Source organism: Pongo abelii, chromosome 6 (assembly GCF_028885655.2).
Source record: "Pongo abelii isolate AG06213 chromosome 6, NHGRI_mPonAbe1-v2.0_pri, whole genome shotgun sequence".
Lineage (NCBI taxonomy): Eukaryota > Metazoa > Chordata > Mammalia > Primates > Hominidae > Pongo > Pongo abelii.
Window position 1 is genome coordinate 15,137,427 of NC_071991.2, and position 55,843 is coordinate 15,193,269.

General features: G+C 50.4%; 2 protein-coding genes and 1 non-coding gene across 13 annotated transcripts; 2 read left to right on the plus strand and 1 right to left on the minus strand.

The window, feature by feature from the left end:
* Positions 1 to 6,908: 6,908 nt before the first annotated feature.
* Positions 6,909 to 37,585, minus strand: FKBP6 (FKBP prolyl isomerase family member 6 (inactive)). Of its 5 annotated transcripts, none has more exons than XR_008527413.2 (9): positions 37,320 to 37,459; positions 36,943 to 37,060; positions 36,187 to 36,276; positions 35,286 to 35,488; positions 33,842 to 33,961; positions 24,772 to 24,966; positions 24,224 to 24,350; positions 22,716 to 22,808; positions 6,909 to 7,351 (listed from the first exon to the last, which is right to left on the minus strand). XR_008527413.2 is itself a non-coding variant. In XM_002817871.3 (9 exons), exons 1-8 carry the CDS (start codon positions 37,359 to 37,361, stop codon positions 22,718 to 22,720), a joined length of 969 nt encoding a protein of 322 aa, XP_002817917.1. In that variant the 5' UTR covers positions 37,362 to 37,585; the 3' UTR covers positions 6,909 to 7,351; positions 22,716 to 22,717. The 5 variants fall into 5 exon arrangements, 4 of the variants coding, with proteins under 4 accessions (XP_002817917.1, XP_003777068.1, XP_054416403.1 ...); XM_002817871.3 differs by having other exon boundaries at positions 24,224 to 24,333; positions 37,320 to 37,585; XM_003777020.4 differs by having other exon boundaries at positions 24,224 to 24,333; positions 37,149 to 37,473.
* On the plus strand, positions 26,407 to 26,514 carry LOC112134431 (U6 spliceosomal RNA). Its single transcript, XR_002915864.1, has one exon. It is a non-coding gene; the product is annotated as a U6 spliceosomal RNA (small nuclear RNA).
* TRIM50 (tripartite motif containing 50) lies at positions 36,905 to 52,818 on the plus strand. 7 transcript variants are annotated; one of them, XM_054560422.2, is made up of 8 exons: positions 37,557 to 37,701; positions 39,871 to 39,931; positions 40,559 to 40,975; positions 45,117 to 45,212; positions 46,316 to 46,546; positions 46,659 to 46,681; positions 48,677 to 48,801; positions 51,847 to 52,812. In XM_054560422.2, exons 3-8 carry the CDS (start codon positions 40,571 to 40,573, stop codon positions 52,434 to 52,436), a joined length of 1,470 nt encoding a protein of 489 aa, XP_054416397.1. In that variant the 5' UTR covers positions 37,557 to 37,701; positions 39,871 to 39,931; positions 40,559 to 40,570; the 3' UTR covers positions 52,437 to 52,812. The 7 variants fall into 7 exon arrangements, with proteins under 7 accessions (XP_054416401.1, XP_054416394.1, XP_054416396.1 ...); XM_054560426.1 differs by lacking the exons at positions 37,557 to 37,701; positions 39,871 to 39,931 and adding an exon at positions 36,905 to 37,498 and having other exon boundaries at positions 46,662 to 46,681; XM_054560419.2 differs by lacking the exons at positions 37,557 to 37,701; positions 39,871 to 39,931 and adding an exon at positions 36,906 to 37,498 and having other exon boundaries at positions 51,847 to 52,818.
* The last annotated feature ends 3,025 nt before the right edge of the window (positions 52,819 to 55,843 follow it).

Genomic DNA, 55,843 nt, shown 5'->3' on the forward strand with positions numbered 1-55,843 from the left:
ATTTTTAACAATATTTTCTGGCCGGGCGCCGTGGCTCACACTTGCAATCCCAGCACTTTGGGAGCCCGAGGTGGGCGGATCACTTGAGGTCACGAGTTCGAGACCAGCCAGGCCAACATGGTGAAACCCCATCTCTACCAAAAAATACACACACACAAATTAGCTGGGTGTGGTGGCGCATGCCTGTAGTTCCAGCTACGAGGGAGGCTGAGGTGGGAGGATCGCTTGAACCCAGGAGGTGGAGGTTGCAGTGAGCTGATATCGCACCACTGCACTCCAGCCTGGTCCACAGAGTGAGATCTTGTTTCAAAACAAAACAAAAATAAAAAAAAAATTTTGTTATTAAAAAAATATATAGAGATGAGGTCTCACTCTGTGGCCCAGGCTGGTCTCAAACTCCTGGGCTCAAGCAATCCTCCCTTCTTGGCCACCCAAAGTGCTGGGATTGCAGGCGTGAGCCACTGTGCCCAGCCTCAGCTGCACTTTTAGTTTCAATGGTTGAGAATTAAAGAATATCACATATATAAGATGAAACACTTTTTGGTTTATTACAATATTTATTATATATTATATATTGTTATTTATCTGCTGACATTTGACATTTCTGTCTCTTTCTAGAGTGTTTGCCTCCTGGACACACACACACACACACACACACACACACACACCCTGGACACACACACACACACACACACCCTGGACACACACACACACCCTGGACACACACACACACACATACACCCTGGACACACACACACACACCCTGGACACACACACACCCTGGACACACACACACACACACACACACCCTGGAGAGACACACACACACACCCTGGACACACACACACACACACACACGCTTAGCGGTCGCCGTGGGTGAACACACACACACACACACACACACACACACACACACACACACTGCCTTAGCGGTCGCTGTGGGTGAAGTCCCTCTGCTGAGCATTACTGCGCCCTTATCACAACTGAGGGGTCAGAACAGTCCGAGTGCTTAAGGGAAGCTTCTTCACCTGCCAGGAGAGAGCGGGTGCCGGGAAAGCAGCTCCGCCTCTTCCCCCGCACCAGCCCAGTTCCTGAGCCCGTAAAAGAAGGGGCCTCTAGCGCTGATTTTCCCCGGGGGCTCAGGGCCCCCTAGGGCTCCCCTCTGCAGACAAGAGGGGCTGGCTGCCATCATTTCCAGGCTCCTGCCGCTGTGCCTGGAGGACTGCCTGTGACCGTGCCTGCCGCCTTTCCTGCTCTTGGAGGGCAGGGGTGGTCTCTGTGTCAGCCCCCAGTGCCCTTTCCTGGGGACTGTGTCTAGCATTTGCGTGGCAGAGAGAGGCCAAGTGCCCTTCTCAGCAGCGCCCTGGCACCCAGGCTCAGGCCATGGGCAGGGGGCCGAGGTGGGTGATGAAGTTCCCCGGGGCCACCAGGCTCGCCCAGAAAGCAAGGAGTGGGTTATGTCGCCACCTATTGCCGGATCTGCTCAGCAAAGGTCAGCCTACCCTGAGCCCGAATCCTCTCTTCAAAAGGACCCAGGTTCGGGGAGGAGAGGACTCGAGGGCCCAGTGGGAAAAGCCCGCGGCTCCAGGCTGCAACCGGGGTCTCCCTCAGCGCTGCCTCTGTCCCCCGGGGCAAGTCCTTCCTGCCCAGGGTCTCATGACCTTCCCTCTGAAGTGACCCTGGAGATTCCACTGCGGGGAGAGGTGGGGCGCCACAAGGCAGGCCCCCAGGGCGGACCCAGCCCACTGTGCCCCGGGTGAGGCCAGAAAGGCAGCCCCTGATGCTGGGATCTGACAAGCAGGGGGGCTCTGGGAAGCCTCTGGGCCCCTCTGAGCCAGCCTCCTCCGTCCTTGCAAAGTGCAGACACTTCAGTGGTCTCCAGTGTTGCTGGGGGAATGAAGGGAAGCCCCGGCAGAGGCGCTGTCACTGATGCACCACACCGTCCCACAGGTCACCGGGAGGCTGGCTTCAGGACACCCACGGCGGACACGTTTTGCAAGAACTCTCTCAAATACAAAGATGTACACGAAGCACGTGGGCACGGCCGCCTGTGGGAGAGTGTACGGGACTAGAATAATGAAGGTATCGCTGACGGGTGCGGCACTGTGCATGACTGAGGGGTGTCATCAACTCCATGCTCTGCATCTGAGCTTAAAAAGGGGGCACTCAACCCCGAAATCCACCTCAGGGGAAAGGTTGACTGAGAACTGTGATGCACTGGACAAGGTCAATGCCACCTGGCGGCCACTTCAGTGCTGCGTGCTGCCCGCCCGCCTGCGTGGGCGCCTCTTCGGCAGTTGGTCTATGGACCTCCAGCGTGGAATTTGGTTTCATGTGCTTCAGGGACCACGCGTCTCCTTGGCAGACACAGGGCACATCACCATCCCACTGACCTCCTGTGCGATGGGTTAGGGGCACCCAGCTTGCCTTCCTCCTTGGTGCTCCCTGCACGTGCCTCCAGCACAAGGCCCGGGCGAACCGTGGCAGAAGGACCCCACCGCACTCCTGCGCTCCCCAGCTCCAACCCCACAGTCCACGAGGCAGGCAAGTCACATTCCTTCTCATTTCTAAAGTGCACTAACAATACATGGATGCATCTCAAATTGTATAGAAGCACCCAGGAGAAAACACAGGACCTCCTTCCCCTCCCTGTTCTGTGCTCGCCATAATGACAGTGCGTTTGAGCCTGTGTCTTCTGGTGCTGTGTACACACATGAGTCTCCATGTTTTTTGTTTTGAGACAGGGTCTTGCTCTGTCACCCAGGCTGGAGTGCAGTGGTGCAGTCACAGCTCACACAGCCTCCAACTCTTGGGCTCAAGTGATCCTCCCACCTCAACCCCCCGAGTAGTGGGACCACAGGCACGCACCACCATGCCTGGCTAATTTTCTAAAATATTTTCTGTAGAGACAGGGTGTCTTTATGTTGCCCAGGCTGGTCTCAAACTCCTGGCCTCAAGGGATCCTCCTGCATCAGCCTTTTTTTTTTTTTTTTTTTTTGAGACAGAGTCTCACTCTGTTGCCCAGGCTGGAGTGCAGTGGCGCAATCTCAGCTCACTGCAGCCTCCATTTCCCAGGCTCAAGCGATTCTCCTGCCTCAGCCTCCTGAGTAGCTGGGATTACAGATGCCAGCCACCATGCCTGGCTAACTTTTTGTATTTTTAGTAGAGATGGGTTTTCACCATGTTGGCCAGGCTGGTCTCAAACTCCTGACCTGGTGATCTGCCCACCTCAGCCTCCCAAAGTGCTGGATTACAGCCTCTTACTATTTTATGAATGCAACATACTAACTTTATTTAACAAAGGTAACAGAGTAACAGGTAAAGCACTTACCATGAGAGAAGAACTGACTGGAAGAAATGTTTGGAACACCATGCAGCTTCATCTCGCTGGGCACTGGGGCTGTCAAAAGCTCAGCACAGCGCAGGGCTAGGGGGTCTGTACCTTCCTCAAGTGCTCACCGAATACCCCCCTTACATACACGTGTGTTAAATTTGAAAAAGATGTAATGGGGGCCAGGTGTGGTGGCTCACACCTGTATATAATCCCAGCACTTTGGGAGGCTGAGGCGGGTGGATCACCTGAGGTCAGGAGTTTGAGACCAACCTGGCCAATGTGGCAAAACCCCATCTCTACTAAAAATACAAAAATTAGCTGGGCGTGGTGGCGCACATCTGTAATCCCAGCTAGTTGGGAGGCCGAGGCGGGAGAATTGCTTGAACCTGGAAGGTGGAGGTTGTAGTGAGCTGAGATTGCGCCATTGCACTCCAGCCTGGGTGACAGAGCGAGACTCTGTCTCAAAAAAAAAAAATAAGCCATAGAGTCCTCCCCAGGCAGCTGTGCCTCTTTCACCAATCCCTCTGAAGGCCTCACAGCGGCCTCTAATTTTATGACCTCATCAGCAATGGTGCAATGAATGAACATCCTTTTAGTCCACAAGTGTGCATGTCTTTGAAGGCAGAGTCCTACGAGCAGAAGTGCTGTGTGCAGTGTTTTCTTCCATTTTTAATATTCTTAAGTCAGAAGAGTGACTTCCTGAAACACCCATCTCTTCACGGCACTTCTGTGCTGAAGTGCTTCCAAAAACCCTCTTCCAAGGAAAAGCCTAGAAAGGAGGCTGGACAGGGGGTGGGCAGTGACCAGTCAGCTCCCACCACTGCAGGCTGTAGGGGGCATGCCTGTGCTGTGGAGCAGGAGGCTGGGCTGGGGACAGGGAGCCAGGCCACAAGAAATGAGGCAGAGGAGGTCCAGGAAGGTAACCACAGCGCCATTTAGAGATGATGGGGCCGACCTTTAGAAAGACCATTCCGGGGGCCGGGTGTGGTGACTCATGCTGATAATCCCAGCACACGTTGGGAGGCCAAGGTGGGAGGATCGCTTGAGTACAGGAGTTCGAGACCAGCCTGGGCAACATGGTGAAACCCCAGCTCTACTAAAAATATTTTAAAAAATTAGTTGGGCACAGTGGTGTGCACCTGTATTTCCAGCTACTCAGGAGGCTGAGGCAGGAGAATCACTTGAACCTGGGAGGTGGAGGTTGCAGTGAGCCGAGACTGCAGCACTGCACTCCAGCCTGGGTAACAGAGCGAGACTCCATCAAAAACAAACTTTTTTTTTTTTGGTCCTTATTTACGATTGTGATGTTTTTTGTTTTTTTCTTTCCTTTTTTAAATTATAAGTCCTAGGGTACATGTACACAATGTGCAGGTTTGTTACATATGTATACATGTGCCATGCTGGTGTGCTGCACCCATTAACTCATCATTTACATTAGGTATATCTCCTAATGCTTTCCCTCCCCCCTCCCCCCACCCCACGACAGGCCCCAGTGTGTGATATTCCCCTCCCGGTGTCCAAATGTTCTCATTGTTCAATTCCCACCTATGAGTGAGAACATGCAGTGTTTGGTTTTTTGTTCTTGCAATAGTTTGCTGAGAATGATGGTTTCCAGCTTCATCTATGTCTCTACAAAGGACATGAACTCATCCTTTTTTATGGCTGCATAGTATTCCATGGTGTATATGTGCCACATTTTCTTAATCCAGTCTATCACTGATGGGCATTTGGGTTGGTTCCAAGTCTTTGCTATTGTGAATAGTGCCATAATAAACATACGTGTGCATGTGCTTTATAGCAGCATGATTTATATTCCTTTGGGTATATACCCAGTAATGGGATGGCTGGGTCAAATGATATTTCTAGTTTTCGATCCTTGAGGAATCGCCACACTGTCTTCCACAATGGTTGAACTAGTTTACAGTCCCACCAACAGTGTAAAAGTGTTCCTATTTCTCCACATCCTCTCCAGCACCTGTTGTTTCCTGACTTTTTAATGATCACCATTCTAACTGGTGTGAGATGGTATCTCATTGTGGTTTTGATTTGTATTTCTCTGATGGCCAGTGATGATGAACATTTTTTCATGTGTCTGTTGGCTGCATAAACGTCTTCTTTTGAGAAGTGTCTGTTCATATCCTTCGCACACTTTTTGATGGGGTTGACAAACTTTAAAAAGACTGTTCTGGCTGTATGGGCATGTTAGAGAAGGCTGAAAAGAGACAGCTGGGCAGGTGACAGTGCTGGTGGCTGATGCAGGGCTCAGCAGCAGGCAGAGTGTGGTGTGGGGTCTGGGCCTTCCTGAATCGGGAGGGACTAAGGGATGTCTCATGCCAGATGAAGCCAGACCGTGGTTATGAGGTCTGGAGGTGTAGATGCGGGAAACATCGCCAGGTTCCTCGTGACCTCTGAGAAAGCCACTCTTCTGGAGCCACCACTCCAGCAACGCAGGTTGAAGGGAGCACTGGGGGAGGGCAGGCACCTCCAGGGGAGGTCTTTTGATACCCTGGTCCCCTGGTGGCATCACCTGCCCTCCTCCTCCACAAAGAGAGGCAGTGCAGCCTGCTCCCCCAGGACTTGGTTTCTGCTCTCTAAGCTGATTCTGTCAGAAGGCAAAGCCCTGGAAGGTGGGGGCACAGGCCAGGGGCCTCCTAGGCCAGGCAGCACGCCCAGCCTTGGAGAACGACCCATGGCCTGGATGGGTCCCTTTCCCAGCCCTTTGCTGCTGGGTTACATCTGAAATGCTCTGAAGTGTTTTTGGGGTGGCGGGAGGCAGGCAGTGAAGAGAGTATAACCAATGGGCAGCCTTCCCAAAAGAGGAGTCAAGAAATCCTGGAGCTGGAAGCTTGGAAATTCAAGGAAGACAGTGTCTTGGGGAGGAGGAAGTTTCAGAGTAGTAAAGTCAGGTCCGATCGGGACAAAGAAATGCATGCTGGATCCGACGGCCCGAGCAGATCAAGCAGCGAGATGGGACGGCAGCGGGGCAAGGAGTCGCTGGCTGAGAGTGGAGAAGCCAGTGTAGACGGCACCCTTGAGGAAGGAGGGTGACCAAGGTCAGGGAGGATAATGAGAGGGGACACGGGGCCGGGAAAGGCTCCAGGGGCAGTGTGGGCACTGTGGGGGAGACCTGGAGGCACAGCTGTGGGTACTCGCGGAGGCTGACAGGTGAGGCGGAACAGGGGAGGGGAGCCTCCTGCCTCAGCCCCATGAGGAAGCGTGGGACCCTGGAAAGGCTCAGAGACGCCTGTGTGGGGCAGGGAGCCTGGGGTGTCGGGGTACGGGAGGGTGAGGTGGCCTCAGGGCTGTGTGGGGCAGGGAGCCCGGGGTGTCAGGGTGCGGGAGGGTGAAGTAGCTTCAACTCTTCAACTTTCCGTTAAGCTGCTGGCATCAGCTCCCCACACTGGGAGCGGGCTTAGGGAACCCCAAGCCTGGTGTGCAGCGTTTCATTATCAGGCGAATCAGAACTGCTGGCTCCAGAGCTTGAACCCCAGCCCCACTGGCAAATGGCCTCCCCCTGCCCGCCTGGGGACTCTGGAAGCTTAGCTGAGTCCACGCAATTCACTTATACTGGATCTTGCAAGGACAAGGAAGTGTTTTATTTATTTACAACAAAAACATTTGTAACATAATTCTCTCTTCAAAACAGAGAACCCTACAAAATACACAAAGCAATCTCTATTGGTGTTGACTCAGGGACATTCGCAGCCGGAAGCAGGGCTGGGACTGGGAGGGAAGCCAAGGACTAATTCCGTCTAAAAAAACAAGAAACTGCCTTTAAAAAAGTAGCAGTTGTTCTCCTTGTCAGTAGCTGCGCTTTCCCTCCCTTCTGTTATGAACATGGAAAACAGAAAACAGCACCTGTGAAAACGTTTCAGCCGCGTCCGTCAGAGATGCGGCCACGGGACATTCCAGCCCCTGCTCCTTGAAGGTGGCTGCCACGGCTGCGCTGGGAGCTCCCTTCCATTCCTTCAACGATGGAGAACCACAGCTCTCTCCCCTCGTTGGTAGGTGAAGAACCTGGGAATCAAACAGCCATTAAAAACATCTCAGGACTCAGCAGCTGCCACACGACATCACAGTCACATGTGCTGAGGGCTAGCAGCTGAGGTCAGGGAATGGCATGGCCGGTGACCACACAGGAGCCAAGAGACAGATGCCATCACCGTGTGGCCCTACTAGATGGGCTCTGGGAAACTTTTTTTTTTGAGACAGAGCCTTATTCTATCACCCAGCTGGAGTGCAGTAGCACAGGCTCTGCTCACTGCAACCTCTGCCTCCTGGGTTCAAGTGATTCTTCTGCCTCAGCCTCTTGAGTAGCTGGGATTACAGGCACGCACCACCACGCCTGGCTACTTTTTTTTTTTTTTTTTGCATTTTTAGTAGAGACAGGATTTTGCCATGTTGGCCAGGCTGGTCTCGAATTCCTGACCTCAAGTGATCTGCCTGCCTTGGCCTCTCAAAGTGCTGGGATTACAGGTGTGAGCCACCCTTTCCCTTCTTTTTCCTCCCTACCCCAATACAACCAAAGGAGCCAGCACCTGAGAGAGGAAAGAGGAGGTGGGGTGTCAGGAACAGACCCCTTTCCATCCAGACTTCCAGAACCACAGGCAATGGGACAGAAGTAAGTAAAGACTGAGGTGGTGGCCAGGTGCATTGGCTCACACCTGTAATCCCAGCAGTTTGGGAGGCCGAGGCGGGCGGATCACTTGACATTAGTAGTTCGAGACCAGCCTGGCCAACATGATGAAACCCCATCTCTACTAAAAATACGAAAATTAGCCAGGCGTGGTGGCTGGTGCCTGTAATCCCAGCTACTTGGGAGGCTAAGGCAGGGAGAATTGCTTATACCCGGGAGGCAGAGGTTGCAGTGAGCCAAGATCGCACCACTGCCCTCCTGCCTGAGTGACAGAGTGAGACGTCGTCTCAAGAAAAAAAACAACAACAAAAAACAAACAAAACAAAAACAAACAAACAAACATTTCCGTAACATGATAAGAAAAAAATACGGCTCAGCCAAAGCCAGCATGGTGTTTAATGGTGGAGCAAGCAGCAGCTCCATTACGATCATGAGGCACGCCCATCGCTACTAACTGTTCTGGAAGCATGCACCCCACCATCAGGCTCTGAATAAGACATGAGAGGAGGGCCAGGCACAGTGGCTCACGCCTGTAATCCCAGCACTTTGGGAGGCCAAGCTGGGGGGATCGTCTGAGGTCAGGAGTTCAAAACCAGCCTGGCCAACATGGTGAAACCTTGTTTCTACTAAAAATACAAAAATTAGCCGGGCATGGTGGCAGGCACCTGTAATCCCAGCTACTTGGGAGGCTGAGGCAGGAGAATTGCTTGAACCCAGGAGGCAGAGGTTGTAGTGAGCCGAGATCATGCCACTGCACTCCAGCCTGGGTGACAAGAGTGAAATTCTGTCTTGCAAGGGGAAACAAAAAAGATACAAGAGGAGAAGACAAAATGACCATTACCTGCATATGGTATCACATGCCTGGTGCATGCAGTGAAACTGCTGATAGAACTCACAGAATTAATGACAGAGTTATCAAAAATAACTAAAAAACATCAGAAAGGTGTTTGGTTACAGAGAAACTAACAGGCAATTTACAGAAAGGCCACCTCAGTCTGGAAACATGTGAACAGAGACCTGGTCAGGGAACTGCTAATGCTAGTGATGAGATCCTATTTGAGATACACCAACCCTGCAAATATTAAAAAGTCTAGCAATCCAAATGATGGCAAAGCGATGGAATGGAATCTCTCAGACACTACCAAGGGCAAACTGGTACAGCCACTGGAGAGGTCAGTTTAGCATGACCTAGTTCAGGCAAAGACACACCCATCACAACCAGTGATAGGACTTTGATTGTCACAGAAAAGTCAGGCATGAGGATAACTCCATGACCATGTTTCTGTGTGTCTATCTAATCCCTATCTGCCTACCTGCCTACTAATCACTGTGAAAACTATTTCCATATCCTGACAGGATGGAATGCTATCCAGCCACTTCTTAAAAATGACGTAGTTCTCTTTGTGTTAACTTAGAAAACACTCAAAATGCAATAAAAATATATTCTAGTACAAAATGTATAATTCTTTTTGTGGACAAGTTACATATACACTCACTTTTTTTTTTTTTTTTTTTGAGACAGAGTCTCACTCTGTCGCTCAGGCTGGAGTGCAGTGGCGCGATCTCCGCTTACTGCAAGCTCCGCCTCCTGGGTTCAAGCCACTTCCTTGCCTCAGCCTCCCGAGAAGCTGGGACCACAGGCGCCCGCCACCACACCCAGCTAATTTTTTGTATTTTTAGTAGAGACAGAGTTTCACTGTGTTAGCCAGGATGGTCTCGATCTCCTGACTTCTTGATCTGCCTGCCTTGGCCTCCCAAAGTACTGGGATTACAGGCGTGAGCCACTGTGCCCGGCTGGCATGTGGCATTTTTATAATTCAAAATTAAGTACTACCAAAAAATTGGGGGGTGGGTACAGGAACAGCAGAAAGATGTTCATTGTTGTCAAGCCTGGGTAATGATACATGGGTAGTGATCATGTTATTTTTTTAACCTTTGGAGACGTCTGAAAATGTCCATAATGCCAAGTTTAATAATAATTAAGTGAAAAAAGAACGTTTCAATCTAGGGTGCATCCCATGAAATGACTTTAGGAATAAACCCTAAAATCAATATTCTCCGGGCATGAATGCAGATGGGTGGAGATAAACTTCAAGCTCCCTTCAGAGGAAGGGATCCCACAAGGTTCAGGTAGTTGAATTTTCAAATCGGAGCCAATAAAAAGTAACACTTTAGCATAAACGAGAATGCGCCAACATAGGAAAGCTCAGCTCACATTTCATTTTGAAAACCCAATACATGTAGCACACAGAGGTGCAAAGTCAGAAAAAAGCTGTATCCGTGGCTCAAGGAGAAATAAGCCCGGAGATCGACAAAGACAACGGCAGTCAGGCTGAGGCAGCAAACACAGACAAAGGTCCACAGCCGACTCCAGCTGAATCCATTCCTACGAACCAGGCTGCTTCCACGGCGGGCGGGCCCCAGGCCTCGGGAAAAGGCACAGGGACCGTGAACTAGAAACCCAAGCAGCAATGCCAGTGGTGTCCACCATAATCACACAACATAATGAGCAGTCATCAAAGAAGGGTGTGAAATGTAACAGAGAAGACAGAGGAGTGATGTAATTGCAGAGCCACAGGCTGAAGGCTGCAGAGCCCAGGATGTTTCTGTCGGAAATCTGAGGACAAAGAGCTGAGGATCAAGGCTCAGCAGGTGCCGTTCCCACGGTGGCGGTGGGTGTCACATGTCAGCCCTGCCTCGCAGCCCCGGCCTCAAGCACTTCCCTGTACCCTGCAACAGGGAACTAGAGTAAACTCAGCCATGAACATCATCTGGTGAGAAGACCCTGGAACGCTGCATGGGTCACTCAGCCCTTCAGAAACACTGATCAGAGTTATGGCTGCCTCTTCAAAATCCCAGCAGATGAACCAAGGCTGTGCATAGTAAACGTGGAGATTGAAAGACCTTCCTGAAACCATTCAACTGGTTCCCCTTCCCAAAATGCATTACCCAGCCAATCTTAAGAACCTAATCTGGATATCTCCAAAAATATCAACTGAGGGGAAAATTTTTTGAAGAGTCCTCACCCCTTGGGTCTCTGCTGTGACACTCTGGCCAGCCCGCAAGGCGGCAGTCCTCCGGCCTGCTGGGTCCTCCACCCGCCCCTTCCACTCCTGCCAGGCAGCTTCGCAGAGCCAACCCTCACTGCAGGGACTCCCTGACCTGCTTTTCCCCACCCACCCTGCGGCCCTGGCTCTCTGGCGGCCACTCCATGCTGACTGCTGCGCTTCCCGCAGCCGCCCTCGTGCTCCTCCAGGCCAGCTCTCTGCTCCTCCCTTGGCCACATCCCTCTGCAGGGAGTGCGATTACTTCCCCACTGTCACAACTGGCCACCTAGTGCCATGAGAATGTGCATGGAGCTGAGTGGTCTGGAGCCCACCCTTTCCAGGCTGACATGGAACGAGAGCGCCTGCAGGTACCTCCCAGTTTTGGGGGTGGGCCAGGCCTCACAGCGTGGCTCTGCTGCACTTCCTCCAACACCTGCAGCTCACCACCACCAGCTGCCACTGTGCTGTGATACACGGTCAAAGAAGGGTCAAAGTGCCACCCACACTGCCATGTTTGTTTAAAAACAAGGTTTAGGGAGGCCAAGGCAGGAGGATCAATTTAGGCCAGGAGTCTGAGACCAGCCTGGCCTACGTGGTAAAACCTCATCTCTACTAAAAATAACAAAAATAAGCTGGGCGTGGTGGCGCATGCCTGTAATCCCAGCTACTGGGGAGGCTGAGGCAGGAGAATTGATTGAACCTGGGAAGCAGAGGTTGCAGTGAGCTGAGGTCGTGCCACTGTGCTCCAGCCTGGGCAATAGAGCGAGACCTTGTCTCAAAAAAAAAAGAAAAAAAGAAATACTGTGATAATTACCAAAATGTAAACCAGAGAAATAAATTCAGCACATGCTATTTTTAGTCTGGTGGAAAAATGGCACCAACGGACTTGCTTGATGCGGGGTTGTAGCAAACCTAGCATTTGTTAACAATGTAAACAGTACAGCAGCACTCAAGTGCAGTAAACAAACAGCAGAAAGATGAGGTGAGCTGTGTCCATCAAGCCCCAGCCACCAGAAAGGAGCACGAGAAAGGAAACGTTCTGAAAGATGGCTGTTAGGATGATCTCATCTGGGACGGAAAGGATTAAGCTGAGAATGCTGAGGATGCAGAGTGCTGAGTTATCTCTGCATTGGCAAGATGTGTAGTCCCTCACAGATGCTGATCTGTAAGAGGGTATGAGAGATGGGAAAATGCCCCCCAAGATGCCCTTGTTCCAATTCCCGGAACCCACGAATACATTCCCATACACGGCAGAAGGGATTCTGTGGTTAAATGAAGGATCTTGAGCTGGGCGATTATCTTGGTCAGCCCAGTGTAATCAGATCCTCGTAAGAGGGAGGCAGGAGGGTCAGAAAAAGAGGAGGAGACAAAATGACGGAAGCAGAGGGGAGAGAGGCGCTGAGAGAATGAGAGATTCATAGAGAGGGTGAGGGAGAGGGAGAGACAGGGAGGGAGAGAGGGAGAAGTATTGGAAGATATCATGCTGCTGTCTTTGAAGACAGAGGAAGGGGCCGCTAGCCAAGAAACGCAGGCAGCCTCTCTAGGCCATTTCTTGGAGAAGCAAAAGGAAGTTAGTGAAGATTTGCTCACATTCATGGCCATGATATTCAGCTCACCAAAAAAATGAAGCTCTATTACCTCAGGATGCCAAACATCCTGGAGATGCCCCTCTGTCTGCCTCTTGCTGCCTTTTCTGTTTGGACTGATGCTGACAATGACTGCTGTGGGTGCACTCACAGTGACAGGGCAGACCACATCCTTCTCACCTTGTGAATGTCTGAGCGACCTCTGAGCTAGAGAGAACTTTTGCTCATAGCTCTTCACTTATCTATTAGATTTGAAAACGCTTCTCTGGATTCTTGAAACTCTGAGGCTCACCCCAGTTCATCTCAGCTTCACCCTGGGTCGGTGGCTGCTCGGGAGTGTAGGGGAGCATCAAAAGTATGACAGTCAATAACAGCTACAACCAAAGGTCTTGAGAACAGGATCGGCACCCGCAGAATGGGGGTCAGCCAGCAAAGCTGGTGGGGACTCCTGCTCTCCCTAGAAGGTACAATGCACTGGCTTGATGTCAATTCCTTATTCCTTAGGTTCACTTCTTTCACTCACTGCCTGTACACTTAATTATCCAGGTTGGTGTTCGGGATTATGTATGCTTGGAGGCAGGGCTTATGCACCTAATGAACCCAAGAAATTAAAAACAGAATAAGCCGATATCTGACGGTCTTCATGAAGCATAAACAACTCCACAGTGATCTTAAAGATGTGACTGCTCCACGGCTGGGCGCGGTGGCTCATGCCTATAATCCCAGCACTCTGGGAGGCCGAGGCAGGAGGATCGCTTGAGGCCAGGAGATCGAGATCAGCCTAGGAAACATACTGAGACCCCATCTTACAAAATAAAAAAAATCAGCAGGGCATGCTGGCACACACTTGTAGTCCCAGCTACTCGAGAAGCTGAGGCAGGAGGACTGCCTGAGCCCAGGAGGCTGCAGTGAGCTATAATTGCACCACTGCACTCTAGCCTGAGTAATATAGGAGACCTTGTTTCTCTCTTAAAATAAAAAAGTGATTCAGCTTCACCCTGCAGACAATGAAACCAAGGCCCAGAGAGGTGAAATGACTTGGCTAATGTCATAGCAAGAGATGAAACTGAGGATCCAAATGTTCTGTCTTTCAGCCCCATCATGAATCATAAAGGGCACTTCCATGATTGTGGATGATCAGCAAAAGGAACCCAGTTATCTCCAGGAATTGAACTTAGTAGCTGTCATTCGTACCTCATCCGCAAAGAACACAGAATCCACAACAGTAAATCTTAGCAGGAAGCAGGGTTGAGGCCCATTACAGCTGCCAAGAGAGGATGTGGAGAGGGAATGAAGGGCCAAAGCAACCCTTCCAGAGGAAATGCCTTCCCAGGAAGGGGTATGATGAAAAGGCAGCCACTGAAGTCGAGGTATTTATAGCCACACAACAAAGGGATGACTTCAGGGACGCCTCCAGAGCTGGGAGAAAAGGCATTTCACAGATATGCAGAAGATCAAGAGCCCAGGTCACACAGTTTGCCTGGAACACGGCATGGCCTTTATCTGACAAGAGAATGCCTTCCTGGCCCAGATGCCCGGCAGAAGATGCAACACCATTTAGAGGGAAAAAAAAAAAAAAAAAAAAGTAGGGGCATAAGGAAGGAAAGTCAGAAAAATTAATTACAAAAATCGCCAGGTGTGGTGGCTCACACCTGTAATCCCAGCACTTTGGGAGGCTGAAGCGGATGAATCACCTGAGGTTAGGAGTTCGAGACCAGCCTGGCCAACATGGTGAAACCCCGTCTCTACCAAAACTACAAAATTTAGCTGGGAGTGGTGGTGCATGTCTGTGGTGAAGGTTGCAGTGAACTGAGATCGCGCCACTGTACTCCAGCCTGGGTGACAAAGCGAGACTCTGTCTAAAAAAATAAAGGAAAAAAGAAAAAATGACAAAAATATATTTAAACAAGTCTTTATTCAGGACTCAGAAGTGTCTCACTGGATACATGAAGTAACTTTGAGAGACTCAATACTAGATATTTCTTAATCTCTTTGGGAAGAAGGGGATCAAACAGATTCCCTGCCTAGATCCAGTCACATACCGAGAGAGATGATGATCTGCTCCCAGGGTTTCCTGGCAACTGAGCAGGACAGCCGGGTCACAGGAAGGCTATTTTGGAACCAGGGAACCCCTGGCCCCAGAGGCCTCCTGTGGCCTCGGCGTTGGCACTGGGCTGAGGGCCCGCTGCTCCGGGGCTCACCTCGGGCCAGCTCTGAGCCAGAACCAAACCCCAGAATCTCAGCCGACCAGAGTGTACTCTCCACAACCTCGCCTTTACTTCCACTGGGGCCTCCTGACTTTCCAGAAAACATTGTTTTTAGTCTGTTAAGATCCTCTTTCCCCAAGGCTGGCCAAGTAGCAGGGCTCAATCCTCTACAGCCCAAAGGCTTCAGCTTCTCTTCAATGGAAAAAGCAAAGGAGGGGGGAATTTCCTCAACATCTGAGAGAAGGATAAAAGTGCATGGCCGCTCCGGGGTCACGCGCCACCTGAATACAGCAGCTGAATATGTTTAAGGCTTCAAGCATCATCTGGGGCTTAACATTTCAAATCCAATGAAAACGCTCAGTTGTTTATACACACAGAGGCCTCCTCAGGGAAAGGGTCCTGGTTCTCTAAGCTTTACTCCTTCTCCAATCTCAGGCAGAAATGATCATTTCTTCCTCACAAGAATGTCGGGAAAGTTAAGTGGGTTTACAGACATGATAAAGCACTACAGACATGGGATGACACTTCCACTCTGGGCCCACATGACGATGGACTGGACTCTTTATTCATGGCTACATGGGATTCTAGTAATACGCCAGTACCTCTTAAGCTGCACATCGTTTTACTGTTAAGGGGTCTGTGGCCGGACAGCAGGGGGTGGACTGTGACATAGTCAGAAATATATATTTGGTCTCTATCCATTTCCTGGCACACAGTTCCTAAAACCCCCAGAATCTCTGAAATGATGGGTGTTTCTTTGTATGCTAATGACATGACTGGTGGCTGGGGATTCTTGGACAGCCTCAGAATGGGGGCTGGTTGCCAGGGAACCAACCATGGGACAAGGGAAGGGCTGAAGCAACCTTCAATTGGCAATCACCAATGGCCAACCATTCAACCAATTGTGCCAGGAAGAACAGGGTTTGGAGAGCTGCCAGGCTGCTGAACACGTGTGGGTGCTGGTGCATCCCTTCCCTCACACCATGCCCTGTGTGCCACCCCATGTGGCTCTTCATCTTTTTTTTTTTGAGACGGAGTCTTGCTCTGTTGCCAGGCTGGAGTGCAGTGGTGCGATCTGACCGCACTGAAGCTTCTGCCTCCCGAGTTCAAGAGATTCTCCTGCCTCAGCCTCCCAAGTAGCTGGGACTACAGATGTGCACTACCACGCCTGGATTTTTTTTTTTTTTTTTTTTTTTGTATTTTAGTAGAGACAGGGTTTCACCATGTTGGTCAGGATGGTCTCAATCTTCTGACCTCGTGATCCGCCCGCCTCGGCCTGCCAAAGTGCTGGGATTACAGGCGTGAGCCACTGCACCTGGCCTTTTTATTTATTTTTTGAGATGGAGTTTCGTTCTTGTTGCCCAGGCTGGAGTGCAGTGGTGTGCAGCTCACCGCAACCTCCACCTCCTGGGTTCAAGCGATTCTCCTACCTCAGCCTCCCGAATAGCTGGGATTACAGGCATGTGCCACCACGCCCGGATAATTTTGTATTTTTAGTAGAGAGGGGTTTCTCCACATTGGTCAGGCTGGTCTCGAACTCCCGACCTCAGGTGATCTACCCGCCTCGGCCTCCCAAAATGCTGGGATTACAGGGGTGAGCCACCCTACCCGGTCACCCTTTTTTTTTTATTTATTTTTTTTGGGGACAGGGTCTCACTCTGTCAGCCAGACTGGAGTGCAGTGGTGTCATCTGGGTTCACTGCAGCCTTGACTTTTCAGGCTCCAGCAATCCTCCTGCCTCAGCCTCCCAAGTAGCTGGGACCACGGGCACACACCACCACATCCAGGTAATTTTGGTATTTTTGGTAGAGAAGGAGTTTCACCATGTTGCCCAGGCTGGTCTTTAATTCCTGACCTCAAGCGATCTGCCCACCTTGGCCTCCCGAAATGCTGGGATTACAGGCCTGAGCCACCACGTCTGGCCCATTTGTATCCTTTTAAAAACCTCTGTAATAAACTAGTGACTATAAGTAGGTGTTTCTGAGTTCTGAGCACCATTCCAGATGACTCAACCCAAAGGAACAGGTATGGGAACCTCTGATGTATAACCAGTTAGTAAGAAGCACAGGGACAACCTGGAATTGTGACTGGAGTCTGAAATGGGGTCAGTCTTGTGGAACTGAGCCCTTAACCTGTGGAGTATGCACTAAGTCCAGGTCAAGTGTCAGACCTGTAATGTAGGACACTGAGCTGCTCTCAGTGTAATGTAGCTGAAATGGAGGACACTGAGCTGCTTCAGAATTGGTTGGTGTGGGGAAAATCCCTACGTGTCTGGTTTCAGAAGTGAAATGTTCTGGAAGTCCTGAGTGTTGTGAATGAGAGTATAGAAGGAAACAGGCTTCCCTGCTATACAGGGAGGACGTGGGCGGAGGCCTAGAAGGAAACCTTGGCTTTACCTTGGTAATTGTTAAAGCCAGAGGTCAAGCACATGGGGGAATCTTAATACTATTCTCTTTAGTTATGTAACTTTGAGATTTTTCAAAGAAGTGGGGGAAAAGTGTGGCATTATGAAAAAGACAAATCTGAGAAGAGCTCTTAGATTCAAATATTTGATTGATGAAATTAAGATGGAAGAGTTGGAAAATTAAGAACATTTCACAAGGGAGAAAAAAAGATTTTAAGGAGACAGAATAGAAGATTGCTGAAGGAGGTCCAACTTCCAATCAATAGGTGTCCCGTAACAAGATGACAGGGAATAAAGAGGAAGACATGATTAAAGAAATAGTACAGAGGAATTTCTCGGCTCTTAAAAGCTTAAGCCTCTAGAAGTAAGGGACCTATCTAAAGGACTTGAGCAACAGGGAGTACCTGGACATGCTACTGTGTAATTTTAGATGAATCAAGAATAAACAGATATGGCTGGGTGCTGTGCTCACGCTCTTAATCTCAGCACTCTGGAAGGCCAAGGAGGGAGGATCACTTGAGCCCAGGAGTTCCAGACCAGCCTGGGCAACATGGTGAGACCCTGTTGCAACAAAAAATAAAAAAATTAGCTGGACATGGTGGCACATGCCTGTGGTCCCAGCTGCTCAGGAGGCTGGGGAGGGAGAATTGCTAGAGCCTGGGAAGTTGAGGCTGCAGTGAGCTATGATCGTGCCACTGCACCCCAGCCTGGGTGACAGAGCGAGACTCTGTCTCAAAAATAAATAAAAACAAAGTGGAGCACAAGAAATACTGTCTTTAGCTGTATGAAGCCAAGAACATCAGTATTGAATTATTTTTGTTATAATAATCTAACAGAGGAGCTACAAGTAGTAATGTAAGAGAAGAAAGAGTTATAGCAGGAAGTCAACAGATAAATATCCAAAACATAAATCAAGAAATGGCAATAGAAACATAGTATTGAGCCCTGTGGAAGACTCTCCAGAAGAAACTGAAATTCAATTCCGGTTCCCTGTGTATATGCAGCGTTTGGCTCTGGCTCTTATCACTTAGGAGCTCTGCAACCTTGGCAATTACATAGCTTCTTCACGTCTAATTCATCAACTGTAAAATGGGGATCATATCTACATTATGCAGATCTTACATTAAAAATATTAACACATGTAAAACATGTAGAAGAATACCTGGCATTTAAAATATGATTAATAAAAATTTTGACCAAAATTAATAAAAATACACTAAGAAAAAAGTAATAAATGCTAGGCAATACTAGCAAAACAACCTAGAAGAAAAATGTTATGATAAACCAAGAGCAAAAGAATGGAAGCCACGCGTAGGTAAGCTGACCGTGTGGGTGGTCACCTCGCCCTGCACCCCTGGTCCTGCCAGGTAACCCAAGACTCCCTCAAGTTCTGGCCGCCCCTCATGGAGTCTTCCCAGTCACTCCTGGTACATGGGGACCAGCCCTGGACTCCTGGTTCTGGCCCCTGCCCACCCACCTCTGTTAGCAGATGGCTGACATGTCACTAAAGCTGCCCTCCTCCACAATCAGTAACTTCGGTTAGGGCATCTTCAGCCCCTTGGGCACTATGGTCACACTCCCTCAGGTAAGGTCTGGTTTGTCAGGAGAACTCTTCACAGAGAGTACCCTCCTGTCGGTTCCAGATGGGAGGCCGCATACTCTTGCCACCTTTCCACTCTTGCCAGTAGGTTCACCTCCAGGCTGCCATCACCTCTCACTCAGACACCTGCCACCTGATGGACCTGCCACTTTAAATGTGTCCCCACGCTGCCCCTTTAGCTCCTCAGAGCAGCTCAGCTCTGGCCAGGTCTTCTCCTCCTCTATAATGCCCTACAGAATGCCACCCACATTCCAAGGAGGCCCCAAATGAAAGGACAATATCAGGACCTCTCACAACTCCCTCCTGGGGCCCCTTGGGCTCATCCCCCAGGCCTGGCTCAGCAAAGCCTCTCTCTGATCAGGGGTGCTCCCCCACAGCCCACTCTTGAACACTGTGATTTAATGGACTTGTCTTGTTGTCCCTGTTTAGACCCCCAGTCCCTGCAGGTCAGGGCTGCAGAAGTGGTACTGGAACTCTCTCTATATGCCACATAGCATCTAGAGTGCCCACCAACAGTCGGCTCCCCACAGGGATGGCAGGAGACAGTGATGAAGGTGGGCCACGCGGGGCAGGGCAGGCATGGCTTTCCCCCGTACGGAACACTGTTTCCTCTGGCAGTCATTCCTTGCATTTGGTATGTTTGGGAACAGCAGGCAACAAAATCTGTCTGCTCTTGAACCAGGCCTCTCCTGCTACTTCCTTTCCTCGGGTGGTGTTTTTTGATGCTAAGTATAGGATGTCATATTTCATCTCTGCTGCGTGCCTTGGGGATGGGAGCTGCTACCTCTGCCTTGAAGGTCTGCAATTGTCTGATGGTAAAAATGACCAGGAAGGTGATCTAATTTCTCTCTTCACCCACCTCTCAGGCCCTCCAGCTCTGCTCGGATAGACCCTAACAGAGACTGCACCAGCTCCTGAGATGCCCCACAGCCCCGTGGAACACAGTGGAGTGGCCCGGGAACAGATATTTCCCCAAAAGCAGTCAAAAGTGGCCCCTTCCACTGTGTCCTCCATGGTGGGAGAACTCATGGTAGGACATTTGACTGGTAAATCTCCTATCAGGTCAGATTCTGTCTTCCTATTGTATCAGCTTACTGGTCCTGACCTTTGGAAACCACAGAACAAATTTCACCTGTTGTATGTTAACCATTTAAATGGCTGAAAATAGCTATAGAGCTCCCTTTACAGCTCCTTTCCAGACACAGTAAAATGATCACAAGGGCCTCAGATACCAGCATGTCAGGATAGGAAGGACAAAACACAAACTCCCATTCATGGGGTTCTACATACCCCCAACCAGGCCGGAGTCCTGCCCAGGATCTTTCAAACTGAAGAGTTATGTTTGGGGCAGGAAGAGGAGGGAGTTTTAGGGTACAGAACTCTCACTCCATTAGGGAGGAAGTTGCAGAAAGGGATGTATGGGCACTCCCTACAGAGGGAGAAAACAAAGCCAAGGGGAGACTGAGTCCCTAAGGCCCTCAGAGCTGCCTGATCACTGTCTGCCCAAGGACTGCCAAACTCCTCCTCAACTCTGTGAGCCACTCCCAGGACCCCTTCTGCAAATCTTTTTTTTTCTTCTGGCTGATGCTAAAGATGGGTTTCTGTCCCTGGCAATACCAAGGGTCCAACAGCCAATCCCAGAGCCAGCCTGGAGGATGTTTTATTAGAGGCTGGTCTATTGCTTCGGCTATTTCACACTTAGTCCAACCAACATTTCCTGAGCACCAATCATGCACCTGGCATGGCTCCAGAAGCTAGAAAATGCAAAGATGGAAAAGGCATACTGTCTACTATAGTCAGAGGCTTAGAGCACATAACTAATAATTAAGAGAACACTCATTCCACCAGAAGTAATCTTACAAGTCAGTGGTATCTAACATCTAAGATGAAAAGAACAAAAGTTAAAATTGTCCTAAGCCAGGTGCAGTGGCTCAGGCCTGTAATCCCAGCACTTTGGGAGGCCAAGGCGGGAGGACCACCTGAGGTCAGGAGTTTGAGACCAGCCTGACCAATATGGTGAAACCCTGTCTCTACTAAAAATACAAAAATTAGCCAGGCGTGGTGGCTCACACCTGTAGTCCCAGCTACTCCGGAGGCTGAGGCAGGAGGATCACTTGAATCTGGGAGGCAGAGGCTGCAGTGAGCCGAGATTGCGCCACTGCACTCCAGCCTCGGTGACAGAGGGAGACCCTTTAAAAAAAGAAAAATTGTCCTGGTTAGTGACAACTAGGTTGTCAAGATGACCAGATTTTTAGCTTCTTTTAAATGACTAGGCCACAAATACTACAGAAAAAAAGGGGAGCAGGGAGAGCAAAGACACAAAAGCTAAAACTTATCACAACTGCGACAGCAGTGGCAATATGACAGTGGTGGCTACTTTAGAACACAAATACAGTCATTGCTGATGGTAAGATAAATGCTGGAGTTGGAAATCTGGGGGAAAGCATCTGAAGATCAGCAGCCTCCAGTCCTACAGACTGAAAAGGCTGGGAAGCAAACATGATGGAGAGGAAAACTGCTGCCCAGCTGGGCTGCCCAAGCCCTTGTCTGGGATGGACCCTGGCAGACCTGGGTCTTCATTCATGACAGGACTTGTGGGGTCACAGTCCAAAATGTTTCGCAAACAGTCACTGCCCTTCATTTTTACTGGATACTAGAAGTGGCCAAACAAGGGAAGTCCTCTGGCTCACGTCTCAGTTCTGAAGACCTGCAAATATGTACTCCAAAGGGCCCTGAAAGACCTGAAGGCCAGGGTTCACATGGCCAGCATCAGTGACGAAGGCAACATTTACCTGTGATGCTGATGGGCGCATCTGAAAGTGCAGATAGCAGCAGTTTATGGACCGCTGTGAAAATGTCGGGGATGAATAGGCCTTTTCACTGCCTCCTCCTCTCAAGCCCCTTTTGTAGGGAGATGGAGGAAGCAACAAAGGAGAGATTTATCACCATGAGCCCATTCAGCAGCTGTTTTCTTGTTGTTCCTTGTTTAACTTCTCTCGAGAGAGCAGAGTTATCTGTGCAGCTAAGCAGGTGTTTCAGGCAGGTGATTTTGTTTCCATTAATTTTATTAAATAGTAGACCAGACTGGAGGGTTCAGACTGGAGGGTTATCTCATGCGCTTGGGAACTCCCGCCCTGTGCCTGCAAAATTACTAGGTGTGATCTTGGGAGGAATGCTATATTCCGCTCCCTGTTGCTTTCAGCATCTTCAAATCTCTAACTCTAATAGGAAGCAGAATGTAAGAGCCACAGCCCATCCCTGCCCTGCGATCTTGTCTGCTTCAGTAATGTGTTAGAGACACAGTCAAGTGGAGGCTTTCGAGTTCTCAAGAGAAAGAAGATGAAGAGAAGCTTGACACGTCAAAGCCCAGCTCTGTCAACCATCACATTCATGACTCTACTCAGTCTCATGTTCCAAGCAACTGCAAGGAGAGTTTCACATAAAACATGAAAAAAAAAGGTTTTTAAAAAAATAAATTTAGGCTGAGCGCCACGGCTCACAGCTGTAATCTCGGCTACTCAGGAGGCTGAGGCAGAAGAATCGCTTGAACCCGGGAGGCGGAGCTTGCAGTGAGCCGAGATCGCACCACTGCACTCCAGCCTGGGCAACAGAGTGAGACTCTGCCTCAAACAAACAAACAAACAAATAAATAAATAAATAGCTCAAGGCCCCCTGAACCTATACATTTAACCCGCAGGTCTGAGTGAACTTTCTTCTCACGAGGAAGGTAGGCGTGCAGCACGTGCATCCTGCACTACCGTTGTGTTGTTCCTTACAGCAAGGAACTTGTCTACCCCTCGTCCACCCTCAGCTGCAGACAGCCACCATTCACTTGGGGGCGGCAGAGAGCAGCACGCTTCTCCATCCGGAAGCCTGTGTGCCACCCTGGCCCTTTGATTACCTTCAACTTTCTCCTGCTGTAGAACCATCGCCACAGGGCGCGAACATGCGGTGCCACATTTCTTTCTCTTTATCCACATAGTCCCTGTAACAGCTGGAGAGGGAAATAAGCACTCGTTAGAGGAGGTCTGTGTTTGGAGGAGGTGACATCTGGTGGCTGGAATTCTCCACTCACATCCAGAAACACTGAAAATTCATCAGGACTCAAACTGAGTCGGGAGGGATGGAAGTAAGCTGGAGAGGTGGGGAGGCAGGGAAGGCTCCCACAGCTGGCCAAGGAGCCAAGCCCCTGGACAAAAAGCCCATAACTGGAAAGGACAGCTGCCTTGAAGGGCAGGTGCCTCTGGCCACCAGGCTCCGGGCTGAGTCTCACCAAGCGACCCCTCACCCTCAGCAGCCTCTAACCTCTCCTGATTTTCTCACTAAAGAATGGCCAGATCTGACAGGATACTTTTAAATACCAGAAAGGAAATTGCTGGCAAGTCCTAAAAGACTTGAAATGTAACCTAAGAGATACTCACATCTCAGACACTAATGCCAAGCAAGCTTTAACTAGCAATCTGGACTGAATGTTTAATATTAAGACAAGTAGAGAATTTCACCATTACAGAAGAAGATATACATTAAAAGCCATGGACCTATTACCAAGTGATGGAGTTATGGGGGACTCCTATTTATAGGTAGACATTTTCAAGGTTTTCTACAATGAACACAAAACTTCTATAATGAGAAAAAATTACATCACTAAAAGACTGGTGTGCTTAGTCACATGGGTAACAAGGGTCAATCCATGGGTATGAGTCAGACCCGAAACGCCTGTTTCTGGTCACATGAGGACCTACGAGGGGCCTTTCTGCACTTGGTTAGGAGCAGTGGTTCTCGGTGGAGCAGGCAGGGAAGAGCGCACCAGAAGACTCTTTTTAAGTGACACCGGGGCCGGTTGCGGTGGCTTGTGCCTGTAATCCCAGCACTTTGGAAGGACGAGGTGGGGGAATCAACTGAGGTCAGGAGTTTGAGACCAGCCTGGTCAACACGGTGAAACCCTGTCTCAACTAAAATACAACAAAAATTAGCCAGATGTGGTGGTACACGCCTGTAATCCCAGCTACCTGGGAGGCTGAGACAGGAGAATCGCTTGAACTCGGGACACGGAGGTTGCAGTGAGCCAAGATCATGCCATTGCCCTATAGCCTAGGTGACAGAGAGGGACTCCATCTCAAAAAAAAAAAAAAAAAGTGACACCCTCCCACCTCTCTAGGGGGTGTTTATTTGCGGTAGGGGAAACAGAAAGGTGGGCGATGATGGAGATGTATAGTCTGGCAGTCTGTCCCACCTGCTTGCTGGGAACTGCTGGTGCAGCACACGGCCGAGGACTTCAGAAACCCAGCTGTAGAGGGGGCTGCCTCCTAACACTCTGGGCAACACCGCCAGACTGTCCTTTACCCGGGGGGACAGACCAGAGTCGCAACCCCACCCATCTCTCTTCATGCTCCCGCAAACACAGCTCACCTAGCCAGTTTCTTCAGCTCGTTATTGATATCGTGATTGAAGGGTTGCTCCTTCTGGGCTCGAACTAGAAAATCCCGGGCCTTTTGATACTCAGTCAGGAGAAGACAAGCCTGTCCCAAGGAGAGAACTTTAAAAGCACAGTTAGAAAAGATATCATTTGGCTGGGCACGGTGACTTATGCCTGTAATCCCAGCACTTTGGGAGGCCAAGACGGGCGGATCAACTGAGGTCAGGGGTTCCAGACCAGCCTGGCCAACATGGCAAAACCCTATCTCTACTAAAAATACAAAAATTAGCTGGGTGTGATGGCGCATGCCTGTAATCCCAGCTACTTGAGAGGCTGAGGCAGGAAAATTGCTTGAAGCCAGGAAGCGGAGGTTGCAGCGAGCCGAATTTGTGCCACTGTACTCCAGCCTGGGCAACAAGAGCGAAACTCTGTCTCAAAACAAACAAACAAACAAAAGACAGCATTTTTGCAGTAGCTGAGTTGAGCACTGCTACTACCTTTTCCTGGGTGTTTATTCCCAAGTCACTGGCTTCCAACTCACCTGTCCACACCTGAAGAGGGCCTTGGCATTCTTTTGGTCAATGACCAAAGCCTGCTCTCCATAGCGCAGGGCTATGGTGGGTCGGTCTAGCTTCAGGTATGTAAAGGACAGGTTCAGGAGAACAGGAAGCTTGGCGGCCTCCACCAGGTGCTGCTCTTCAGGGGGTGCTGATCTCCGGCGCAGAAGCAACAGGGCCTGTGGAAAGGGAAGGCAGATGGTCAAGAGGAGTAACAGTCTTATGTACAAAACCCTAAAGAATCCACACACAAAAACTATCAGAGCTAAAAATCGGCTGTTACAGGTTGCAAGACACAAGATCAACATAAAAAGTCAGGTATATTTCTTTCTTCTTCTTTTTTCAGACGGAGTCTTGTTCTGTTGCCAAGCTGGAGTGATCTCAGCTCACTGCAACCTCCGCCTTCTGAGTAGCTGGGACTACAGGTGTGCACCACCATGCCCGGCTAATTTTTTCATATTTTAGTATGACCATTTTGGCCAGGTTGGTCTCGATCTCCTGACCTCGTGATCTGCCCGCCTCGGCCTCCCAAAGTGTTGGGATTACAGGTGTGAGCCACCATGCCCGGCCAAAAGTCAGGTATATTTCTATGCTCTAGCAACGAACTACCTAAAAATGAAGTTAAGAAAACAACTCCATTTACAATAGCATCAAAAAGAATACAGTAAGTAGCAATAAACTTAAAACAAGTGAAAGACTTGCACACTGAAAACTACAAAATGTTGTTGAAAGAAATTAAAGATGATTCAAATAAAATGGAAAAATATCTCATGTTCATTAATTGGAAGACTTAATATTAAGATGGTAATATTTCCCTAACTGGTCAACATATTCATGCAACCCTACCAAAATTTCAACAGCCTTTTTTGTAGACACAGACAAGTTGATTAGATAATTCATATGGTGGCCAGGCACAGTGGCTCATGCCTGTAATCCCAGCACTTTGGGAGGCTGAGGCGGGCAGATCACCTGAGGTTGGGAGTTTGAGACCCGTCTGGCCAACATGGTGAAACCCCATCTCTACTAAAAATACGAAATCAGCTGGGTGTGGTGGCAGGTGCCTGTAATTTTAGCTACATGGGAGGCTGAGGCAGGAGAATCACTTGAACATGGGAGGCGGAGGTTGTGGTGAACCGAGACCACACCACTGCACTCCAGCCTAGGTGACAGCGCAAGACTCCATCTCAAAAAAAAAAAAAAAAAAAGTCACATGGAAATTCAAAGGACCCTGAATAGCCAAAATACTCTTGAGAAAGGACAAAGCTGGAGAACTCATATTTCTCAATTTCAAAACTTACTAAAAGACAACAAATAAACAAAAAACACGAAACTTCCTAAAGCTACAGTAATTACGCCAGTGTAGCACCAGCATAAGGACAGACATGTAGATCAATGAAATTGAACACAGAGTCCAGAAATAGATTTATATATCTATAGTCAACTGATTTTCAATAAGGGTGTCCAGACCATTCAATGGGAGAGAAGAACTGTCTTTTCAACAAATAGTGCTGGGACGAGAGACCATCAACATGCAAAAGAATGTTTACCTTACACTAGATGCAAAAATTAACTAAAGTGGAGCATAGCCCTAAAAGTAAGAGTTAAAACTCTAAGACTCTGTGCTTGCTTCGGCAGTACATATACTAAAAATTGGAAAGACAGAGAGAAGATCAGCATGGCCCCTGTGCAAAGATGACATGCAAATTCATAAAGCATTTCATATATATTTTTAAAAAACTATCAGACTTTAGAAGTACACATAGGTGTAAATTTTTGTGACCCTGGATTAGAAAATGGTTTCTTAGATATAACACCAAAAGCACAAATAAGCAAAGAATTAGACTTCATCAAAATGTAAAACTTTTGTGTTTCAAAGGACACTACAAAGAAAGTGAAGAGACAGCCCACAGAACAGCATAGAGCATTTGCGCATCCTATATTTGTTAAGGGTGTAGTATCCAGAGCACATCAACAACATTTACTCCTCAATACAAAGACAAATGACCCAACTTTCAGATATGCATAGACTCTGAATAGACATTTTTCCAAAGAAGATAGACAAATAGTCATTAAATGCATGAAAATATGTCCAATGTCATTAGTCATCAGGGAAATGCAAATCAAAACCACAGTGAGATACCACTTCACATCCGCTAGGATGCCTAACTTTAAAAATATAAAATAAGTGTTGGTGAAGATGTGGAGAAATTGGAAGCTTCGCACATTACTCGTGGGAATGTAAGATGGTACAGCTGCTGTAGGAAACAGTTTGGCAGTTCCTCAAAAATTTTGACAGTTCCCACACAATCCAGCAATTGCACTCCTAGACACATACCCAAGAAAACTGAAAACATGCGTTCACATGAGAACTTGTACATAAACGCTCACTGCATCAGTCATAATAATCACGAAGTGGAAACAACCCACACGTCCAGCTGATGAATGGACAAAAAGCAGCAGAGCCATCCAACGGAAAAGTAGCCTTACAAAAGAACGAGGGTCCAGGTGCGGTGGCTCATGCCTGTAATCTCAGCACTTTGGGAGGCTGAGGTGGGCGGATCATGAGGTCAGAAGTTCAAGACCAGCCTGGCCAACATGGTGACACCCTGTCTCTACTAAAAATACAAAAATTAGCCAGGTGTGGTGGCAGGTGCCTGTAATCCCAGCTACTTGGGAGGCTGAGGCAGGAGAATCGCTTGAACCTGGAAGGCAGAGGTTGCAGTGAGCCGAGATCGTGCCACTGCACTCCAGCCTGGGCGACAGAGACTCTGTCTCATAAAAAACAAAAAAACAAAAAAAGAATGAGGTTTGTACAAGCTACAACATGGATAAACCTCAAAAACATGCTAAGTGAAACAAGCCAGCCACAAAATGACACATATTTGACAATTCTAGTTACACAAAATGTCCCAAATAGGCAAATCCATAGAAACAAAGGAGAACAGAGGCTATCTGGGGCCAAAGAATTGTGAGGTTCATTTCGGGGTGAGGAAAATGTTCCGAAATTAGATAGTGGCAATGGCTGCACAACTTTGTGAATATACTAAAAACCACTGAATTGGACACTTTAAAAGCACACATTTTATGGTATGTGAATCATATCTCAACAACAAGAAAAAAAATAGTAAAACAGAAAAATGGATGAAGGTAGAGCCTGCACTCCCTGAGACTCCATCTGGAAGGTGCAAGTAGAATGGAAGAACTGGAAGGCTGGACACGATGGCTCACACCTGGAATCCCAGCACTTTGGGAGACCAAGGCGGGTGGATCACCTGAGGTCAGGAGTTCGAGATCAGCCTGGCCAACATGGAAACCCCGTCTCTACTAAAAATACAAAAAATGAGCTGGATGTGGTAGCAGGCGCTTGTAATCCCAGCTACTTGGGAGGCTGAGGCGGGAGAATCCCTTGGACCTGGGAGGCGGAGGTTGTAGTGAGGCCGAGATGGCGCCAGTACACTCCAGCCTGGGTGATAGAGTGAGACTCTGTCTCAAAAAAAAAACCAAAACAAAAAGAAACAAACACAAACAAACAAACAAAGAACACGGAAGAACTGGAAAATGTGTCAGGAGATGGCAGCACAGGCAGAAAGTCATGAGCCTTCCTGGTCTTCCCTTCCATCTCTAAACTCTGGGCATTCACCAGGCAAGTTCCCATCCACTGTCTCCACACCTTCTGAATGGATTCAGCTCCCGTTCATATCACCAGCTGGAACCTCACGCCTGAACCCTGCTCTCACACCCAAATGAAATCGTGAAGCAAGTTGTCAGCTGGAAACAGTTTTCTACAGGCCCTGCTTACCTGCTCATTCCCATGAGTAATCAAAATTGAAAGTAACACATTTCTTTCCCAGTTATTCCTTGGTTTAAAATTTTTTCTCAGACCAGGAAGTTTCAAGTCATTCCCTTCTTCTGTTTCCTTGATCTCTTATATATACAACTTCATCATATACAACGTCATCAAGTCTAACCATCCATTTTGTGGGAGTACTTCCAGAGCTTTTTCTTCTATTTGCACAACTCACAGCTGCTTTAACACATTCCTGGACCCTGTTAACAGGTTTAGCCACAGCACACCCAGCACAGTGCCTAACATGAAACAGAGCCTCATTAAAATGAAGTTTGTCATTTGACATGTCCTGCACACAGTGGTGTGCTGGTACATGTTTAATAGCCAGCTCTCGGGGGAGGTGGACCCGTTTGTAGCATTTGCCTATTCCTATGCTGTAAATATTCCTCCAAGAGCTGATTTCAAACTACCAAAGTGACATTAACCAGGGCACAAAACTCCTGAAAATTTTACAATTGAAATTTTGAGTTTTCACGAGCTCCAGCACAACTACTGCCTCTTCCCCGAATATGACTTTTATCAACACACTCTTCCTCAGTGGTTCCCTGCCATCTACTTCATCAAGTCCAAATCCATCCACACATATTTGAATGTCTTCCTGAATCTGGCCGCCTCCTATCACCTATGATTCCTTACATGTAACCTATGTTTCTGACTAGGAATCTACCAACTGTGGCCTGAATAGATTCTGACCACTTCCGTACCTTTGCTCATCTCTTTTCCTGCCGAGAGTTTATGGTGGAAGGGACAAGACAGCTCTCAGGGACCTCTTTTATAAGGCCACTAACTCCATTCAATAGGGTTTCATCTTCATGACCTCATCATCTCCCAGAGGCCTCACCTCTTAATATCACATGGATGATTAGGTTTCAACATACACATTTTGGGGAGACACAAACATTCAGACCATAGGTATTGATTAGCTGTTGGAGCTGCATTTAACTCCCTAACTAGATTCAAATCCCTTGAAAGCAGGAAACCCAATACTTATGTGACCCAGACAATGCTGAGCAAAAGATGGAGACACAGTGGTGCTGACAATGTCAGTCCACTGCTCCAAAGACTGAGAAACTTTCCACTAGGAAAAGACGTGCAAAACCTCTAGCTCAGCAAGGCAGGCTCCACACACATCCCTACTTTCTCCAACCCTAAGGGACTAAGACAGGTAGTACTCCAACATGAGCAAAGGACAGGAAAAGGACCAATAAACCCAAAGGGTTAGGGTGGGTGGCAGTGTGATGACTGATTTGGCAGAGTGGTGCCAATGTAAAAGGGACTGGTCTGCCCCTCAGAGCCTGGAGAGACCTAGGAACTGATGGAACCAGGAATTAGAGCTATCCGTTGGGGCTGAATAAAGGAGGTCAGGTCAAATGTTCCCCACCCCGTCCACTGCCCCTATGTGTCCAGATGGCCTCAGCAGTCACGAGGTCTCCTTTCTGGGAAAATGGAACCAAAGAGGCCCTTGACTTGGGGGCAGGCTGGAGCAGACAGCAGGAAGGTGGTATACTGGTTACGGGGCTATGAAAGGGAATCTCAATACCAGACAGTGAGAACCTCTGTCCTGACACCCAGCTTGGCTCCCAGAATGCTGGTCCCTCGGCACATACACGGGGCAGAAAGAGGAGGACTCAATGGACCCTGAGGAAACACCTACATACTCTAATGTGTGCAGGCTCTCTTTGACCACACTGCAACCTGCCCCACCAAGCACCTGGAGCTCCCAATCAGCTTTGTGATGTCTCTTTTAAATCTTAGTGGTCAAAGATCACCAGCCATTTGAGGAAAGCTTCTGTGAAAGAGGTGGCCTCTTGCCTCCCAGCAGCTGCCCTCCCTTCCTTCATAGTAATAGGACTTTTTTTTTTTGGCCAGGAACATGTACAACCAGAATTTAGATATTTGCTAGGCTTCTTTGCAGCTAGGCACGGCCCGGAGCACAGGTTCTGGAAAACATAATTCAGTAAAAGAATCATATGACAAGGACCTTCCTTAACAGAGCTGTACATGCCTCCAGCCTTTCTTCCCTTCTGCTGCTAGAACTCAGAGACCCTCATCTTGGACTACAAGGCCAGAGTCTCACCCTAGAAATGAGAACTGGGTATCTGAAAATATCTGGAGCAGAGTCACCAACTGGCCCTAGCTTGCATGCCTCTACTCTAGCCTTTTACATGAGTGAGAAATAAACCATCTTTAGGTCATTGACAAACTTAGTGCAAAAGGACACAGTCCCCAATATGTAGAAAAACCAAACAGAAAAAGAATGAGATTAAATTATAATCGACAGTCTAAATATATAAAATAATATATGCATGAAACAAGAACAGAATGCTAGGGAGGGGAAGAACAAATAGCCCTTCAATTTTCTAAAATTTATTTTTTGTAGAGATGGGATCTTGCTATGGTCCCCAGACTGATCTTTAACTCCTGGCTTCAAGCAATCCTCCCACCCTGGACTCCTGAAGTGCTGGGATTATAGGTGTGAGTCACTGTGCCTGGCCCCCCAATTTTAAATGAAAAATTCATCAGAAGAGGTGGCAAAAAGTCAAGGAAAGCTTCCATACATGACACAAACAGGAGAAAAGATGGAAACTAGGTGGGGAGTGGGGAGGGACAGCAGTCAGAAGCTCAGTGCAGGAGGTCTGATGATAGGAGTTCCAGAAAAAGAGGGCGGGGGAACAAGAGTAAATTATCAAAGAAATAACTCAAGGAAGTTTCCCAGAGTGGAGGAAAAGTTTCCTGAATGAAAAGATACATCACCGTAAAATTTAGGAATGCCGGGGAAAAACGATCTTCGTCTCTACAGAAGAAAAAACAGGTCACGTAGAAAGGAATAGGAACCTAAGTAGTAATAAGATTTTTTTGTTGTTTTTGTCAGCTTTGAGCCCAGAACTAACAAGACCTTTTTTTTTGAGATGGAGTTTCACTCTTATTCCCTGGGCTGCAGTGCAATTATGCCGTCTTGGCTCACTGCAACCTCCACCTCCTGGGTTCAAGCAATTCTCCTGCCTCAGCCTCCCAAGTAGCTGGGACTATGGGCATCCACCAACACACCCAGCTAATTTTTGTATTTTTAGTAGAAACGGGGTTTCACTATGTTCGCCAGGCTGGTCTCGAACTCCTGACCTCAGGTGATCCACCCACCTCGGCCTCCCAAAGTGCTGGGATTATAGGCATGAGCCACCGTGCCCAGCCAAAAGACTTTTTAATAACAACTCTAGACAAATATGTATTTAAAAACCAAGAATATTTTAGACATACATCAACATACTCTGTTAAAGGAGTAAGTTGAGAAAAAACAGGAAATCCACAAACTAGCATTATAGGGCAGCCCCAGGACAAGAGCTGTGTGGCGGGCCCCAGGGAGATTCCCCCCTGGCCACGCATTGCGGGGTCACCTGGGTGGGAAGGAGGGAGGGGAGAAGAGTCTGGGGCTTCTGTTATGTTAAGAGCTTTCTGGAAGACCCTCCAGAGGTTTTGCTTTATGTCTCCTTGGCTAGACCCTTGTTACAGGGACACCCTAAGCTCATGGGAAGCTGGGAAGATGTTGTTTTTTAATTAGTACACTGATGCTTTGAGTGAAATGGGAGGTTCTGTTAGGAGAAAGGGGAATAGATATTGGGTGACAGGGTCTGCAACATTTGGCCTATGTGAGTATGTTTTAGAGACAGCGCATGCATGTGTGGTGTTTTGTTTTGTTTTGTTTTGTTTTGTTTGGAGACATAATCTTGCCCTGTTGCCCAGGCTGGAGTGCAGTGGCGCGATCTTGGCTCATTGCAAACTCCGCCTCCTGGGTTCAAGTGATTCTCCTGCTTCAGCCTCCCGAGTAGCTGGGATTACAAGCACCCACCACCATGCCAGCACATTTTTGTATTTTTAGTAGAGACGGGGTTTCGCCACGTTGCCCAGGCTGGTCTCAAACTCCTGACCTCAAGCCATCCACTCGCCTCACTCCCAAAGTGCTGGGATTACAGGCATGAGCCACTGCATCCAGCCATGTTTGTTGAATGAATAAAATTACAAAGGAAACAGAAAACAGCTCAGCATAACCTACACAAGAAGCAAAATCACAACAGGAGGCTTGATGAGGCTGGAATTGCCTCAGGCTAGAATCGCCAAATGAGCCTCCACTGTCAGAGGCATGAAATGATGATGGCAAAGGGGTGGAGAAATCGGTTGGTGGAGGACCTAATAAGCACTGGGATGAGAATTTTTAAAAGTTAATAAACTGAATTGTTTTAGAGCAGTGAGATGGAAATTCTAAACACTTCTAGTTCAAGTACATATACAGAGGCAAATGTTTTTCACAACCTAAACACACCCATGTACCCAAGAACCACATCAAAACACAGAACATTCCCAGGTGCCTCCCAATCCCGTGAGTCCTCTCTCCAGTCCTTATCCCCCCCGAGAGTCCCCTCTTCAGCCCTTATCCCCGTGTTAGTCCCCTCTCCAGTCCTTATCCCTTTGGCATGAGGATTTTTTTTTTTTTTTTTGAGATGGGAGTTTTTTCGCTTTTCTTGCCCAGGCTGGAATGCAACGGCACAATCTTGGCTCACTGCAACCTCAACCTCCACCTCCTGGGTTCAAGTGATTCTCCTGCCTCAGCCTCCCAAGTAGCTGGGATTGCAGGCACCCACCACCACGCCCGGCTAATTTTTTATTTTTAGTAGAGACGGGGTTTCACCATGTTGGCCAGGCTGGTCTCAAACTCCTGACCTCAGGTGATCCACCGGTCTCGGCCTGGCATGAGGGTTTTTTTAAATGAGATTTTTCTTAATGGCTGCTCATGGAAAGTAGGGAGAAAGACAAAAGTCTGTGTTTTTTGCCGGGCGCAGTAGCTCACGCCTGTAATCCCAGCACTTTGGGAGGCCGAGGTGGGTGGATCACGAGGTCAGGAGATTGAGACCATCCTGGCTAACACGGTGAAACTCCGTCTCTACTAAAAATACAAAAAAATTAGCCGGGTGAAGTGGCGGGTGCCTGTAGTCCCAGCTACTAGGGAGGCTAAGGCAGGAGAATGGCATGAGCCCGGGAGGCGGAGCTTGCAGTGAGCCGAGATTGTGCCACTGCACTCCAGCCTGGGCGACAGAGCGAGACTCTTGTCTCAAAAACAAAACAAAACAAAACAAAAAACAAAACAAAACCTGTGTTTTTTAAACAAGGAAGTTTTCAGGATCTAAACTTACACTTAACTTTCAAAGCATTCTTACCCTTTTATATCTCACTTTGGCATCATAGAAACGATTCTGGCGGAAAAGGTAGTTGCCAAACTCCCGTTCCGTAGCTGCCACTTTCAGGACCTTCTGAAGTGGAAACTGGTCTTGCTGCTCCTGAGGACCAGAGACAGGAATATTCAGCAAGGAAACCAAAAGCCGTAACGCCACAATGGAAGTGTTAGTACACGTGAGCCTAGGAGTTCCAGACCAGCCTGGGCAACACAGTGAGAACATGTCTCCATTTAAAAAAATAGTAATTGAAAGAAAGGAAGTGTTACTACAGCTGTGAGCTCTTCTTTTTCAGATCATGCACTTCTGTTTACAGCCTTCTGTGTTGGAGTCACCTCTGAATCTGACAGAAGCCACACCAGTGTTATAACCGGTACCATTTTACATCCTAGAGCCAGAAGGAAGTCTACGTCTTCAGTCTTCCCCCGATGTTCTCCAAGGAAGCAGTGTCCCATGGAATCAAAAACTGATGGAACTTGCCAAGCACAGAACTCAGTGCTCAAAACCACTATTTGGCCACCAAGCACTGGACAGGTCTTGGTTCGCTCAGGGCCCTGGCGGTCTTTACGGTCGTGATTCTCTGCCCTGGCCATCTTCAGAGTCACCCATAGAGCCTCTTTGGTCCCGGCCCCACCCCCCAGATCCTAAATGAGGCACATTTAGGATGTGCCGAAATGTGGGATGAGGCATCTGCAAGAAACTCGAATCTCAGAAGGATGGAAAAGGGTGAGCTCCCTCAGTTGGAGTGCTGACAGTTTAGCTAGGGAGACTCCATGTGAAGATATAAACACTGGCATGGACCTCTAAGGCCACAGATGGAGTCAGTGTGAGACAGCATGATAAAGACAGTGCCTGTGACTGCTGACGGGGTCAGAAGCCCTGCATCTATCGGACAGGGTTAAGTGAAAGGCTACAAAGAGGAGGCAAGACTTAAGTGGTGAGGACAGTGGCCATACATCCCAGTTTGCCTGGGACTGTCTCAGTTTAAACCCGATGTCATGGGTAACCCCTCCAGTGAACAGCCCCTTTTACTCTCACCTGTGCTGGGCTGGACAATCAATTATTCAGTCACCCTAGTTATGAGCTACCAATGCCTGCCTTGCTGGAAACCAAACAATGATGAAAAGCAAGTGTTCACTGTCTCACAGGGAGAACTAGGCAAAGGGTGACTGGAAAATCAGTTCAAACCACTAATCCTTAAACTCACAGCCTTACCTCGCCCAGCACATTTATCTACACGTGAGAGCCGTTACTAAGACAAACACAGACTAGGAAGCAGAGGAACTCCGCCACCGCCACCACCGCACAGGAGCCGCGGGGGACCCTGGAGCGGACAGTCAGCCTCAGGGCAGGCTATCTAGAAGAATTAGCAAAACACCAACCCATTCCTCTCCCTATAAAGTGCTGACATCTGTGCTCTGGAACTTACAGCTGAGAGAGCACAAAACTTGTCTGACTCAGCAGAGTCTAGGAAGTCAAGCAGCTCAATCTCGAACAGGACAGTGGTGTTTGGAGGGATCAAGGGAGGGCAGCCCAGCGTTCCATAGGCGTAGTTCGGTTTGAACAGAAACCTGGCCAGCTCTCCTCTCCGCATGCTCAGAAGTCCCAGCTCCATGCCCCACAGTGTAATATCTGTAAGCAGGGACAAAGAAGGTGGGTGAAGCTTGCTCAGTATCCTGCTCAATGCTATCAGTTTCTTCCCCTTCTAAGTCAGCAGTACTCAGGCCTCCATGTCTCCCTCACACAGTTCCCTCTTCCTGCAATGTCTTCCTACTGAGCCTGTGCCCAGCTTCTACTGATAGAAATTTTATTCAAACTTCCGGGCTCAGTTCAAATACCCCCACTACCAGGAAGCCTTCCCCGAACCTCCCAGCTAGAATTAATCATGCCTTCATTAAGCACACCCACAACACTGCTTTCACCTCCCAGGCACTCATCCGATTCTACCAAGTGAGCTGAGTGCAGGTCAGTCTCCCCTACTACATTGTGAGGTCCTTAAGGGTGGAGATGTTCTAATCTTCTGAGTACATCCTCTCTTTTCACCATGTATTGTGGGAAGTAAGTATTCGATTGAGTTTTACTTAATAAATGAACAAAGAAACATTCCCAGTGGTTAGTTAAGTCAAGAGTGCAAAGATTATACCTTGCCCATTAAGCCATCTCCCAAATGCCTAGGTCTCAAGGGGAGAGAACATGGCTGTGTTACCAAAACCCAGCCTCAGCAAAGCCAACTCAAAGAACCTGCGCTCTGAGCAGTCTTCCCAGCCTGAGGCATCGTGCCTCATCTCGCCCCTAAACAATTCCTTCTCCAGCTCCCACTCTGAACCTACCCTCTCCAAGTTTCATTAGCCGAGGAGTTTTCCTAAAGTAATTAGAATCGAAGGGTCTGTCCATGTGTTCCAAGTATCCCGAGTATTTCACTAGGATAGAAGAAAGAATGTAAGGAAAATGGACCCAAAACACCCACGCCTCCATAATATCGAGTCTCTCATTATCACACAGAAACAATGTGAACAGATGAACTTAAGCTGCCCGACACCCCGAGGTACAGGAATAAATCTCTCTGCGTTTTGGGTGCCGGCCCTTTGGCTCAGAGGTTCAAGAGCTTCGTGGAAGCATTACGCAAAGGGGACATAGGGGTCCCTAGCTTTCGTCTTAAAAAAACTAATTCAGGCCGGAAGCAGCGGCTCATGCTTGTAATCCCAGCTACCGGGGAGGCTGAGGTGGGAGGATCACTTGGGTCCAGGAGTCTGAGACCAGCCTGGGCAACATAGAGTCCCCCATATCTACAAAAATATTAAAAATTAGCCGGGCATGGTGGATCGTGCCTGTAAATCCCTTATTTGGGAGGCTGAGGCAGGACAATCACTTGAGCCCAGGAGGTGGAGACTGCAGTGAGCTATGATCGCACCACTGCACTCCAGCCTGGGCAACTGAGCAAGACCCCGTTTCAAAAACAAAAAACAAAAATCCACTTCAAACAAAGCATTTCCAACCCCATTAAATGCTTTTTGAAAATGTGGCCTCTCTCTTCCCAAAAGAGTGCGATGACATGGATCCTGCGGACAAACCGCCCCAGGGCGTACCTAGCACCGAAGCATCAGGCGCCACTAGGTCTCCACCTCCTTCTCGGATGACGTCCTTCAGCACGCCCCGGTCCCCCGAGATGTCCAGCATCCTCTGACTTAACCGCTCGTACAGGGACTGGGGGAGAATGAAAGCCAGGCCTCAGAGCCGCAGACCCACCCGGCCATCCCTCGGCGTCGACGCCCCGAAGCGTCCGGGCCCTCACCTGGCCGGGGGCGTCGTCCCCTTCCAGGACTCCCTGGTTTAAGGCGCTTCCCCCCATGTCCTAGCTGCCCTCCCTGTGGTGTGAGCCTTCGGCCTGGTGCGCCCCGCTGCCCTCCCTGGCTGTGACTCTGGTGGGGTTCCGAAGGCCCCTTTATGCCCGGCAGACCCCTACCGACGGCGGCATTCCATTCTGGGGCCACGAGGAGGCACTCATCGTTTCCTTCCAACCGCCGCCAACGGCCCTGGCCCTCGCGAGCTCTGGAACTACAGACGCCACGCGGTGAGGTGCGAGGTGTGACCCGTAATGGAAGCGCACGAAACATGATAGGACACGTAACGGGACCACGCAGGGTACGTTGGGCACGTGCAGGGGCGTGAGGTGGCGGCACGTAATAGGAGCGCGCAGAGCATGATGGGGCACGTGCGGGAGCGCGAGGCGGGGCATGTAACCAGAGCGTGGGGGGCATGATGGGGCACGGACGTGGGGGGTTAGGTGGGGCACGTAATTGGAGCGGGCGGGGCACGATGGGGCACTTGCAGGGGCGCGAGGCTGGGTACGTAACGGGAGCGCGCGGGGAATGATGGGGCACCTAACGAGCACGCACAGCATGATGGGGCACGGGTGCGAGGTGGGGCGCACAGTGGGAGTGCGTGGGGCATGATGGGACACATGGCGAGGCCGTCCGGGCACAGGGAAGCACTTTTGGAACACATGAGTGACAGGGCTGCCGCCCTTGAAGGAGCCCTCGGAGTGGCTGCGTGGTGGGGCACGTGGGGCAGGTTCAGGAAGAAGGATGCAGTATGTGATTGCAGGGCAACCTGGTGAGGACACAAGAGCCACCTGCCACCAGCAGGGTTTAGGGATCCCGGCTGTGGGTTACTTCCACCTTCTTTCACTTTCCCTCTTCCATTGTGTTCTAAAGAATTTAGGCCCAGACAAGACACTGATTGATTGATTGATTGATTGACAGAGGCTCGCTCTGAGCCCAGGCTGGAGTTCAGTGACGATCTCAGCTCACTGCAGCCGCCACTCCCTGGGCTCAAGAGATCCTCTTGCCTCAGCCTCCCGAGTAGCTGGGATTACAGAACTGCACTACCAGGCCCAGCTAATTTATTTTTTAGTTTTTAATTTGCTGGAAAGATGGTTTGTAGCTTTGTTGCTAGGCTGGTCTTGAACTCCTGGCGTCAAGTGATCCTCCAGTCTTGGCCTCTCAAAGTGCTGGGATTATAGGCGTAGGCTACAGCCAACTTTCAATACTGCCCCCATTGGGGGTTAAGTTTCCAACACATGAAATTAGGAGGATACATTCAAACCACAATTGTATATTATGACCATAATATTCATTAACTGTATAACAGGCCAGGCACGGTGGCTCACACCTGTAGTCCCAGCACTTTGGGAGGCCAAAGTGGGTGGATCACTCCAGGTCAGGAGTTTGAGATCAGCCTGGCCCACATGATGAAACCCCGTCTCTACTAAAAATACAAAAAATTAGCCGGGCATGGTGGCAGGCGCCTGTAACCCCAGCTACTTGGGAGGCTGAGGCAGGAGAATCACTTGAACCCGGCAGGTGGAGGTTGCAGTGAGCCGGATTGTGCCACTGCACTCCAGCCTGGGTAACAAGAACAAAACTCCGTCTCAAAAAGCAAACAAACAAAACCTGTATAACAGAGTGTCACTGAATTTCTAAACGTTGAAAGACTTCACATTAAAAAAAAAAACAAAAACTCACAATTCAATATTATTGAGTGAAAGTAACCAGACACAAAAGAGTACATTCTATATGATGCTATTTATGTGAAATTCAAAAACAGTCCACATGACAACATGGTAATAAGGACAGTGGCTGTCCTTGTTAGGAGTTATGACTGGGAGGAGGCAGGAGGGAGCTTTCTGGAAACACTTTACATCTTGTTCTTGAAAGTGGGTGTATATATATCAAGTGTTTATCAAGCTGTGTGGTTAAGATTTGCACACTTGTATATGTTATACCTCGATTTTAAAAATCTAAGTAAATAAAGATACTTTCGACTATCTTAAAAAAAAAAAAAAAAAAAGAGGCCAGGCTTGGTGGCTCACACCTGTAATTCCAGCACTTTGGGAGGCTGAGGCAGGAGGATTGCTTGAGCCCAGAAGTTGAAGACCAGCCTGGGCAACAAAGCAAGACCTGGTATCTACAAAAAATTTTTTAAATATTAGCTTGGCATGGTGGCATGCACCTGTAGTCCCAGCTACTCAGGCAGCTGAGGTAGGAGGATGGCTTGAGCCTAGGAGTTGGAGGCTACTGTGAGCTGTGACCACGCCACTGCACTCCAGCCTGGGCAACAGAGCAAGACACTGTCTTTCTCCACCCCCCAGCCCCCCCGCCCAAAAAAAGGAGAGTAAGAGCAAGAGATTGAGATTCAGAAAGAACTGTTTCCCAGCACCTGTCTGCTCCTGTCGGGGTCGTGAGGTGTGGACGGTGTACCCCGTCCCTCTGTTTCTGCCCCTCCTCCACAGGGCAAGGCCAGCACCTGAATGTTATCAGAGCAGGCCCAACAAAGGTTGCCTCCCCAGTCCCGTGATGTAACCCAGTTTCCACCTGATTCTGGTGACCTTGGGGACACAGGGGTGTTGCTGGGAAAGGGGAGGAGAGAAGGGGCAGAGACCAGGCAGTGGTGCAGGCCTCCAGCTGCACTTCCCACTTCTGACTCTGTGCCTGCTGTTCCCTGCTGGGAAGAAGAAAAGCCAGTGATGCTGGCTTGAGGCCGTAGTGGGAGGCCCAGCGGATCGTGAGAAGCCAGGTATTCCAATGTCGGGCTCTCCCTGGGGGCTGCTGGTGCTTCTCCTGTGTCATTGACAAGCTTTCGTAGAGGAGCAGGTGGCAGATCAGGGTAGAGGCCTTGTGGGTTCCAGGCTCTCTAGAATTACCTGGGAGTGTCACCTATAAATGTAGAGTTCTGGGTCTCACTGGAGACCCCCTGAAGCAGATCCTTTGAAGGTGGGCCTCTAGAATCTCTATTATACTTTTGCTTTCAACAGTTTCTCGAAAGTTTGGTAACTGATCTAGAAGGTGGGGAGCTTGCCTGGGTTTTGCTGTCCAGTTGTAGGTCCGGATGCCTGCTGGGGCTGGACCTTGCATTATTAGTGTCACTGCAAATGACCCTGCAGGTGGCCCCTTTCATGCTTGTCTCCAAATAAAAAATGTAGACACACACACACAGGTATCTTCAAGGGACCAGTTTTTTCACTGCAGTCTTTTGTTTTACAGCTGGGGAAACTGGAGCCCAAGGTCATGTGGGTTAGGACTGGGATCCAGGACTCAGTGTTTCCTCTAAAATTCTGGTGCTCCTTAGGGTTGAGGGTGGTGGGTGAGTGCTGGACAGGGGGAGGGGAGGGGACAGGACTGAGGTCGGATGCCTGTGTTTCAGCCCGGGCAGTGAATGTGGATGGCTTGGCAGGTGAGCCTGCCGGAGCTGGAGGACCGGCTTCAGTGTCCCATCTGCCTGGAGGTCTTCAAGGAGCCCCTGATGCTGCAGTGCGGCCACTCTTACTGCAAGGGCTGCCTGGTTTCCCTGTCCTGCCACTTGGACGCCGAGCTGCGCTGCCCCGTGTGCCGGGAGGCGGTGGACGGCAGCAGCTCCCCGCCCAACGTCTCCCTGGCCCGGGTGATCGAAGCCCTGAGGCTCCCTGGGGACCCGGAGCCCAAGGTCTGCGTGCACCACCGGAACCCGCTCAGCCTCTTCTGCGAGAAGGACCAGGAGCTCATCTGTGGCCTCTGCGGTCTGCTGGGCTCCCACCAACACCACCCGGTCACGCCCGTCTCCACCGTCTACAGCCGCATGAAGGTGGGGAGCGAGGGTGCAGGGGGGCTGGAGGGGCCCGCGGGAACCGGATCCTGTGCTCTCTGGCGCCATCACCTGGCACCAAAAGGATCCAGCTATCCTCGATTTCCCTGCAGCCCTGCCCTGGCGCATTCATTCCTTAGCGTTTTAGCCGCAGCTCAACCCAGGTGTCGGGGATTGAAGCTACACGCACAGGATGGGAGCTCCCTGGTGTCACGTGCTCACCTCTTCCTGTTTTTTTTATTTGCAGTTCTGGTTTGTTCCTTTTTCTTTTCTTCCCTCTCCTTCCCTCTTCCCTATTCCCTCTTCCTCTCCCTCTCCCTCTCCCTCTCTCTTTTTCTTCTTTTTGGAGACAGCGTCTCACTCTGTTGCCCAGGCTGGAGTGCAGTGGTGTGATCATGGCTCACTGCAGCCTCCAACTCCTAGGCTCAAGCAATCCTCCTACCTCAGCCTCCCGAGCAGCTGGGACTACAGGTGCACACCACCATGCCCAGCTCATTTTTTATATTTTGTAGAAATGGGGTCTTGTTATGTTGCCCAGGCTGGTGTTGAACTCCTTGGCCTCCAATGAGCCTCCTGCCTGGGCCTCCCAAAGTGCTGGAATTACAGGCATGTGCCATTGCCCTAGGCCCCTTGTTTGTTTCTGGATACTCCCCTGTTTGCACTCTCTGGTGCATGAGGGTGGGGACTTCATTTTGTCCCCTGGTGTATTTCAGTGCCTGGAGCCATGCCTGGCACATTATAAATGTCCAAAATGCTGAATCAGTGAATTCCCGCCTTTATAGGCCATCACCAAACCTAGCAGATCACTCTTTAAGACGAGTAATAATAATACCTGGCTGGGTGTTATATATAGAAAACACCTGTTATAAAACACATGGCTGGGTGGCTTATGCCTATAATAACAGCACTTTGGGAGGCCGAGGTGGGTGGATCACTTGAGTCCAGGAGTTTGAGACCAGCCTGGGCAACATAGTGAGCCCCTGCCTCTACAAAAGTTGCAAAATTAGCCTTGTTGGCCAGGCGCAGTGGCCATTCCTGTAATCCCAGCATAAAGCTGGAGGGAGCATGGGTGGGGGCGAGATAGGGCCAGCGAGCTAAGCTGCGGCCGGGGCATGGAGAGGCCAGTGCGACCCGGGAAGGGATTTGGAGTTTATTCACAGGATGAGGGAGCAAGGCGGGGGCTGGAGGGTTTTAAGCTGGTGATGACATGCTCAGATCTCCCTGGCAGAGGGGAGCTTTGAGGGTGAGGCAAAAGGACAGTGAGAGACGAGGGTGCCAGGACCTAAGTCGATGGGAACTGGGACAAAGGCCTGGGGCAGACCAAAGACAAATTTTAAAAAGAAAAAAACCCTGACAACTGTGTGTGGCAAGGAGGGTGAGGGACGGGGAGGTTGACTCCAGCTCTGTAATTCCCCCTTGCACAGATGAAGTAATCGCAGGGGAGGATCTGGCGTGGGCAGGTGGGAGGTGCCTGGGGATGTGCAGTCGGGTCGAGGGGCGTGCAGACCAGGACAGCAATGGGGCTCAGGGCGAGAGGTGTGGAGGGTCCTTCCTCGTGGTGGTCACTGAAGTCCCCTTTGGCGGAGAAGAGCAACCCAGGAGAGTCTACATAGTGATAAGGGAAGACACTGATGATGACCCCAAGGGGTACCAGGCTTAAAATCTGGATTGAGAGAGAGCCCTGAAAAAAGGAATAGAAAGAATCCTCAGAGCAGGAACACTGGCTGAGTGTGGCCCTCCCAGAAATCAGAGAGACAGAGACTGAAGGAGGAGATCACGTGTGTGAAATGTCTGTGAGGACTGAAAAGTGTCAGATGTAGCAGTAAGAACTGATTATCTTGGCAAGAGCAGGTTTAGGGGAGTATGGAAGGTGGAAGCCGACTGCAGGTGGGGAAGCCGAGTTTATGTTTTATTCGTTGATGGGAAGGAGGGAGGGAAACAGGCTGGCTTATCTGTCCTTTGTGGTTAGGATCCAGCAGCCCAGCTTGGGTCCCTGTTTTAGATTTGGGCTTAAGTTTTTTCGTTGTTGTTGTTGAGACAGAGTCTCGCTCTGTCGCCCAGGCTGGAGTGCAGTGGTGTGATCTCGGCTCACTGTAAGCTCTGCCTCCCAGGTTCACGCCATTCTCCTGCCTCAGCCTCCCGAGTAGCTGGGACTACAGGCGCCCACCACCACACCCGGCTAATTTTTTGTATTTTTAGTAGAGACGGGGTTTCACTGTGTTAACCAGGATGGTCTCGATCTCCTGACCTCGTGATCTGCCCGTCTCGGCCTCCCAAAGTGCTGAGATTCCAGGTGGGAGCCACTGTACCCAGCCAGATTTGGGTTTTGATGATCCCAAGGCTCTTCTCTGCTGCGACACAGAATACAACTAAATTGCACTCCTTTATTGCCTTCTTTTAGGTGTTCCTGTTGCCTCCTGTTTATTGAGATCTTGAGATGCTCGATGGATGGGTGCATTGATTTGCATAACTTAGTTCCTCTCACGGGGAAGGAATGAGTCCCATCTGTCTGCCTGGGGAGGGTGACATTGGAATGCCATTTTTAGGCCGCTGTGAGATGTTCTGATGCCTCGTTCTCCAGAGCAAGGACTCTGTCCGTTTATGCCAGCAAGTGCTTTATTCTTTACTCAACTCCCTTCCTGAAAGCCCCTTGCAGCTCTCTGGTGCTTGGGCACGATCCAAGCCAAAAATTCTGTACATTGCATGGGTACAAACCAACGGGGGCTCTGGTCAAGTCGTGCAGTAGATGGTGGTCTAGGGGTCCTGGTTGGCACCCCTAAGGCTAGGTCAGATTTGGGGCCAGGGCAGTCCAGGAGAAGTGCATTTATGTCAGCTTGGGGAGGTCACAAATCCGTGCTGTGTCCAAGCCCACCAGGAATGGATTCAGGTGTTCAGAGGCGTGGGGATTCACCAGGTTTAACCCAGGCCCATGTGAGCGCCACTGGCCCTAGAATTAGCCTCACCTGGCGCCGGCCTTTTTGTGATGGCTCCTGATTAAATACCCACTAATTCTGGATCTGCTGGTGACCACAGAGTTCACCTGGGGGGTCCCCTACAGGCAGCATTCAATCCAGGAAGTGCCAGCATCACCTGGTGACTTCTGGTAGCTGTAACGTTTAGTGACTCTCTCCATGTCATGCAGAGGGGTGACATCGAGACCCTCTTATGCCTGGGAAGTTCCTGCTGTCAATGCAGAATATTCTTTAAAAAAAAATTAGAGATGGAATCTCACTATGTTGCCCATGCTGGTCTCAAACTCCTAGCCTCAAGTGGTTCTCCCACCTTGGCCTCCTAAAATGCTGGGATTACAGGCATGAGCCATTGTGCCTAGCCTAGAATATTCTTTCTTTTTTTTTTTTTTGAGACGGAGTTTCGCTCTTGTTGCCCAGGCTGGAGTGCAATGGCATGATCTCGGCTCACCGCAACCTCCGCCTCCCAGGTTCAAGCAATTCTCCTGCCTCAGCCTCCCAAGTAGCTGGGATTACAGGCATGCACCACCACGCCTGGCTAATTTTGTATTTTTAGTAGAGACAGGGTTTCTCCATGTTGAGGCTGGTCTCGAACTCCTGACCTCAGGTGATCCGCCCGCCTTGGCCTCCCAAAGTGCTGGGATTACAGGCGTGAGCCACCGCGCCCGGCCTAGAATATTCTTGACTTAATTTATCTTATTTTTTATTTTTATTTTTTTGAGACAGCCTCACTGTGTCACCCAGGCTGGAGTGCAATGGCATGATCTTGGCTCAATGCAACCTCCACCTCCCAGATTCAAGCGATTCTCGTGCCTCAGGCTCCCAAGTAGCTGGGACTACAGGTGTGTGCCACCACGCCTGGCTAATTTTTGTATTTTTAATAGAAATGGGGTTTCACCATGTTGGCCAGGCTGGTCTCGAACTCCTGACCTCAAGTAAAGTCCCACCTCAGTCTCCTAAAGTGCTGGAATTACAGGCATGAGCTTCTGCGCCCAGAGTATTCTTGAACAATTTAACCTGTTTCGGACTCAAGGGTACCTGGGTGGCTCTGGTTCCCGCCCTGGTTTCCCTGGGAGTGCTTGTGGCCATTGGGATACTCCCAAGAAGGTGATCCAAGGAGCTGAGAAGGAGAGGGATCAGCTGCTCATGGGGCCATGGCCTGTTGCCTCCAGGAGGAGCTCGCAGCCCTCATCTCTGAGCTGAAGCAGGAGCAGAAGAAGGTGAATGAGCTCATCGCCAAACTGGTGAACAACCGGACCCGAATCGTTGTGAGTGCCCCTTCCCTCTGCCCCTGCCTGGGACCGGCCACCTTCACTTTCCTGTAGAGCTCAGTTCTCATTGGTCCTTTACAGAAAATCATGCCTTCCATATAAAGCCAGAACTCAAAGCATTCCGGGGCGGGGTGGGGAAAGCGCAAATCCTCTCAGGGGAATTCAACCCAGTTGTCGTCAGGACTGGCTCCAAGTTGGCTTTTGCCCTCTGTGTCCTTGAGACTGAGATAACCCAGGACTTGAGTCTCGGGGTAAACAGCTCAAAGCATGGGTGTGACTCCTCCGCCCCTGTGCCACCTGTGCCTGCTTGACCTTGCCAGCCTGTCACGGTGCCCTCCCAGTACCTGGGTGCGCAGGCATGGAGAGGCTGGCAGCCCTGGGCCCTGGCTGATCACCCGAAATGAGAGGCACATGGGGCTGGGAGGCGTGGAGCCCTGGCCCTGGAGGTGGCTGTGAAACGGAAACAGGAGCCGAGCAAGATCCAGGAGCACTAGGCATCCCTCATTTACCCTCCACACCCTTGCGCGGCAGGCGGTATCAGCCCTGCCTGGTGGAGGCAGAGCTCAGGGTTCTGCAGGGAGTTCTGGCTCCCTCACAGCAAAGCCTGCTCGCCCAGGGCCTTCCTGCTTTCCTTCAGTTGTGGAACTCTGTGATACAACAAAATCTTACATGCACACTTAATAGCTGAAATAGGCAAAGTTGGGTGTGGTGGTGTGCATCTGTAATCCCAGTAACTCGGGAGGCTGAGGCGGGAGGATTGCTTGAGGCTGGGAGGTCAAGGCTGCAGTGAGCTATGGTCATGCCACTGTGCTCCAGCCTGGGCAACAGAGTGAGACCCTGTCTCTTAAAAAAAATTACAACAGGCCAAAACAGAGCCACTCCATTTGAAATGGGAGCTGGGGTCACCCTCCCCATGGCCACCGCCAGGGCTCCCCACGCATGGGGTGAACTCCCTGCCTGGTGCCAGACCATGCAGCCTCCCTTGAGACTCAGGTCCCAGGACCAGCCTGGTCAGGAAGGCCCTGGGGACACCGAGGCCAGCCAGACAGAGCCTGGCAGCTCAGCTGTGACTCTGCAGTGACCAGCCCTCCCTGTCCCAGAATGAGTCGGATGTCTTCAGCTGGGTGATCCGCCGCGAGTTCCAGGAGCTGCACCACCTGGTGGACGAGGAGAAGGCCCGCTGCCTGGAGGGGATAGGGGGTCACACCCGTGGCCTGGTGGCCTCCCTGGACATGCAGCTGGAGCAGGCCCAGGGAACCCGGGAGCGGCTGGCCCAAGCCGAGTGTGTGCTGGAACAGTTTGGCAATGAGGGCCACCACGAGTTCATCCGGGTGAGTGGACAGGGAGGTGTCCCATCCCCATACCCGCCAGGGCCTTCCCCTTCCCAACAGTGCCCCGGCTTCCCACCTTCTAGCCTTAACCTCCCTCTCTCTTGCCTTCCAGAAGTTCCACTCCATGGCCTCCAGGTAATAACCTTGGAGAGAGCTCAGCCAGGGTCTGGTGGCTGCGGGCACGGGCATCTCAGCTCCACTGGTTTCTCCATGCGGCTTAACCAGCGCCTCCCAAGCAGCTGCCCACAGCTGGCACTATAACTGAGCCTGGGGAAAACAGAGGAAAGTCACATCCCTGCCTTCAAGGGTCTCGCAGACGGGTGGGGAGGCAGATGGTGAACTGTGGGTACCTAGTACAGCAGAAGTTCACTCAAGGTACAGAAATACTAGAGGAGGGTAGTTCATGCCTGCAATCCCAGTACTTTGGGAAGCCAAGGCAGGAGGATTGCTTGAGGCCAGGAGTTCGAGACCAGCCTGGCCAATGTAGTAAGACCCCATCTCTACAAAAAATACAAAAATAAAAAAATTAGCTGGGCATGGTGGCATGCGCCTATAGTCCCCGCTACTCATGAGGCTGAGGCGGGAGGATTGCTTGAGCCTAAAAGTTTGATGCTGCAGTGAGTCGTGATCATGCTACTGCATGATCCAGCCTGGGTGACAGAGTGAGACCCTGTCTCAGAAAACAAAACAGAACACTAGAGGAGGAGCAGGTGTCTGGGAGGCCTGGCAGAGGGGCACAGGCCTGATGGCTGAGTAGGGCCCAGGACCCGAGATTGCCAGGCAAGCCGAGGGAACGGTCCTGTAAAAGGGGGAGTGGCGTGCGGACTCTGGTTATGAGTTCAGGGTGGCTGGGTGTAAGGCAGGATATCAGGAGGAGTGGGAGCTGGGAGAGGTGGGAAATGGCCAGAAGCAACATCCAGGAGCACCGGGCATCCCTTGCTTACTGTCCTCACCCTTGCGCAGCAGGCAGTATCAGCCCTGCCTGAAACTTGCTCTGCAGATTGTGGGAAGAGAGTGGATCCATGTTCTAGACCCAACAAATGAACACGTGCAATTCCCAAGCCTTCCTCACTCCCTGTTTATGGGAGACTCCTTGTTTCTCACATTTCTTTTAGTCTTAGAGACAATTTGGTCAGGAGACATGGGTTTAAATGAAGGGACAGAGGCTGGGCACGGCGGCTTACACCTGTAATCCTAGCATTTTGGAAGGCTGAGGCAGAAGGATGACTTGAGGTCAGGAGTTCGAGACCAGCCCGGCCAACATGGTGAAACCCTGTCTCTACGAAAAATACAAAAATTAGCTGGGTGTGGTGGTGGGCACCTGTAATCACAGCTGCTGGGGAGGCTGAGGCATGAGAATCACTTGAACCTGGGAGGTAGAGGTTTCATTGAGCTGAGATCACCCCACTGCACTCCAGCCTGGGTGACAGAGCAAGACTCCATCTCAAAAAAAAAAAAAAAAAAAAAAGTCTTGGCATGCTGGCTCATGCCTGTAATCCCAGCACTTTGGGAGGCCGAGGTGGGTGGATTGCTTGAGCTCAGGAGCTCAAGACCAGCCTGGGCAACATGGCGAAACCATCTCTACTAAAAATAGAAAAAAATTAGTTGGGTGTGGTGGCACATGCTTATAGTCCCAGCTGCTAGGTAGGCTGAGGTGGGAGGATCACTTGAGCCCAGGGGGTTGAGGCTGCACTGAGTCGAAATCATGCCACTGCACTCCAGCCTGGGTGACAGAGTGAAACTCTGACTCAAAAAAAAGACACATTACTTGGCCCCCATAATTGGTTTCTGATTGGCAGGTCTGGTGTGGGGTCTAAGAATCTGCATTTCTGACCATTTCCCAGGTGGACCATTGACTTTCCACTGAGAACGGGTTGGACCATTTTCCAACCAACACTGCTGGTCCCCAAACCTGCACTCTAGAAGCACTGCTATAGAGCGTTTCCCCTTCTAGGAAGGAGATGGGTCCTCCCTGAAGGGGCTGTGCAGGGGAGGGGATGATGGGCATTGATGGGCATTGTGACTGCAGTCCTGCACTGTGGATCTGGCTGGGCAGACATACAGAGGATGGAGGGGTGGGGTGGGCCACGTGATACATCACTCTCTTGTACTGTGAACTATCACCTGTAGAGCAGAGCTGCCGCAGGCCCGGCCCTTAGAAGGTGCATTCAGCCCCATCTCCTTCAAGCCAGGCCTCCACCAGGCTGACATCAAGCTGACCGTGTGGAAAAGGCTCTTCCGGAAAGTTCTGCCAGGTGAGGCCCTGACCTGTCCTCCTTCCTGAGGGCTGCCGCCCAGGGCAGGTGGCAGTTCATCGATTGTATCAGAGAGAGAATAAGCTACAGAGAACTCAGACGGAGGTTTGTGGAGGGTCCTAGTGAGAGCATGGGACTGAGTTTCCGAACAGCTTGGGTTCCCACTCACTCCCTCCCTTCCTAGCTGGTGGTTGGGCAAGTTGTGTCATTTCTGAGCCCCAGGTTCCTCATCTGTAAAGTGGGGCTATTAGCACACACCCGGCCAGGCTGCAGAGCTTGTATATAGACATATGTGTGTTGCAGCTTAGTGCTTCATAAATGGTATTAGGTTGGTGCAAAAGTAATTGCGGTTTTTGCCATTACTTTTAAAAGTAATGTACTTTTTGGCTGGGTGCAGTGGCTCATGCCTGTAATCCCAGCACTTTGGGAGGCTGAGGAGGGCAGATCTTCTGAGGTCAGGAGTTCGAGTCCAGCCTGGCTAACATGGTGAAACCCCGTCTCTACTAATAATACAAGAATTAGCCGGGTGTGGTGGTGTGCGCCTGTAATCCCAGCTACTCGGGAGTCTGAAGCAGGAGAATCACTTGAACCAGGGAGGTGGAGGTTGGAGTTGAGATCGTGCCATTGCACTCCAGCCTGGGCCACAAGAGCAAAACTCCGTCTCAAAAAAAAAAAAAAAAAAAGTAATGTCCTTTTAAAAATGTCCTTCCTACTCAAAGGACAAGTGGTCTTAAAAGTAATAGCAAAAACCGCAATTACTTTCGAACCAACCTATTAGCTCTTGTTCTCTGTCAAAAACAACTCAAACACATTTCATTCCTCTATTACTAGCATGCTGTTTTGTACATAAGGGAGACTGCTAACAGAGTGATTTCAGCCACCAAAAGCAAAAATAGGGTTTATAGAAAAGAAGGGCCTGGGCACGGTGGCTCACGCCTGCAATCCCAGCAGCTTGGGAGGCCAAGGTGGGAGGACTGCTTGAGGCCAGGAGTTCGAAACCAGCCTGGGTAACATAGTGAGATGCCATCTCTACACAAAATAATTAGTGGGGTGTGGTGTCATGTGCCTGTGGGCCCAGCTACTGAGGAGGCTGAGGCAGGAGGATAGCTTGAGCCCAGGAGTTGGGAGGCTGCAGTGAGCTATGATTGCACCACTGCACTCCAGCCTGGGTGACAGAGGAGACCTCATCAGTAAGAAAGAAAAGAATGAAAAAAAAAAAGGAAAGGAAAGAAGGAAAAAAATTGCAGTTTGTGAACTGTGAATCCTGTTTGTACATCTCACATTTTTTTTTTTTTGAAGGAAAATTTGTATTATTTTAATGTACAGAAAACTCAACAGTGTACATTTTACCCAGTTTAGTGGCAGTTTCTTTAGCCTTTGCCTTTTTTGAGCTTGGCAATGTGAGCCACAGACTTGGGACCCAGGACACTGCCTCCCCAGTGATGGCGGATCTCATCACATTTGTTGTTGTAATTGGTCCTGGTAGCTTCCACCAGCTTAGCCAAAGCTCCTTTGTCTTCCAAGTTAACCTGTGTGAAGGCGACAGTGGTGCAGGTCTTCCTGGGGACTAGACATCCCAGTCTTGCCTTCCCTTTGATGATGCAGTCAGGGACCCCATTTTATAACACAGGCACAGGCAGGAAGACAGCCAGCTTGATGGGACCCATGCTGCGTGGAGTCACCACCAGCTGAACCTTCTTTTTTTTTTTTTTTTTTTTTTTTTTGAGACAGAGTCTCTCTCTGTCACCCAGGCTGGAGTGCAGTGGTGTGATCTCAGCTCACTGCAACCTCCGGCTTCCGGGTACAAGTGATTCTCCTGCCTCAGCCTCCTGAGTAGTTGGGACTATAGGCGTGTGCCACCACGCCCGGCTAATTTTTGTATTTTAGTAGAGACGGGGTTTTTCATTATGTTGGCCAGGCTGCTTGCAAACTCCTGGCCTCAAGTGATCCACCCGCCTCGGCCTCCCAAAGTGCTGAGATTACAGGCATGAGCCACTGCGCCTGGCCCAGCTGAGCCTTCTTCTTCTCCACCAAGGTGGTGATGGTGTTAATTCCTGCTCCAAGGACAGGTGGCCTCTTAGTGGGGACGTCCCCTTTGCCGGCAGCTTTCTTCTCAGTCAGGGCCAACAGTCTCCACTTCTTCTCTTGCTTTGCCCCTGGTCTGTACTTGTGGGCCAGCTTAAGCAGCTGAATAGCTGTTTAGCGGTCCAGGGCCTGGGTGAACTGGTTAATAGCGGGGGATACTCTCTGCTACTTATAGAGGATGGCTGTCTGCCGCTGCACCCTGACCGAGCAGGACCATTGCACAAAGTGGGCGAGGTCCCTTTTGGCCTGGAAGTCCTGTCCAGTGCCAAAAGTCTTAGGCCTTTTCTCAAACAGGATTCACCACTTTCTTGGCCTCCTGCTTCTTCACGCCAGCAGGGGCCGGAGCCACCTTCTTCCCCTTGGCCTTCTTTCCTTGCGGCATCTTGGGTGTCGGGAAGGGGTGGGGGGCGGGCAGGGGGGAGCACATTTCACATTTCTGGGGTAAATGGATCAGCTGGTAGCTAGCAAAAAGCTCAGCTAGGCTAGTTTGTCCTTGAATAGGCTGACTAGGCTAGCAAATCCAACAGCTGCAGTTGTTATGGGTTCTCCAGAAAACCCTGAGGGCTGAGCTGTAGGCTCACAGGACAGGTGTCTTCCGAGTCCTTCCCACAGCACCTCTGCGTCAGGCAGGCGGGCCAGAACCCCTGAGCCCAGTGTCCATTTCTTTCTCCAGCCACCTCAGCCCCCCACAGCCCACCAAGCCACTCCCTTTTATATTAACCCTGTTTTTGCCTTGGGTGGATGCAATCAGTCTGTGATTGATCTTCCTTATGTAAAACATTCATTCATTCATTCATTCAGGGAGCAGCCCTGTACTGGCCCCTTCTAGACCCTGGGGATAGAGAGATGAGGAAGACACAGCCCCTCTCCTTGGGGAGTTCAGGGCCTCCATCAGCTTCTGTGGGCGGGGTCTGCTGCCCTCCACGTGGCCTCACAGACCCTCTGTGATCTTCCTCCCAGCCCCGGAGCCTCTCAAGCTGGACCCTGCCACTGCCCACCCACTCCTGGAGCTCTCCAAGGGCAACACGGTGGTGCAGTGCGGGCTCCTGGCCCAGCGGCGCGCCAGCCAGCCTGAGCGCTTCGACTATAGCACCTGCGTCCTGGCCAGCCGCGGCTTCTCCTGCGGCCGCCACTACTGGGAGGTGGTGGTGGGCAGCAAGAGCGACTGGCGCCTGGGGGTCATCAAGGGCACAGCCAGCCGTAAGGGCAAGCTGAACAGGTCCCCCGAGCATGGCGTGTGGCTGATCGGCCTGAAGGAGGGCCGGGTGTACGAAGCCTTTGCCTGCCCCCGGGTACCCCTGCCCGTGGCTGGCCACCCCCACCGCATCGGGCTCTACCTGCACTATGAGCAGGGCGAACTCACCTTCTTCGACGCCGACCGCCCCGATGACCTGCGGCCACTCTACACCTTCCAGGCCGACTTCCAGGGCAAGCTCTACCCCATCCTGGACACCTGCTGGCACGAGAGGGGCAGCAACTCGCTGCCCATGGTGCTGCCCCCGCCCAGCGGGCCTGGCCCCCTCAGCCCCGAGCAGCCCACCAAGCTGTAGGGCCGCCTGGGGTCCTGCTGGCCCACAGGCCCATCCCCGCGGGGCACCGGGGACTCGCGGGCTTCTGCTGGGTCCCGCCCGAGGTGATATCGTCACTGTTTAGGAAGGTCTTCAGGCCTGTGTGTCCCTGGAACATGTAATGATAGGGAACAGGACCCCAGTTCCTTTCCCCTCAGCCAGGGGTATATTTGTAAACTTCGGCCCCCAGGCCTTGGCAGCCAGGGACACACTGAGCTCCCCATGGTTCCTGCCACCTGCTAACCACGCTGTCTGCACAGACGCTTCCGAGGGCAGAAATAGTCCCATGTATACCTTTTCCATATTACTGTGAACTTTCAACTGCTATCAAGGATAATAAATTTGACATTATTTCTTTCTCTTTAAATGATTTGCAAATATTAGTCGCTATACATACTGCTTTATGCTCGAGTCTTTTTTTTTTTTTTTTCTTTTCCCTGAGATGGGAGTCTCTCTCTGTCACCTAGGCTGGAGTGCAGTGGCACGATCTAGGCTCACTGCAACCTACACCTCCCGGATTCAAGTGATTTCTCCTGCCTCAGCCTCCCGAGTGGCTGGGATTACAGGCGTGTGCCCCATGTCCAGCTAATTTTTGTATTTTTAATAGGATGGGGTTTCGCTGTGTTGGCCAGGCTGGTCTTGAACTCCTGACCTCAAATGATTTACCTGCCTCAGCTTCCCAAAGTGCTGGGATTACAGGCGTGAGCCACCGTGCCCAGCCTCGAGTCTTTAGTTTTAGAGACAGGATCTTGCTCTGTCACCCAGGCTAGAGAGCAGTGGCGCAATTGTAGCTCACTGCAGCCTTGACCTCCCAGGCTCAAGCGATCCTCCTGCCTCAGCCTCCTGAGTAGCTGAGACAACAAGTGTCTGCCACCATGCCCAGCTAATACTTACATTTTTAGTAGAGACGGGATCTTGCTATGTTACCCAGGCTGGTCTGGGCCTCAAGCAATCCTCCCATCTTGGCCTCCCAAAGCGCTGGGATTACAGGCGTGAGCCACTGTGCCTAGGCTCTCATACCCCTTTGACTCACGACACCCACAGGCTAAGTGGGTTCTGGAAGCTCCGGGGTAGCCCTCTAACCAAGATGCTGGCTCTGGCCACTGGAAGTCAAACTGGGTGCACAGACCAATAAGAGGGCCTGAGGGAGAGTAGCTGGGGCAAACAGCAACCCTCAGCCTCCCCACAATCCTGACTCTCCTCCCTCCTCTCCTCAGTCTCCTTCAAGGATTCAGCCTCTCCTCCTGGCCACTCATGGCCTGAGGGCCTCCAGGCGCCTCTTCTGGCTGTCTACACCTCCACACCCATGGCTCCAGTCATCCCTTCCACAGGGATGACTCAGAAGTTCCCTCTGCAGGAGACCTGTCCCTTACATGCCACATCCACTAGAGCTCCAGCCATTCAGCAGCTCCGCCTGGACGTCAAGGGCATGTCCAAAACCGCGCTCCTTATCTTCCTACTCCCCCATCCCTGAGATTTATCCTGTGGCTGTGGTGTCCTGTGGTTACTGTAACAAATGACCACAAACTTGGTGGCTTCAAACAACAGAAGTTTAATCTCTCGTGGTTCCGAAGGCCAGACATCCAAGATCACGATGACGGCAAGGCCGCGCTCCCTCTGGAGACTGTCGGGGAAAACCTGCCCCTTTCCTCTTCAGCTTCAGGTGGTGGCTGCCACGCCCTGGTGTTTCCTGGCCTGTGGCCGCATCATTCCAGTCTCTGCCTCCATCTTCATGTGGCCTTTTCTGTATGTGTCGGTCTAATCTTCCTCTGCTTCTCTCTCATTTTTTTTTTGAGACAGAGTCTTGCTCTGTTGCCCAGGCTGGAGTGCGGTGGTATGATCTCAGCTCACTGCAACCTCCGCCTCCTGGGTTCAAGCAATTCTTTTGCCTCAGCCTCCTGAGTAGCTGGGATTACAGGCATGCACCACCACACCTGGCAAATTTTTGTATTTTCAGTAGAGATGGGGTTTCACCATGTTGGCCAGGCTGGTTGCGAACTCCTGGGCTCAAGGGATCTGCCAGCCTCGGCCTCCCAAAGTGCTGGGATTACAGGTGTGTCACTGCGCTTGTCCTTCCTCTGCCTCTCTCTTATAGGGATACTTGTGATGCCATGCATGACCTGCCCAGATAATCCAGGATAACCTTCTCTCCAAATCCTTCCCCTGATCATTCCTACAGATCTCTTCTGTAGAAGGTGACATTTCCAGGCTCTAGGAATTAGGACCTGATCTCTCTGGGTGGCCATTGTTCACTCCACCACTCCGGGTTTCCCCATCCTGCCAAAAGCAGCATTGTGTCAACTGCCCAAACCGAAAACCTATGAGTTATTCTCGACCTGTCCTTTTTCCTGAGCAAGTTCTGTGGATTTAACTTAGCGGTTGCACTGCCAACTTCAACAACCTAACTCCACTGCCACCAACTCAGTCCAGGCCACCAGTTCTTGTTTAGGTGACTGCCATGACCCCCATTGGTCTCTCCCTGCCTCAACTCTGCTCCCTCCATCCTATATCCCCACACTGTAACCAGACTGATTATTTATTTATTTATTTTTTGGGGAAAGAATCTTGCTCTATCCCCCCAGCTGGAATGCAGTGGCACAATCTCAGCTTACTGCAACCCCAGCCTCCCAGGTTCAAACAATTCTCCTGCTTCAGCCTCCCAAGTAGCTGAGATTACAGGTGTCTGCCACCATGCCTGGCTAATCTTTGTATTTTTAGTAGAGACGGGGTTTTGTTATGTTGGCCAGGCTGGTCTTGAACTCCTGACCTCAAGTGATCCACCTGCATTGGCCTCCCAAAGTGCTAGGATTACAGGTGTGACCCACCGCACCTGGCCACACTGATCTTTTAAAGAAGTATATGTGAGCACAGCACTCCATGACTTAAAAACCTTAAGAGGACTACCATTTCTTTCAAGATAAAAGAATAAAATCCTCGCTGGGCACAGTAGCTCATGCCTGTAATCACTGCTTTGGGAAGCCGAGGTGGGAAGATCACTTGAGGCCAGGAGTTCGAGACCATCCATGGGCAACATGGTGAGACCACATCTCTACAAAAGATAAAATTAGCTAGGAGTGGTGGTGCATGCCTGTAGTCCCAGCTACTTGGAGAGTGAAGTGGGAGGATCGCTTGAGCCCTGGAGTTCGAGGCTGCAGTGAGCTATGACGGTGCCACTGCACTCCAGCCTGGGTGACAGAGTGGGACCTCATCAAAAACAAAAACAAAACCGTTATTGTGGCTTTGAGGCCTGGATCATACCTACATCACTTAATTTGGCCAAACCGGTCCATTTCAGGTACCCAAATACCCCGTGTGCTTTCTTGCTCGGCTCTGGGACTAATGTGGTTACTGTGCAAGGTGAGTGGCAGGTATCGTGAACCACATTGTGG

What these genes read in the sequence shown, in the direction of transcription:
- FKBP6 (XM_003777020.4), bottom strand. Translation starts at nt 37,205, where the DNA reads ATGGGGGGAAGCGCCTTAAACCAGGGAGTCCTGGAAGGGGACGACGCC. An exon ending in CCAAAGTGAGATATAAAAGG is followed by an intron (nt 24,967 to 33,841) that starts GTAAGAATGCTT and finishes CCCTTTCCACAG; the next exon opens with GCCCTGTTGCTTCTGCGCCG. An exon ending in CCCTCTTCAGGTGTGGACAG is followed by an intron (nt 24,334 to 24,771) that starts GTGAGTTGGAAG and finishes TCCTTGGGACAG; the next exon opens with GCTTGTCTTCTCCTGACTGA.
- TRIM50 (XM_054560419.2), top strand. Translation starts at nt 40,571, where the DNA reads ATGTGGATGGCTTGGCAGGTGAGCCTGCCGGAGCTGGAGGACCGGCTT. An exon ending in GCCACCACGAGTTCATCCGG is followed by an intron (nt 46,547 to 46,658) that starts GTGAGTGGACAG and finishes CTTGCCTTCCAG; the next exon opens with AAGTTCCACTCCATGGCCTC. An exon ending in CTTCCGGAAAGTTCTGCCAG is followed by an intron (nt 48,802 to 51,846) that starts GTGAGGCCCTGA and finishes TCTTCCTCCCAG; the next exon opens with CCCCGGAGCCTCTCAAGCTG.